The sequence below is a fragment of the Panthera uncia genome (genome assembly GCF_023721935.1).
Source record: "Panthera uncia isolate 11264 chromosome B2 unlocalized genomic scaffold, Puncia_PCG_1.0 HiC_scaffold_24, whole genome shotgun sequence".
In the NCBI taxonomy this organism is placed as follows: domain Eukaryota; kingdom Metazoa; phylum Chordata; class Mammalia; order Carnivora; family Felidae; genus Panthera; species Panthera uncia.
The window spans coordinates 69,057,370-69,118,317 of record NW_026057580.1 but is presented as its reverse complement, the minus strand read 5'-3'; the positions used below and the strand labels follow the sequence as shown (position 1 = coordinate 69,118,317).

General features: G+C 39.3%; 1 protein-coding gene across 1 annotated transcript; it reads right to left on the bottom strand.

Annotated features, from left to right (window-relative positions):
* Positions 1-2,241: 2,241 nt before the first annotated feature.
* AMD1 (adenosylmethionine decarboxylase 1) lies at positions 2,242-25,446 on the bottom strand. The gene is made up of 9 exons (XM_049654175.1): positions 25,012-25,446; positions 8,740-8,826; positions 7,559-7,685; positions 6,893-6,995; positions 5,776-5,818; positions 5,509-5,653; positions 5,081-5,173; positions 4,849-5,004; positions 2,242-4,442 (listed from the first exon to the last, which is right to left on the bottom strand). Exons 1-9 carry the CDS (start codon positions 25,119-25,121, stop codon positions 4,302-4,304), a joined length of 1,005 nt encoding a protein of 334 aa, XP_049510132.1. The 5' UTR covers positions 25,122-25,446; the 3' UTR covers positions 2,242-4,301.
* Positions 25,447-60,948: the final 35,502 nt, after the last annotated feature.

Below are 60,948 nucleotides of genomic sequence, written 5' to 3'. Positions count from 1 at the left end.
TCTGAGAAAAACTTAAATGACAACGGATCCTACCCAGGATACTACCCAATTCTAATTACTCAATCTCATCAGTCTCTTTTAAAAGCAGAAATTGAAGGTGCCTGACTGGCTCAGTCAGTAGAACATGCGACTCATCATCTTGGGGTTGTGAGTTCAAGCCCAACCTTGGGTGTAGAGCTTACTTAAAAAAATAAATTGATGAGTTTTAGTATTTACATAGAAATACAGGTAACCCATGGAACAGTCAAAGCATGGTAAAAAACTGGTCCAATAATTTAAAGGTAATTTAAATTCCACCAAAGTAGTTCAACTTAAATTATACCAAAACAAATTATTTTGTTTTAAAATGGTGAAAGAAAGCACAAATGGTGCCAGAGTTAACTGCACAATCACATGGGTTAAAAAGAAACTTCAATCCCTACCTCATACCACACATAGAAATCTGAGGTGGATCATAGATGTAAAAGCCAAAATTATGAAGGTTTCACAAGAAAACAATACCACCACCACCACAATGTGAGGCTATGTAGATTTATTGAGACAGAAAAAGACCCATTCAGAAAGTTGATAAATCAAGACTTGAGATTAAGAACTTCATCAAGTCACTATTAGGAAAACGAAGAAACACCAGACTAGAAAACACTTGCAAAACACTTTCTATTCAAAATAAAAAGCCAACCTGATTCAAATGTACAAAACCATTTTCAGAGAATATACTAATGGCAAATAAAGATGAAAACATGTTCAGTACTCCGATACAAGGCAGCCCGAAGCCACAAAAACACTTGTATGCAAATGTTCATAGCAGCTTTATTTGTTTTTCCAAAAACTGGAAACCAATGTGTAACAGAATGAATAACAAATCATAGTACATTCATACAATGGATACTACTTGGCAGAAAGGAATACATGGTTCAACCCGTCAAAAACTTTATACCAAATGAAAGCACTGTAGGGAGTATATACCTTATATTTAATATAAAGTTCCAGAGTGGGGCAGGTGGGACCCTATGTTATGGTGGAAAAAAAAAAAAAAATTTTGGAAAAGTGATTAACTTGGGGTGGGGTAGAGTTGCCTAAATAGGAATTAAGTGAACCTTCTGTCCCTACATGGATGGGAGCTAAATAAAGTGTCCATTTTCCTGAATTGTAGTTAAGATCTGCAGATTTCAACTTCTAAATCTTACCTACAAAAATGTGTAGATAGATGTATCAAAGTTGAATTGAGTACTGTTTAAGGTAGGATATGAACATTCAATATACTATTTTTGTTTACTTTATATATTTGAAAATTCTCCAATTAAAATGTTGAATTACAAATCTCATCTATTTTCTGGTGTTCTAGCTAAACCCTGCAGAGAGCTGTTACAAAGTCTCTCAAGGTAGAAGGGACAGATTCCAAAGGAACAGTTTCCATTTTAACACGAATAAAAGGGGGGATGGAAATACCAAGTTTGAAGGTGGGAAGTGAGGAATTGGTGCAAGTTACCTGGCCAGGACAATGAAAATAAGGTTCTTTACCTTTCATAGTGTAATATCATATTTGCAACTTAAGGTGTCTGAGTATCATTGCTCACTTACCTGTTCTTGTGAAAGAACCTGGTATTGGAGGTATTACACACATCACATATGTAACAACTAGGATCAACCCCCTTTCTACTCACATTTTAGAAAATATTCTCTAATATACTTTTCTCTGAAAAAGATCTGAATACACATTTTTATAAGATTCCAATTTTCAGATTATAGACAGGGACTGAAGAACTGAAATTTTGCCAAATAAGTGATCATGAGACATGTACCTACATGGCAAAAATGATCAAGCTTATAACTTTGTTCCAGTTAAGTTTATAGCTTGTTCTCCCTCACCTATTAAGAGCCTATTCTATAAAACCTGGAACATTTCACCTTCAAACTTCTGACTTAACTCCAAACTCACAAACACACTTTTTTATTCTTACCACTTACCTCTTCTACTCTGATATCCTGGTATATATATAGCCCAGCTATTTCTCTTAAGCTTTAGTTATGAAGCCACTAATAAGAAATGTTTAAATCTGAGTATAAATTACTTATTCTCCCAGGAGCTTAAAGATCTTCTGTCTTCATGATTACTCAAACATTGGACAATAACCACCAAATACCAATTCCCTCAAATTATAAAAATTGCAGATGGCTAGTATTTGGTCTATACTATTTAAAAAATACATCAACAAAAAACTTTTTGAATGTCACTAGACAATGAATTAAGCAAACTTTTATTGAAGCTTAAATTGTGGTACAGAAATACATTTCAACTGATTTAAGTCCAACACCACGAAGAGAGAAATTATGGCACCAAAATTTTCCCTCCTCCATCATACACACTAGGATTAATTTTGATTACTATTCAATCTACAGTTTTAATTTTTCTAGGCTTTATTCCATACAAATTTGTGCAGTTTTCAACATTAGATAGAAATCTTAAATCTATTAGAAAAAAAAAAAATCAGACCTCAAGCCAACAAATGTCATCAAATCTACTGGGACACTGTTCAAGAACAAAATCCACTTTGAGCATTGGTCCTCAAACAGTACAAAACATTAATTAGGTACTGTGTGCTAATTACAGAATCAAACTGATCCATTGACTGAAAGTTTCTTCAATGAAACTTTGAATCAACATGCTTAAAATAAAAGTCAAAATTTGTGTTCCAACCACTTGATTTCAAACCAAGTAGATTTTATGTTTAGAAACACTAAAAAAAGTGTTTCATTTATAAATACGGAAGGAACAAAAAAACATCACTGCAACAATCCAGAAAGAATCAAAAAAATTTGAGGACAAGAATACAAAATTTAGTCAACTTTGCTTTTTCTCAGCTGCTTATATCCCAGTATTTGCAAATATACCTAAAAGATGCCAACTCCTCAAAGCCTGTATTTTTAGTCATTTCCCATAAACGTCTGGAATTTTATGTCTTATGGATAGCATTCTGCTTCACTGTATGTCTGAATACCCTGAACAGTTCTCAGTTGGGGAAGTTTCACTTGATCCTATGAAACCATGGTGAAAGAACACCAGGAAGTCAGAACACCATCATAATGCATCACACAAAGTCAAAGAACTTTAAGTCATAACATGGCAAAGACAGACTCCATTTTGAACCAAAGTTTATGATATACTGTGAATGAAAATTATTGGAGATAGCTGCTAAAAGCAAAAGTTAAGGTAAATCATCTGAGATGACTTACTAAATCCAATACAACCTTTATCTTTATTTCCTTGCCAATAAACTTAGCGATAAAAATTCTTTTACACAACCACTTAGCAAGTTAGTAAAGGCATGGTACTCATGAGAAGCTAATCTCATTAATGGGAATACAGAATGGCATACAGTTTCTGGAACAGTTCTGCCAGTATACCCTAATAAAATTTATGTGTCTTCTTTGCTAATCACCATGTTTATTTTGGTCACTATCTCCCAAAAGAGTCCACGCCAATATAAAAGGAGGACAAACTCCTTTGACCTTTAAATAAAATTAAGCCCAGGGTCCATTCCCCTTCCCCCTCCCGGGTATAAGATTAGTATAAACCCACAGTGTAACAGTATATTGCTTTATTGAGGGGGGGAGGGGTCGGGAGGCAAGACACCATGGCAAGGAATGAAATCAATTAAAGGAAGTACAGGTACAGGAAGCAATAATGTTAAAATAGTAATACACAAAATGGGTAACTGCAATCATTTTCTGAAGAGGACTCGACTCGTGGAAGATAAACTTTAATCACTGTTGCAAAAAACATCTGTATGAAGTAGAAATTGGTTTCAGTACTATTAGTAGAGAATATGTTCTAGAAAGTGGAGGTAACTGGATGTAAAATCCTGGCAGCAATTTAATAGAACAGTCCCAGATGATTAGGCTGAGGCCAACACCTAATGAGGACGAAAGCCTTGTCTGTGGGGAATTTTGGATGATACCTGGAGAAATATTACATTGTGCGTAAACCAAATTGAATTGTTTTCACAAGTGTTGTAAAGTTTCATATAGTAAAAGGTTTTTTCTACATGCACTTCAATTTCACAGCAAGAGTGGCATAGGATACCTAAACACAGAAGAGAGCATTCATGCAAGATATCTAACTCCTTGATATAATAATGCATACAATTCAAAATGATTACACTATCATTACATCTAGGGCTTTCTGCAGCTACAAGGTGGTGGTTATGGAAAGCACGGCCCCCGGTATCAATATCTAAAAAGCAGCCACCACCTCCTTCTATGTGTGTTCTCTTTTTGCGTTTTTTCTTCATTTTTATTAATCAACTCTGCTGTTGTTGCTGCTTCTTAGCAAAACTGGTAAAAACAAAATTGTAATCATTGAACATAGCGCTCTGGCAATCAAGACGTTTAAAGCCTTCAATCTTCTGGGGCGAAGAAAGCACTGTGCGACATTTAGAACTCTGGGGAAAAGAATTTAAACCAATCATTAGTGCTTCCAATCTGCAGAAGTATTTTCAAACACAACAGTCACTTAAAAAGTATTTAAGACTACTATCTTAAAGAAACTGTGGCATTTGAATACTTTAGCTGTCCCGTGAGTGGATGGAGAGGGGCATCATCCTATGTTGTCCCCCCACCTCCCCATCTGTCTACAGGGAAAACAGGACAGAAGGAACCCATTAATTGGGCTAGATATAAAACAAGGACCAAGTCTAATCAATAACAAAGCATCGCTTCTACTAATAACCTCACCCAGTGGTACTTCTAGATATCTGCTGTTACATGCCATCTTAGGATACGTTTTATGACATGATTCACTATCCTCATTTTCTGTAAGATTTTATTGTCAGTAATAAAACAAATTACCTGATTTACAAACAGGGTGGTCACAAATTTTCCTGGCTTGAAGACTTCCACAACTTTCCTGATCAGGTCATCATAGGAGGTCTGACTTAAGTTTGTTTCAAAGCTAACATAAGAAAATTCTGGTTCTGGAGTGATGTGAATAGTCCAATAAGTTCCCTTAGAGAAACAGTTTTATGTTAATAATGAAATGGGTACACTTAAATATTTAATAATTAAGCAAAATATTACTTACATCCGATTTCATTCCATTCATCGAATACCCACAAGGATTGAACAGTGTGGCATCAATGACAGAACCTGGTATCAGGTCACGAATTCCACTCTCCTGGGAAAGGAAAGACTGAATTACATACAAATTTGAAAAATACACTTACAGGCCTGGGTGGCTCAGTCGGTTAAACATCCGACTTTGGCTCAGGTCATGCTCTCAGTTTGTGAGTTTCAGCTCACATTGGGCTCTGTGCTGACAGGTCAGAGACTGGAGCCTGCTTCAGATTCTGTGTCTCCCTCTCTCTCTGCCCCTCCCCTGCTCATATGCGGTCTCTCTCTCTCTCAAAAATAAAAAATAAACATTAAAAGAAGAAAAAAGAAAAAAGAAGAAAAGAATACACTTTGAGTTAAAATATTTAGTCCTAAAGAAGAATTCCTGAAAATGCTTACACGAGTGACATCCTTTGCAGTAACACCATCTTTCATGTAGAACTGGTCCATAACTGCTGGGTCAAGCTCACTCATCAGAATTTCCAGGGTTTGATCTGGCTGACTGATTACCCGAGTCTCTGGGAAATCCAAAGTATACAAGTACCTATATAAAAGTTAAAAAAAAAAAAAAAAGTTTCTGAAAATGACAAATAGCAATTTAAAATAAATCCTATATAGGCAAAAACAAAAAACAAAAAAACCCCCATAGAACTGTGTCCAACATACCAACAGTCAGAATTCATACGTCCCATACAATATGCTGCTCCATCTGTTGAGGGAGGAGAATAAAATAAATTTAACAGCTCCATTTCATAGGATACTTTAGCCTCCACTCTTCCAATAGCTAGGGTGATAGTGCTTCCCTCCCAAGCAGGCAGGATCTCATCATCCCATTAAAAAAAAAAAAAAATCATTAGAGATATACTTCAACTAGGGAGTTAGTCTGAGTGCTGAGAAAAGTATGGCTCACCCTCTCCCCCTAAAACTCCATTAAGGAAATGGAATTTGATCACCTGTTTCTCTACACTCCCACGTAAATACAAGTTATTTATGTATTATGTTCCTTCCATATTGTTGTTCCAAAGCCTCATTTAACACAGTAAATTAACTGGAAGATATTTACACTAAATTATACTCGGCACTGATACAGCCTTGTATAGTTTCATATTAGATTAAGAACAGGATAGAAATTGGACTTTCTTTTCAAATCATGTCTGTGAGGGAGGAGGGGGGGAATCTTCAATCATGCCTGTGAATGGTTTTGTGCCAAGTTAGTAAAATCATCCTAGGTTTTCAGCCTCTTCTAGAATATAAGTGTATTAAGGGTATTAGATTAGATAACTTTTAGTTCCCTGACCTTGAAGTTCAAAAAGGACGGCCTATAAATAAAAAGTTAGTAAATGGAAGAAAATCTTGCCAATTTGGTTGAAGTGACACTATGATCTGTGTTTATCATTTTTAAGCCAGTTCAATTCCTGAATAGAATGCCAAGCCCAAGTTTCTTATATGGAACAGCATCTTAGCATGGGTTTATGAAGTCACTATACCTTTTTCTGAAGGAAGAGAGCACAGCCTTCATAACCATTAAATTAGATACAAATTAGAGCAACTGGCTAGACAAAGATCATGTCTCCTTCTGGCAAGTTATCAATTCATTTTCTTCTTCCATCCTGTCAATACTGACCTTACCGTGCATATATACACTCTAGAATTTGTAATTAATTTTATTGACATATTTATCCTTAATATATATCCTTGCATACATATGCTTTCACAAATATAAAAAGATCTCTGAAAGGATATAACCTCTAAAGAAACAAGTTTCAATTCTATTTAAACTTACTTGGGAAAATTGCATTAAGAAACTCTATTTCTTCCTGGAAATTCCGGTGTGGGTACCCTTGGTGAGAAGGCTTCATGAAATTCTTACGAGAATAAAAGAAGCTCTGAAAAAGACAGATAACTTCATACACAGAATTCTATCACCTTTCCTAGTCAACTATTTTCTGCATATGCATAACAAAATCAAATCTATAAATATTTTCTCCAATGAAATTTAACATGTTTTCCCTTTAATAGGTTTAAAAGATAGGTGATCTTTTGCTGGCCAACAAACAAAAATGAAGGCCCTGGTGTCAGAGCAAGGTTTCAGACCAATATCCATGAATTACTGTCATACAGACCAACTTTATTTAAGCTGGAGAAGAGTATCAACAATGTACTAAGAATGCAGATCACATCTCTGAGTTTCTAGAAACTAAAAAATACCCAATCTATACATGATGGGTCTTAACAGCAGTAGAAACAAGGTACATTATTTCTAGAGCAGTAATTTTGGATCTGAGGTTTTAAATAGGCATGGAAACAATGATTTTTGAGAACGTGTATACATTTAGTTTCAAAAAAATCAGTGACTACAACTAAGAAGTATACAAAAATTTATTTACTAGGCATATCACAGAACCCTAACATTTGTCTAGAAAAAAGGATTAAATGTTTGATTACTTACTTGAATTGAGTCAAACCCACTGTAATCCCTAGCAAGTTTCAACAGGGGAACCAGTGCTTTCAGCAAGAGGGTGGTACCACATGTCTTCAAAATGAAACGTCTCTTGGAGACAAACATGCTACTCTCACTGCATTTGGAAAAAGTCACAATGTTATAATGGCGTTTATGTATTACTGAGATACAATTCATCTATTATTGGATTATCATTTACAATCTAAAATTTGGCTATTAATTTAAAATGTGAGGATCTCAAGGAAGCATAAAATGTACTACAGTATCCCACCCTTTCTAGTATACAAAAATGAGCTTAAGGTTCTAGAACCCCACAAACAGGTCTTGAATCAGGTACAAAGCATATTAGCTCATTATACAAACCCCCTTTTACTATTAAACTTTCCTCCTCACCTCACCTATCTTAGGATATTATTTACTAAATTCATGTCTCACCTTGTACTATCCACTCTCACACATATTTCTGTAACCATCTCATTATTTCTTTCACTAGATAATAAGCTCCATGAAGAAAAGGAATGTTTGTTAACACGTATAAGAAATTAGTATTTTCATTGAATAAATTAGCTTTGTACCTATAAACATGTTGAATGGCTTTATTCTATTATAGCAATTGTATTTACAGGAAGAAGCTAGGTTTTCACTTTGCTCGAAGTTCTGACATTGAGAGGCATACACTAAACAGGAAGGCCTCTCTATCTGGGGCTGAGGGCAAAAGGACAATGCCATTCTACCACCTTTTACAGATACTTTCTGCTAACTACAAGGAGGTAAAGATGGCAACCATCTTGAAGAGCTATTAGGTAAAACTTCAGAACACACTGGGACATCTAAAGCAAACATTTTAGGGGTGCCTATGTGGCTCAGTTTAAGTGTCCAGACTCTTGGTTTCAACTCAGGTCACGATCTCACAGGGTTCATGAGGTTGAGCTCTGTGTTGGGCTCTGTGCTGACGCGTGGAGCCTGCTTGGGATTCTCTCTCTCCCTCACAAAATAAGTAAATAAACTTAAAAACAAACAAACAAAAAAACTTTATTTTATACTATATTTCTCAAAGTAAAAATGATTATAGAACTAAAATCCAGAGGAACAATTTGAGATTCCATGTAATGAATGTATGGTTCAGACTGTTATTAGGTAGCTAAAAAGCTGGTTTTTGCAGGACTTACCTGAGTACATAAGCTTCCTGCTTGTCAGTTTTTGTCACACTTATGATTGAACATTGCACATCCTTCAAAAGTATGTCCCACTCGGATCTATTATTTAACACACAAAAAAATGTGATTAAGTCATAACAGCACTACTTGAATAAAAATTATAAAACTCTCACGCTTGAATGTTCTAACAATTTACACAATGGATTTTTTATGTTGTCACATTCTTGTTCCATCTTCTCTTATGAATAATATTTAGATTTATTTCTAAAGTCTATCTATAATCGACATATCCACTCAATAACAAAGAGTAAACTGGAAAACTGGAAATTATACACTATTTACAATTTATTAAGAAAAAACAAATGACAAAATGAGTAAGCCATGCACAGAGGAAATTAAAAAGGCCCATAAACCAAGGAAAATCATTACCTTTTCACCAGCAAGCCAGTAAAGAAATTAAGTTAAAATGGGATGTTTTTTGTCTATCAAATTCTTAGATTTTAAGTTTTTTTTTTTTTAAGTTTTTATTTATTTTTGAGACGGAGAGAGACACAGCATGGGCAGGGAAGGGGCAGAGAGAGAGGGAGACACATAATCTGAAGCAGGCTCCAGGCTCTGAGCTGTCAGCACAGAGCCCGATGCGGGGCTTGAACTCACAGACTGCGAGATCATGACCTGAGCCAAAGTCGGACGCTCAACTGACTGAGCCACCCAGGCGCCCCTCAAATTCTTAGATTTTTAAACCTTACTATTGGAATTACAATTTAAAGAGCACCATTTCTTCACTGATTAGCCTGGCAAAAAGATTTAAAGGCCTGACAGCAAGTAAACTGGTACTCAGTGTATAGATACTATTTTCTATCAAATTGGCAGCTGATGATCATAATACCTAGTGGTGTCTAAAGTCTAAGAACATAAAAAACTTGAAAAATGGCTTCTGCTGGCAATTTTGGGAACACTACAAGCTCTTTAATAGGATCAGGAAATGTCCATTTCAACAAAGTAGTCTGTTAAGTACAGGTAATAGACAGCAAAATGGAAGTCAAATAGGCATAACTAAATAAAGTAGTTTTAATTTATCTGAGACCTAAGAAGTGATTCCTTTTTGGGGTGCCTGGGTGGCTTGGTTGGTTAGGCGTCCAACTTCAGCTCAGGTCATGATCTCATGGCTTGTGGGTTCAAGCCCCGCATCAGGCTCTGTGCTGATAGCTCAGAGCCTGGAACTTGCTTAGATTCTGTGTTTCCCTCTCTCTCTTCCCCTCCCCCCGCCTCAAAAATAATAAACATTAAAAAAAAATTTTTAAAGTGCTTCCTCTTTAACATGCCCACTATAAACAGAAATACATAAAACAGTTCCACAGGACAAACTTAAAATTACCAGTTAAAAAAACATACTAGGAATGTGTTTTTAGTATTTTTAAATTTATTTTTGAGAGAGAGAGCGCACACGCATGGATGAGCAGGGGAGAGGCAGAGTCAGCGGGGGGGGGGGGGGGGGGGGGGGGGGAGAAAGAAGGGGAGGGGAAGGGGGGGGGGGAGGGGACGGGGAGGGGGGGGGGGGGGGGGGCAGAGGATCTAAAGCAGGCTCTGTGCTGACAGGCTGAGAGCAGCTAGCCCATGTGGGGCTTGAACTCACGAACTGTGAGATCATAACCTGAGCCAGAAAACCAAGGATCAATGGACTGACCCACCCAGGCGCCCCAAGGCTAGAAATGTTTTTAAGGCTCTTAATGTTTGGCAGATCATTCTTGAATACCCCCCAAAAGAGCATATTATGGTTAGTTTTCTTATCCAGTTAAGAATCTTTAAGAAATTCTCAACAGGGGTGCTGGGTGCCACAGTCGTTAGTGTGGAACTCCTGATCTTGGCTCAGGTCATGATCTTGAGGGGTGCGATGGGGCTCTGGACTAATGATACGGATTATTAGCCTGCTTGGGATTCTGTCTCTCCTTCTCTCTGTCCCTCCCCCACTTGTGCTCTCTCTCAAAATAAATAATACCAAAAAAAGGATACAAAAAAGAAAGAAAGAAATCCTCAACAACACAGCCAGCACAAAAACAGGTGGGACGCCTTGGGTGGCTCAGTTGGTTGAGCATCTGACCTTTGATTTTGCTCAGGTCATGATCTCCCGGTTCATGAGATAGAGCTCTGCCTCTGGCTCTGAGCTAACAGCAGCCTACTTAGGATTCTCAGTCTCTGCTTCTGTCGCTCGCTCTCTCTCTCAAAAATAAACATTAAAAAAAATTAAAAAAAAAAAAAAAAATCAAGCACAGTGCCAATCAATCCTACCAGCATTTTGTGCCTGTTTCATCATTTTTAGAAGAGATTATTACTGGCCCAGTGGGCAATTATGTGACCAATAGAGAAGGCAGTGATTACATTAATACGTTGGGCAAATTAGTTAAATTGAACAGTACTGACACCTATCTGAAAAAACTTAAATACACATTAGAGTGGGACATATTTTTGCAGTTTGTTTCAAATTTTTAAAATGGTACAATTTTTTATTTAGGAAAGAAAATAAGTTGCAATTAAGACGCAGTTCTGAACAATACAAACTGATCATCTGAATCCTCTTATTTTAGGAAGCCAAGCAACAGCTTGGGCTTTCCCATTTCTAAGACTCAAAATTCACTAATGTATGCATTTCAGAACCCACTGTATTCTAAAAAAAATTTTTTTTTAATGTTTATTTTTGACAGAGAAAGAGGATCAGCAGGAAAGGGGCACAGAGAGGGATACACAGAATCTAAAGCAGGCTCCACCCTCTGAGCTGTCTGCGCAGAGCCCAATGCAGGGCTCAAACTCACCAACTGATCTGATCATTACCTGAGCTGACCTGAGCTGAAGTCAGATGTTTAACCAACTGAGCCACCCAGGTGTCTGGAACCCAGTATTCCATAAATAGGCTTTTTTTTTTTTTTCCCCCCTCCAGTAGGCCTCATGCCTGGGCTCGAACCCACGACCCTAAAACTCAGAGATCAAGACTAGAGCTGAGTTGGAGCTGAGATCAAGAGTCAGATGCTCAACTGACTGAGCCACCCAGGTGTCCCAAGGTTTTTTTTTTTTTTTTTAAATATCTGGTGGGCAATAAGACCTACTTCACAGGACTAATAAAGATTAAATTACATAATGCATACAAAATTTACCTATAATAAGAATTCCAATACTGGGGCACCTGGGTGGCCCAGTCGGTTAAGCATCCGACTTCAGCCCAGGTCATGATCTCAGTTTGTGAGTTCGAGCCCCACGTCGGGCTCTGTGCTGACAGCTCAGAGCCTGGAGCCTGCTTCAGATTCTGTGTCTCCCTCTCTCTCTGTCCCTCCCCAGCTCATGGTAGCACTCTGTCTCTGTCAAAAATAAATAAACTTAAAAAAAAAAAAAAAAAAAGAAATACTGTGTCCAAAATACTGAACACAAAGGTAAATAATGTTAATACAATATTAATATAAATATTAATTATAATTAATACACTATAAATACAAGAAGCTTTAAGTCGAATTTTGAAGCACAGGGGTCTCTCTTCAGAGCTTATCTAATTTAGATCTTACCTAATGACTTCCCATTAGAATTCAGCTCACCCATTAGAATTCTACACTCACTGGCCATGCTACTGAGTCCTATCACCCCTTCTCAGTTTTTATTCACTATCCATGCTGAGTCCCTCACCCCCAGTTTTGTAAGTGACATACATATCGTTGTATGTAAGTTTATGGCCTACAGCATTGATTTACATATTGTGAAATGATTATTGCAGTAAGTTTAGCATCCATCTCAGATACAATAAAAAGAGCAAAAAAAGAAAAAAATTTCCACTATGAGAACTCTTAGGATTTATTCTCTTAACTTTCATGAATCACACAGCAGTGTTAACAGTATGTTAAGACTTTTAATTGTGCTCCATGAACTTTTTCTTTCTTGTATAACTTTGTTTTTCTCTGGATTTAAAAGCTGTCCTGCTTTTTCATTTGGTTTGGTTTTCTATGCATTAATTTATCCTTAGATCTTCCCCCAACTGTTTCCTTTCAGCATTTCTTTTGAGTGATTCTTGGCCAAGAATAGGGTACTAAGACTTAGCTAGTCAGAAGGTCTACACACCCGGATGGGGTGTATTTACTGCAGGCCTTTATGCAGGGCACGGTGACTGGGTGGTTTCACTGTGGAACTCCTTCCCTATCACTATTTTTTTTTTTAAGTTCTTTCCTGGGCAAGTCAGATTACCCAAATACTCCATTCTCTTGCCTAAAGAGCATTAAGATTTCTAGTAGGCAAAACAGGGTAAGGGGCTAGGAATCCCAGTCACTATAAGCTTACGTTCTTTATTTTCAGTAGTCAATCTATCCCTCAACAGTTCCAGGTCCCCTCATTACAGAGTGATCCTTTTTTACACCCAGAGAATAAACTATTATCTAATCTTCATATCTCCTGGCATTCCCCTTCTCATTTGACTCAAATTTTGCAATATAAAGACACTGTATCAGAAGAACAGTTGAAATAAATAAAACACACAGACAAAATATACAGGTAACTAGCTCTATCCCCATTCCCAGTATTTCAGTCACACTGGGCTTTTCCACCAACCATTCCTAGAAATAGGGCACCATAAACTCAATTTACCCATATCATGCCATGTGGGAGTGAGAGTACTGCTGGAATGGATTTCACCCTACCTAGAACTCCTGTCCTCAGCCCCCTTCTTCTAGCTCAAATCACCTCACTATTCCCACCAGACCAAATGTCATTAAAAGGTTTTTTTACTTTACAGAGAAAGAGAGAGCACGTGCACACATAATGGTGGGGGGCAGGGGCAGAGAGAATCCAAGCAGGTCCCACGCTCAGCACAGAGCCCGACATGGGGTTCAATCTGACAACCCCACTGGGATCATGACCTTAGTCGGACCCTCAACTGACTAAGCCACCCAGGCACCTCAAAGGGTTTTAAAACTCAGAATGCTGGGGCGCCTAGGGTGGCTCAGTCGGTTAAGTGTCCGACTTTGGCTCAGATCATGATCTCGCGGTTTGTGGGTTCGAGCCCTGCATGGGGCTCTGTGGTGACAGCTCAGAGCCTGGAACCTGCTTCGGATTCTGTGTCTCCTCCTCTCTCTGCCCCTCCCATGCTCATACTCTGTCTCTCAATAATAAATAAATGTTTAAAAAAAAAAAAACCTCAGAATGCTTACCTAGTATTTGTGTGGCTATTTTGGTATTCATGCCAATCCCACTACACTCATTCCATGTAGTTAGGGACTTTGTGTTGTATTGTTTTTATCTCCAGTGCCTAGTCCAGCTCATAGAAGGTCCTCAAATATTTGTTGACTTTGGCAATAAGTAATTATTCTGATGAGGTCTTATGGACATTTGGAGAAGTAACAGCCTTAGAATTTTCATTTATTTTAAAAAAGTAATCCCTATGCCCAACGTGGCGCTTGAATCCGTGACTGAGATCGAAAGGTCACATGCTTTACCAAATGAGCCAGGTAGGCCCCCCGCTACAGCCCTAAAATTTTTAAATTTAAAATAGTTACATGATCCTTTACTGTTTCAATTTGTCACGCTAATAATTCAGGTATTTAGAGGGCAATTCTTATTAAAAAGGTAAGTTTATCTTGTTAACTAGATCATTCCACTTGAAATGCCATCTTATTTTAATCTACATAAATGAAACTTACTCATTTCACGGCCAAATAATTTAGTTGTAGAATCTACTCATTATAATGAACATAGTTCTGTTTTCAGGTTTTTTCCTGCAACACACCCTTCTCTTTCTGGGGAATCTGCTGATGCAAACATATTAAACTTTTTGGTCTGAACAGAACCTGAGAGACCTTTGGGACATTTCTTCCAATCTTTTCTGTGTTGTTCAAGTTGGGTAACTCCTACTGATCTATCTTCAAGTTCAGTCAATCTTCTGTCATCTCCATTCTACTAAAGCCCACCCAATAAACTTTTTATTCCAGTAGTTATTTTCCTGGTTTTTTTTTTTTTTTTTTGAGAGTACAAACAGGGGAGAGGTGGGGAGGGACAGTGGACCCAAAGGAGGTTCTGCACTAACATCAGTGAGCTCAACGTGGGGCCTGAACTCAAACTGCGAGATCATGACCTGAGCTAAAGTCAGATGCTCAACCTACTGCGCCACCAAGGTGCCCCTTTCCTGTTGTATTTTTAAATTTTTTTCTTTTATTTCTCTAAGACTTCGTCTTTCCTTTTAAGAGTATTCATTCTTACTTCAAGGGGCACCTGGGTGGTTCAGCTGGTTGAATGGCTGACTTCAGCTAAGGTCATGGTCTCACGGTTCCTGGGCTCAGGCCCCACATCAGGTTCTGTGCTGACAGCGCAGAGCCTGGAGCCTGCTTTGGATTCTGTGTCTCCCTCTCTCTCTGCCCCTACCCCCCTCAGATTGTCTCTCTCACATACCAAAAAAAAAAAAAAAAAAAAAAAAAATCGCTCTTACTTCTTATGGAATGGTTATGATAGCTGTTTGTAAATCTTGATCTGCATCACCTTGAAGTTGCAGTCTTTTTCCTTTGATGGATGCTGAGAATTTCTTGGTGATTTGTTATTAATTTATGATTGCATCCTTAGCATTTTGATCATGTTATATAATTTTAAATCTTGTTTAAATCCTATGGAGCATGCTGATTTTTAAAAACTGTTTTAGGGGTAACTGAGTGGTTCAGTTAAGCATCTGACTTCAGCTCAGGTCATGATCTCACGGCTTGTGAGTTTGAGCCCCATGTCGGGTTCTGTGCTGACAGCTTGGAGCCTAAAGCCTGCTTAGGATTCTTTGTCTCCCTCTCTTTGCCTCTCCCTTGCTCACACTCTGTGTTTCCCTCTCTTACTCTCAAAAATAAACAAACATTAAAAAAGTAATTAAAAAAAATTGATTTAGCAGGCAATTGAAATGGTTAAGTTCAGTCTTCAAGTTTTTACCCAACTTCTATGGGTTATATGTTATGATTTCTGTTTAGTTATGAAAGCCCCTGCCATGGTATTCAGATCTGCCCTGCTTGTCACCCAGTGGCCAGACTGGGACTGGGAGGTGACCTATCACTTTTCAAAGCCTTTGATAAATTGTGATCAAATCCATACAGGAGCAGCTCAGTGGTACTCATATAAATCTTTATGGGATCACTTTCTTCATCTTTCTCCTCCCCATAATCTTGCTGACAATTTCTGGTTCAGGGTGAGGGCCCAATTCTTGGTTCTCTCCACTCTGCCTTGACTATCTGTCCCTCTCTGGCCAAACAGGGAAATGAAAAGAAAAAATAGCAACAGGGATATATCCATGATGCTCTTTACTTTTGGGACCACAGTTCTTCTGGCCAAAACACACACACACAAAGCAAAGCAATACAAAAACAAAAAAGATTTTCCCCCACTCTCTTGGACCAGGTTGGCCCTCTTTCGGAGCTCTTTTTGTCTGCACCTAGTGTGCGGTTACCAGCTTCTGGCAGCTTTTCAGACCACCCCAAGAGATAACCAAAGGAAATAAAAAACAGGAAATCATAGCTGTCTCAGTGCTATTTTGAGTTATGGTTTCCTTCTCCAATTCACCTGCTAACATTTACTTTCCAGAATCCTCAGAATGCAATCCATGCATTCTGTCCAAAGTTTTTAGTAAACGCTAGACAGTGTGCTTATTCCACCTTGAGGGACACCAGAATGCTCTTGCACTCACTCATTAGTTAATAATTTTTGCAACGAAGCTCTTCCTCACCTAATAGAAACCATCTAGTATTTTTTCAAAGTCACAGTATGAAAGAACACAATTGCTTTAAAAAACTTTAGGGGTGCCTGGGTGGCTCAGTTGGCTGGGCATCTAGACTCTTGGTTTTGGCTCAGGTCATGATCTGGTTCGTGTGTTCGAGCCTATATCAGACTCTGTGCTATCAGGGCAGAGCCTGCTTGGGATTCTCTCTCCTTCTCTCTCTGCCCCCTCCCCACTCATGCACAGGTGCTCTCTCAGAATAAATCAACATTACAAAAAAAACACTTTGGGGTGCCTGGGTGGTTCAGTTGGTTAAGCGTCCAACTTCAGCTCAGGTCATGATCTCATGGTTTGTGGGTTTGAGCCCCACATCGGGCTCTGTACTGACAACTCAGAGCCTGGAGCCTGCTTCGGATTCTGTGTCTCCTTTTCTCTCTGCCCCTTCCTCGCTCGTGCTCTCTCTCAAAAATAAACATTAAAAAAACCCAAAAACCCACAACACTTGTTAAAACAAATGGATGGTTTATCAATCAAAAAGACAATCTTAGAATAGCCCACAGGCTTTCAGAGAGTGAATAAATCAAGGGGCAAGATGTGAGAGAAATAAAACCAAAAATGTCAATACATGTATATGAAAAGAAAGGTGAAAAACCAACACCAACCTAAGGCTCAAACTCAACAACCATGAGATCATGACTTGAGCCAAAGTCGGGCACTCAACCAACTGAGCCACCCAGGCGCCCCAAGCCTCCTTTTGTAAATAAAGCTTTATTGGATCCCAGACAACCAGATCATGTATCACCCCAAAATAGGATACTCTTTACTAATAACAGTACATGGATTGAATAATCTTAGATCACTATGCCAGAAAAGCAAAATTTTATATTTTATATTTAATTTTTTTTTTTTAGGGACGCCTGGGGGGGCTCAGTCAGTTAAACATCCAACTTTGGCTCAAGTCATGAGCTCACAGTTCATGAGTTTGAGTCCAGAGTCCAGCTCTGTGCTGACAGCTCGGATTTGAGTCACTTGCTTCGGTTTCTGAGTCACCCTCTCTCTCTGCCTTTCCCCTGCTCGTGCTTGGTCTGTCCCTCAAAAATAAATAAAATGTTAAAAATAAAGTTTTTAAAAAAATCTTATTTTTTAAAAGTTTTTTAAATGTTTATTTATTTTTGAGAGAGACAGAGACAGAACACGAGTAGGTTAGGGGCAGAGAGAGAGGGAGACACAGACTCTGAAGCAGGCTCCAGGCTCTGAGCTGTCAGCACAGAGCCTGATGTGGGGCTTGAACTCACGAGCTGTGAGATCATGACCTGAGCCGAAGTTAGACGCTCAACTGACAGAGCCACCCAGGCACCCCAAAAGTTTATTTATTGAGAGAGAAAGAGAGAGTGCACTTATGTGCAGGGAGGGACAGAGGGACAGGGAGAGAGAGACAGAATCCCAAGCAGGCTCAGTGCTGATAGTGACCATAAGCGGGACTTCATCTCACTAACCGTGATACCATAACCTGAGCCTAAATCAAGAGTCATGCAACCAACGGAGCCACTCAGGCACCCCTATATTTAAAGTTTTCTTAAAGAGTCTGTGATTTAATAAAAACAGAACAAGCCGGAGTGTTTACAAGGGAAAAGAAACAACTAAAATGACTTGTTATCTGATTCAACAAGACCCCAAATGGACAACTGACCATACTTTTAAATATAGTAAGTAAATGCCTCAAATGACCTTCAACAAAGGTGCCAAAACTACAAAATTGGGGGGTGGGGGGTGGGGGGGGGTCATCTGATGGTGCTAGGAAAACTGGGTGTTTACACAAAATAATAAAGTTGGATCCTTCCTATGACCATCTACAAAAATTAATTTAAGATAGATTAAAGACAAAAATTAAGACCTAAAGCTACAAAAGTCCTAGAAGACATGGGGAAATGCTTCAGTAGACTGGATCTGTTAGTGCTTTCTTAGATATGACACAAAAAGCACAGACAACAAAGGCAAAAAAAGACAAATGGGACTATCAAACTTAACTTTTGCACATCACAGGAAAGCATTCAAAAGAGTGAAAACACAATACAGAATTGGAAAAAATATTTGCAAATCAAATAGGTGATAAAAGGTAAACATTAGGAATATATAAGGAACTTCCACAAGAACAAAAATAAATAACCCAATGCAGCACTTGGCTGGCTCAGTTGGTGGAGTGTGCAACCCTTGAACTCAGGGTGGAGTTCAAGTCCCATGTTGGATGTACACATCATTTTAAAATATCTTTAAATGTTCCGGACTTCAAGCTGTATTACAAAGCTGTAATCATCAAGACAGTATAGTACTAGTGCAAGAACAGACACTCACATCAATGGAACAGAATACAGAACCCAGAAATGGATCCACAAACGTATGACCAACTAACCTTTGACAAAACAGGAAAGAATATCCAATAAACAGTCTCTTCAGCAAGTAGTGCTGGGAAAACTGGACAGTGACATGCAGAAAAATGAACCTGGACCACTTTCTTACACCATACACAAAAATAAACTCAAAATGGATGAAAGACCTAAATGTAAGACAGGAAGCCATCAAAATCCTAGAGGAGAAAGGAGGCAAAAAATCTTTGATCTTGGCCGCAGCCAACTTCTTACTCAGTATGTCTCCAGAAACAAGGGAAACCAAAGCAACTATTGGGACCTCATCAAAACAAAAAGCTTCTTCTGCACAGCAAAGGAAACAATCAGCAAAACTAAAAGGCAACCGATGGAATGGGAGAAGATATTTACAAACAACATAGACGTATCAGATAAAGGGTTAGTATCTAAAATCTATAAAAACTTATCAAACTTAACACCCAAAAAACATAATCCAGTGAAGAAATGGGTAAAAGACATGAATAGACACTTCTCCAAAGACATCCCGATGGCCAACTGACACATGAAAAAATGCTCAGCATCCTTCATCATCAGGGAAAGACAAATCAAAACCACAATGAGATACCACCTCACACCTGTCAGAATGGCTAACATTAACAACTCAGGCAACAACAGATGTTGGCAAGGATGCAGAGAAAGAGGATCTCTTTGGCACAGCTGGTGGGAATGCAAGCTGGTGCAGCCACTCTGGAAAACAGGATGGAGGTTCCTCAAAAAACTAAAAATAGAACTACCCTACGATCCAGCAATGGCGCTACTAGGTATTTATCCAAGGAATACAGGTATGCTGTTTTGAAGGGGCACATGCTCCCCAATGTTTACAGCAGCACTATCAGCAAAAGCCAAAGTATGGAAAGAGCCCAAAGGTCCACCAAAGGATGGATGAAAATGTGGTATATACACACAAACACATATACACATACAATGGAATATTACTTGGCAATCAAAAAGAATGAAATCTTGCCATTTGCAACTACGTGGATGGAACTAGAGGGTATCATGCTAAGCGAAATTAGTCAGAGAAAGACCAACATCATATGATTTCACTCATATGAGGACTTAAGATACAAAACATATGAACATAAAGGGAAGGGAACAAAAACATGAGACTCTTACATATGGAGAACAAACAGGGTTGCTAATGGGGGTTGTGGAAGGAGGGATGGGATACACGGGTAAGGGGCATTAAAGGATCTACTGAAACCATTGTTGCACCATATGCTAACTTGGATGTAAATTTTAAAAAAATAAGTAAAAATTAAAAAAAAATTAAAATTATAAAAATATTTTTAAATGTTTATTTTTGAGATAGCAGGAGCAGGGAAGGCGCAGGGAGACAGGGAGAGAAGATGTGAAGCAGACTCTGGGCTGAGAGCAGAGCCCACTTGGGATCCTCTATTCCACTCTCTCTGCACCTCCCCCCACTCTCTCTCGAAAAAAGAAAATTACAAAAAATGGTTAATTTAATGTTAGATGCTTAAAAAATTTTTTTTTTAATTTATTTACTTTGAGAAAGAGAGCTCAAACGGGAAGGGCAGAGAGAGAGAGAGAGAGAGAGAGAGAGAGAGAGAATCCCAAGTAGGCTCCATGCTAGCAGTGCAGCAGAGCCTGACATGGGCTCGATCCCACAAAGCATGAAATCATAACCTGAGTTGAAATCAAGAGTCGGACACTTTAACCAACAGAGCCACCCAAGTGCTCCACGTGTTAGATGTTTTTTAATCTCAATTTTACAAAGTAAATGTCTGAAGGAACAGAATGCTGCTCGCAGGTGGAAGAAACCCTTCAGAGCAGAGTTTTATCACTCATGTCACCCAAAGAGTTGGATCCTACTAAGATGCAGTAGATCAGACACTATAAACTACAATTTAATTTTTTGTAAAGGATGAGGGCTGGTTGCAAGGATTCTAAGTCACACCTCAAAATTAACTTTCCCAGAACTCCTGCCTTACTTGACTACATCATTGCACAGTATTGCAGAATCAGTAATTTTACATTGAAGGAATTTACAACCCCTACCCAAGAAACCTTTTAGTGTAAAAAGGTTTTAAGTAGAAAAGCTTCCTATTGAAGTAAGCTTCTCTTGTTACCTTTCTCAAAGAAGTTTTGAAAAAGTTTAAACTGCTATCTCCAAGCCACCCTTTTTAAAGTGCACCTGTTGAAAGTAATCAACTGAATGTAGCAGTAATTATACGGATAGTGATTTAAATTGTAGCTTACAAAATTTGAAGGAGAGAAATGGCAGAACATCCCACTTTGTCCTAAATGTTGTTTCCAACATGACCACCATAGATTGTAGTTTTTATAGTTTCACATTAACTGTGCAAATAATACACCTCTAACCTTCCCATAATTTTTATTCTCTTCGCCTCCACTACAATTTCCCATCTGAACCCACTTCATTACTAAGAATAATAGCTCAGGGCTATGAATTCAAAAGCAAAAAACCTTTCCTCTCCTCAAAATTTCTAATTTTCTAACAGACTTCCTCCCCATAGCTGCCATTTCCTATAATGTGTGAAATAAGCCAGTTTTAGAACACATCATCTATTCCTTTATTGATATGGAATGCTGCTTTTTAAAAAAATATTTATTTTTGAGAGAGAGAGGCAGAGCATGAGCAGGGGGAGGGACAGAGAGAGAGGGAGACACAATCTGAAGCCGGCTCCAGGCTCTGAGCTGCCAGCACAGAGCCTGACGCAGGGCTCAAACCCACGAACCGCGAGATCATGACCTAAGCTGAAGACGCCCAACTGACTGAGCCAACCGGGTGCCCCAGAATGCTGCTTTTCTTAAACATACTGTTAAGCGGGGCACCCGGGTGGCTCAGTGGGTTAAATGTCCAACTTCGGCTCAGGTCATGAACTCGCGGTTTGTCAGCTCAAGCCTCATGTTGGGCTCTGTGCTGACAGCTCAGAGCTTGGAGCCTGCTTCAGATTCTGTGTCTCCCTCTCCCTCTCACCCTCTCCTGCTCATGCTGTCTCTCCCTCAAAAATAAACAATAAACATTAAAAAGAAAATGATCTTCTTCTTCAAAAAAAATCCCATATTGTCCATATTGTTAGCCAGCATTCTTTAACCCAGTCCAGACAGGATTTTTCTTCTTAAAATAACAAAACCAAAAACTGTATAATGTGCTCCATGTCTCCTTTGAGAAGTTAGTAAAAAGATTCTCCATATCACATACTTTGTTCAGATTATACTTAAGGTGAATTCTACTAAATGGCCTACAGGAGAGTAGGAAATGTTTAACAGAACAGTTCTAGATGAACTTGGGAGTTAAAGCTTGGAAAGATGAGCCAATTTTGCTTCAAGTGCATTGTATTCCCTCATACTATATTAAAAATAAAAATCAATTCCAGATGGAAATGCAGATCTAAATACAAAAAGCAAAACAAAGTTTAGGAGGAAAAAAGAACATCTTCTTTAACCTCTAGTGAGTAAAGATATCTTAAATAGGATGCAAACCTGCTAAGATCATTAACAGAATGAAAAAATTGTGGTATGTTGACACAAAACACTACACAAAATGTCTGTTTGCATTTTAATGGATGACTGAGAGTGGAGATAAGGCCTTTCTGCCTTCAACATTTTTATCATTAAATAAAATTTTATCATTAAATAAAAATAAGGCTACAAAGATAAAATACTTCGTAGAATGTATTATAATGGTGCAATCTAAAACTCCCCAATGACACTATCTCCTCTACTGGAGTCAAAATACATCAAATTGCTAGGACACCCTTTAATACGTAGTCTTTTAGACTACAATCTGACATATTTTCTTCTACAACCTTGTTTGCTTAAAAAGGGGGAAAAGGAAAAAAAATGGCCTTTAAAAAGCAAAAAAACCCAAAACCCCAAACCCCTCACAACAAAAAACCCCCAAAGATAATAACTTAGAGTGGTTACTATGTGTCAGTTTTTAAAGTAGTGTACCTAAAGTAACCCACTTAATCCTCACAACTACTCAATGAAGGTAGGTACCAGTACTGTCTTCATTTTAGAGATGAAGAGACATCAAACAGCTAGTTATTAAATGCTGAATTCAAATTTAGATATTCCAGAGGCAATTTATTTATGCTTGATTGACAGCTCACAGAGAAAGTTCCTACCAAGGTTGCCAAAAGACCTCTCAGTTAAACAGATTTTCCAGTTCTTACTTGCTCTATCTACAACAGCTTAAGTGTGGTATAATTTCTCAAGATAGTGATTTAACGAATGTTAAAGGTCTATAAAATTACCTCACCAAATCACGAACAAAACAATATTCTGTCCTTGAAGGTTTAACTTTTGTCATCATTTTAAGAGCCACACTGAGGGAGCAAAACAATTTCTGCTGACCAAAGTACAAAGGAACAGTGGGTTCTTACTTACAGAAAGCAAACTGCCCTTTTGTAACCCTTTCTCCCTCCTCCTTGACTCAGGGAACTTAAGCAAAAAAGCCCAATCTTAAATTCTGGCATTTCTGCCTAAGAACTTGGAAGGAAGAAAAGCCCTCTTCCCTTTATTAAGAATGTGTGCTTACAAATAAAGCTTCAGAACATTTAAAGAGTCAGAGCAAAACCATTTGTTAACCACCTTATGAGAGACGTATTTATTAGTTCTTCAATGACACGATTTTCTAGATTATCTGATCACAATTGTTTCACCAGACGCCTATCACCACCAGGGAGTTTCCCCCTTTGTGAAATGGAGGAAATACTAAGCTTCCCAGTATTTGTAAGTAACTGCCTCCTATAATACAGTGATTAAAGCTGAACCTGGCACATAGTGAAGGGCTACGTTAGACATTTTAAGTGTCGAACAAAGCTTGAAAAATGAGACCTGTCACATTCTAGCTAACACGACGCTTTTAGCAAGAGGATCCTTCAAGACAGACCTACTGCCTTAAAAGTCCCGGCAGCACGTGTCCGCCTGGATTCCCTTCTCCAGTTGCTTTTTGTCAGGGACTGCAGCGAGCGCAGCCTACATTCCTGAAACGCCCATTGGCCCACACCCTGGGGCCAGGCTCTCGGTCGGGCCCAGGAGCTCATTGGTCGTCGCCTCAACGAGGCAGCCGCGCCGGTTCCTCCGCCGCACCGTCACACTCGCCGCACTTGTGCGCGGAAAGGCAAGGAGTGCCTAGCGGTGTGAGCGCCACGGGAAAGGCCCAGGCACCTTCGCAACCGCCTGTACTTCCATTTGCTCTCTGCTTTCCCAAGACCACGAGAAGACCTCTTCTTTTCTGCGCGATCAGCCCAGCGCTCTCGCGTGACTGCCGGGGGTGGGAGGCTGGGGCCCCAGATTCCTTTGCAGGCTTAGGCATTAAAGGTATTATGTCCTGGCTCGGACGGGCCTCTAGCCCGTACATTTAGACAAACCTTTCTCCACCCCGCACCTCGCCCGGAACCCGCCGACGCGGTAACAGGTTACACAGCCAAGGTCAAGAGTCTCCGGGGCCAGCCTCGGTGGGCTCCGGGGCCGCCCCGAAAAGGATTTTGGTGCAGAGCACGTTAGGGCGGCGGTGGGGCCCAGCCACTGCGACACCACTGCTCCCGCCCAATCCCCGCCGCCCGGGCGCCACATGCTGCCAGCGCCGACCGCGGGCGGGAGGCCTGCGCGCCAGACCCTCAGTCCGAGACCGGGAGAGCCCCCGCCTCCCGAAGCACGCGGAGAGAACGAGCCCGGCTTCAAACCCACTCCCTCCCTCCCCGCTCCCCGAGAGGGGAACGCCCGAAGTAGCGCCTGACTAAGCTCTCTGAGCCACACCTGCCGGGAGGCAGCCCGCGCGGCCCCAAGGCGCCCCCACCCGGGGTCCCGACCGCCAACTCCGGAGGGGAAAGTCGGACGGCGCGGGCCCACAAACCACACCGAGTGGCGCCGCCCGCCGCCCCGCACGCTGCGCGGGGGACGTTACCTGAGCACGCGGCGCGCCGGCCTCCTCCCCCTCCCCCCGGGCAGCGCCCGGTACGGCAACGGCGGCGGGAGAAGTCGGCTCGGGCCACGCGTGGACGCGGCCGCTCCCCCCAGCACCGAGCCCCCCCCCTCCACGGCAGCCGAAACGAGCCCCGCCCGCGGACCCGCCCCCACCTGAAGGCTGCGGGAACCCGGGGCCCCCGACCCCAGCCCGTGGCTGGTGCCTTCCAGGCAGCGACAGCCCCCAGCACCCACCTTGGGATGGTGCGAAGATCCCCAGATCCTTGGTTTGCGTCGGGTTGCTGCCTGGAGAACCAAACCTCCAGCAGCTTCTCGGTCCCTTCGAAAAAATGTGCAGCTTCCATCACCGTGAGACTAGCGAACAACCAACAACCACAGAAAATCAACTAAATTAAATCTCTTCTCCCGCCGCTGCCGCCGCCGCTGCGGATTGTTCCAGCTGTGTTACTAAAGTTCAGGTTCCTTTTTTTTTTTTTTTGCTATAATTTTATATTAACTTTTTTTAAAAAAAGGATTAATAAAATTTTCCCGGCTTTTTTTTTTTTTTTGTGAGCGAAAGTTGAACGTGAGTCTGTTGGAAATAGAGGCAGATACAGTTCAGTCTCTTGTAGTCCGCTGTTTCCCCGTTAGAGAGAGTAGAGCGAGCGCTAGCTAATGTCGCCGGCCATACTGTGGAAGCGAGGGCGCTGCGTGAGCACCGCATTTATATATGCCGTCTCCCCCGAAAGGCCAGGAAGTGACGCAGCGTCCCGCCTCTGAGGCTCATAGGTGTTCCTGCCTGTCAATCAGCAGCCGCCGAGTTGCGGCTGGCTGGCGGCCCGCCTGCCGGGAGCGCGGAGAGCTACCCGCCGCGCTGCGGTTTGGGTTCGCGCTGTCCCTTGGGCGGGAGACGGCGCTGTGTTGTCCGGCTGGCGACTGAGAGCCTGGGGTCGAATGCAGAATGGGTGGGGAGAACGGGAACGGAGTGGGGAAAGGGTGCGCCGCGCTGCGTTAAACTGGTTAGCAGAGAACATGGGTGGATCCTTAGGGTTGGCGGGGTTCGGCGGGGGCGGTGGCCACTGCTGGGATGGCGTGGTGGTTTTGATCCTGTGCAGTTCACCGCGATTGCCGTGGTACTTGGCCATTCTCTAAAGTATGTGTTTCCTCAGGACGAAAGAAGCCACACATTAAAACTCAGTATTTGTCCGTGACGCACATGTTGCCGAGGGTCGGATTAGAAGGCGCTTTAATTCTGCCCCTGCCTTAGCTGATATTCGAGGAAAAGGAGTTCTCGATCCTTTTACACAATAGCCCGAAGCGTTGTCTGCCTATTTAAAAAGGGAAAAGCAACGTGGCGCCCAGCCTCGGAGGGCTCTACCTACCTCCAACCATGTGGCTCGCCCAGCCTTGGAGTTGGCCGAGCTCAGCGGCTGCCGTGAAGCACTGGCAACTCCGTGCTCGATTAGGTCAACGGGTGGGAATTTATTTTCTAAAACTATTTCTAGAAACTGGTTTAATAAATATAATCTGAAATTGTCTGATAATATTTTTTTGAATGTTCTCAAACTGATGAGCTAGTTGAAAGGGGGCCCCCACCTCCAAAATTTACAGTGCTATCATCTCACATGCTTCAAAAGAATTTACATGGAAATTTATATAATAGAGATTTCTGACCTATCATTAGCGGTGATTTAAAGAACCATGAATTGAAAAAAAATTTAAAATAAAGAACCATATATTTAATACTTCAGGAATAATGTAAACTGTAAAATAGTTGTTAAGGTGTAGTCAAACAGTTTAACCTGAGGTGGCAAAATTGTGGTAACAGTTACGACTTTCACTCAAGAATATGGGAGGAAAAAACCCAGCTGGTCATAAAATTACCATTTACAACACAAAAGACTTTTCCCTATCATCCTTAGAGAAAGACTTCCCTCAACCAAAAGTGAAATGAGATCATGTTGTAAGTGTGGAAAACCTAGTGAAAAAGATGTGGTTTGAATTTGCACTCTAGATTCCCTCCAGGGTAGTACTTGTCTTACAAGAACGTGAATCTGTTCACATTTCTCCATGAAAACTGTTGAAAGAAGCTATGTTGTGCGGTAGGTACATAGAGTACTCTTGCCATGTTTTTAAAAGCATCCAACTCAAACTGGGAATTGGGACAAAAGAGAAATGTTGCTTGTTTTATGATAATAACAATTCAAAGTGAATGTGGTGGTTATACTTGGAATAAAGATAAAAGAAGTATTTATGTGTTTTACAAGCTATTCAGTTATTTGATGGTTGCTTATTGAAATGAAGAATGTCTACTAAACCACCTCAAACACTAATTGTGGTGTAAACATAATTTGACTTATAATTGCTTATAATTAGTTGCTTTTCAATTACTATTATGCTTTTTCCCAATGCAATTTAAGTTAATATAAAAGTGCCAAGAATCTTGGCAATGTAAGTTCTTGTTAATTTGACATAGGATAATTTAAATAGTGTCTACCAATTGGATTGGTCATTTGTAAAATATATTCTGTTTCTTAAGCATCATTACTAGCGTGAGGCTCAAAGTCCTTTGTACTAATAACTAAGTTGGTCGGTTAATCTTATTCAACTATTTTGCTAAACTTAACATGTCCAAAACATATTTTTGGCCCCCTCAGATGATTTACCAGAGAGCAGTCTGAGTGATTTTTTAAATCATAAATCCAGGGGAAAAAAAGAAAAACAAAAAACCCTAAATCCAGTTATGACACTTCTCTTAATATTTAAAAATACTCCAGTGCTCTCCCCTCATACTTAAAATCAAAATTCCTTACTTTAGTTTTCGAACTCCTACATGATCTGTTCCTAATTCTTCTCCAAGTTCATCTCCCTATGCCCTAGCCATACTGACCTTTCTCTTTTTAGGTCTTTTTCATTTGTCTTAAATGCTCTCTCTCCACTTTATATAGCTCTTTCATTCTTTTCACTTAGCTCTTAGCTTAAATGTCATGTCCCCACCTCTGAGAGGTCACCTGTAGTAGTAGGGCATAGGCTAAGACTACTATAACAGAGATTCTGAAATACAGTAGCTTGAAAAACAATTAAAGTTTATTTCTCTCTCACATAACATCCAGAGGCAGCGAGGTGGTAAAGGATGAGTGGGCAGCTCTGTTCTGGGAGATCATTCAGGGACCCTGGTTCCTTCTACCCTGTTCTTACCATAGGGTGCAATCTTCACTCACATGATTAAGGCTGGTCCACATATGTCTACATTCCAGCCTGGAAAAAGAAGAAAAAGAGTGAGTGCAGAAAAAAACAATTTCCCTAAGAAAATGAGACCTGGAAATTGCATTATCAGTTCTGCTCACTTAGTCATGTGTTCATACCTAGCTGCAAGAGAGGCTGGGAAGTATGATTCTTACTTGAGTAGCTAGTTGCCTGGTCAAAACTTGGGGGATTCTATGACTTAAGAGGAAGGAGGGAGAGAATGGATGTGAAGGACATTCTACAGGCCTGACATACTTTTCCTTACCTTCTAACCTACAGTAGCCAAGTAGTCACTCCCTAACATACCATTCTGCTTTAATTCTCTGCAAAATTCTTTTTTTTGTTGTTTATTTATTTTTGGAGAGAGAGAGAAGCAGAGGAGGGGCAGAGAGAGAGGGAGAGAGAATCCCAAGCAGGCTCCACACTGTCAGCACAGAGCCTGACATGGGGCTCAAACCCATGAACCATGGGATCACGACCTGAGCCGAAATCAAGAGCCGGACGCTTAATCGACTGAGCCACCTAATTCTCTGCATAATTCTTATTATTCTCTTGTATTTACTTACTTGTTGATTGTCATGTGTCTCTCACCCTCAGATTTTAAGCCATGTAACAGCTTGTTTTTCTTTGCTTAAGGTGGATAGCATTGCCCCCAAAAAGTATTTGGTATAATATATTCAATCAGTATTAGTTGAATACATGAATTAAAAAAATTTTTTTAAATGTTTATTTATTTTTGAGAGAGAGAGAGAGCGAGAGCGGGGGAGGGGAAGAGAGAGAGGGAGACACAGAATCCAAAGCAGGCTCCAGGCTCTGAGTTGTCAGTACAGAGCCCCATGCGGGGCTTGAACCCACGAACTGGGAGATTGTAACCTGAACCAAAGTTGGACGGTTAACCAACTGAGCCACCCAGGCACCCCAGTTGACTACATGAATTTTTAAGTGCCCTACATGAATTTTTAAGTGCCCTTCTAATAGATCCCGCTCTTTCAAACTAGTCTTATCTCCCAACATTCCCTCAAAGCCCTGCACTCAATTCTTTGCACTCCAAAAATCTTATTCAATTTCTAATACCAGCTATAATTCCACATAACATTCTCTAGGACAGTACTCTGGCACACACTGACTGCATTAGTTATCTCTTGGTGTGTAACAAATTACACAAACTTGGTTGCTTAAAACAGCAAACATTTATTATGTCACTATTTGTGTGGGTCAGGAGTTTGCACATGGCTCAGCTAAGTCCTCTGCGTCAGGGTCCCTCACAAGGCCACAATCAAGCAAGTCTGTGCTGCAGTCTCCTCTAAAGGTTTGACTAGGAAAGGAGCTGTTTCCATGTTCTCATGGTTGTTGGGAGAATTCAGTTCCTTCAAGCTATTGGACTGAGGGCCTCAGTTCTTCACTATGCGGGCCTCTCCATAGGTCAGCTCAGAACATAGTAGCTTGCTTCATCACATCCAGAAACAGAGTTCTGCTAGTAAGACATAAGTTACAGTGTGATATAGCAATTGCAGAATGGCATTCCATCAGCTTTACACCACTGTCATATTCCACTGGTTAAGAAAATTAGAATAAAGTCGCATGTTCTACCCACTGTAAAGGAGTGGATGCCATAAGGGTGTGAATGCTGGGAGTCAGGGATCGCTGAGTTTAGAACCCACCATCATCACACTCACTACCCGCTGGGAACGTCAAAAACATTTATCATTAAGACTACATACTTTAACATTTAATAGCTTCATTGTTGGTCTAATATGCCAACTAAATTGGCACATCCATATCTTTTATTTTGATATCTCAATCTCAAAACAAGGCACACATGTAAGTTTTCATATACTTTGGGAATGAATTGAAAGTGCCTGGGTGGTGTGTTGGAGCTGACTTCTTCCTGTTTGCAAGAGCCATTTGTTAAGTTTTCAGGACTTTTAGGAGCCAGTTGACGTAGGTTGAATGGACCAGAATGGGAGTATTTATTTCAAGGAAATTGGCAGACTCTACAATTAGGGTCCTAAGAGTCCATTGTTAAACATTTACCAGTATACCACTGGTTGTCACAAATTTGTCACTTTCATGGTGTTGAAAACATGGATTTCTTTAATGTAAATGTGAATTCCATGACCCAGGGCTGTTGTGGACTTCCTTTGGAATTATAAGTGATAAATGTGGTTTGGAAACTGTAGAACAGCATATATGGCATTATCACTGCAAAATATAGAAGCAAAGGTACTGAGAAAAAGAACAACCTTGAAATACCTGATGTGTTTTACATTAAATTGTGAAACAAAAGTGCCCAGATATAATCTGGCCTAAAAGCTGTTTGACTTCTTTGGTGTGACTAATGTGAATAAGAGAAGATATGCCCAAGGTGAAAAATGCAGTTTTATTTGGAATGATTCCCCTTAATGTTCTGTGTTGATTTTCAATTAGGGAGACATGGGGGAAAGACAAGTAACATAAAATAAAACTAATAAGAGAGAACAAGAATCTCAGGATATAACAAATTTAGTGATGGTGTTTCCTAGGGTGAATTAAATATTTAACAACAGATATAAAGTTAAAAATAAGAAAAGATAGACAATGACCTTAATGGAATTGGACAGAGCCTTTAATAAACAATGTATTGGCCATCGTGCTGACAAAATATGCTAACATAATTTTCTTATTTATTTTCATTAGTAATTAAATATTCAGTAAGCAAAGAATTTGTAATGTGTTGTTTGTAAATTTCATGTGGTTCATAAACACCTTGTTTCAGTTTTCAAATATGTAGGCAGATAGCCTCTTCAAAAGGTTTTTTTCTATTTCCTTTTTTTTTTTTTTTTTTTACTGGTTTGAGCTCCACTTTTGTATTTTCTTTTTCTGTGATGATCTCCACTTGTACTCATTTGTCATCTAAAAGATTGAAAAAGTGTTTTGAACATGTATGAAGTATAAATTAAATGTTAAAAAATCACAAATTAAAATTCTGTTCAGATACTTCAGAAAGCTATTTTTTCCAAAATGTATAGTTATCTGTTAAAATTAAAGACAATAAATATATGAATTATCACGAATATATGAATTATAATAACAATTCCTAACTTTATACAGATATGTTTTTAAAATTAATTTTTACAAATTTATGAAACATTCAACATTTTCATGAAAATTAAACTATTTGCAATCTCATATAACATGTCCATTTTGCTACTATTGTAAAGAGTCTGTATCACACTTCATGTATGTTATGTCTATACCTACCTATACATAAATTTAAGAATAATATAAAAGTGTTTGGTTTTGTAAAATGGTCTTCAGCCACCATATTGAACTGTTTGAATTTTCACTCTAATTTGTGAGTATCTCCGGTGTCCTGAGACAAGCAAGAAAATGGGTACTTGGCACCAGGAAAAGATACTTCATGAGGTCCAAAGCTATTGCATTCACAATAAGAGGAAGAATTTGACAATTATTTTGTCTTTTCTCTTATCCATTTCTGCTATTCAAATCCTCCCCACATTCCAAAGCAAAGTCTTTCTTCTATGTCAACAGCACTATGAACCATAAACCTTTATGACATTTGTCTTCAGTTGGCTTTTGCATTGTGAACATAAGGCAAGACATGTGTAAAAGTATTTCCCTGGGGTCTGATTGGTGTTATTTCCAGGAGTGGAGAATACATTTATGAGCCACACTATGCCAACAATGTGCCTTGGATTTCACACGACAGAGGTACCCATATGTTATTTTATTAAATGCTTTTTGGGGTATGTTCGTAACATGCAGGGTCCAAGGCAGGGCCCTTCTTGCTGGGTGTAAGGTACTGGTCCCAGAGTTCACAGAATTATTATTTCTGGACTTTAGCTTCTAACAGCTTTTTATAGGGGCTTAAAGCCCCAACCCTCCAACTCTTCCCTAGTGCTTTTATGCCACTAGACATAAGGTTTTCTTAGAGATTTTTAATGTTTTGGGTCCCACCAGCCACTCTATCTCAAAAAAAACCTGTCAGATTGAGATAAAAAAGCGCGGGGACGCCGGGGTGGGTTAATCAGTTAAGGTACTGACTCTTGATTTTGGCTCAGGTTATGATCTCACGGTTCATGAGTTCAAGCCCTGCACTGGGCTCTGCACTGTCAGTGCAGAGCCTGCTTGGGATTCTCTCTCTGACCCTCCCCTACTCATGCTGTCTCTCTCTTTCTCTTTCTCTCCCTCTCTCAAAATAAATAAATAAACTTTAAAAAAAATAAAGAAGCTTACATTCACTGAGGGGAAATATTTACAGACATTCAGTTATTGTGTCTATTGTTTACAGTAAATTCTTAAGTCAAGTATAATGGGAAGTGAGTTCTTTTGAATATTTAATTTTAAGTTCTATGGGAAAATTAGCCCTATTTTCTGCTTCTCTCGGGTCAAACATCTAATTTCAAAAAGCAAATCAAGATTTCTCAAATTTGGAGGCTTCTACTCTGTAGAATCTGAATAGATCTAAATCAAAGATCTCTTCAACATACTCACTTTTGAGGCTCATTTCAAGAGGAAAAAACCTCAACTTGGTCTTTCTGTGGTGAAGCCTTTAAGTTCAGGAGCCAAAAGCTTACAATCTTTTTGGAGTGCTTAAATACTTACAGCCAAGTATCAGACATTTGATGAGAGCCTTCAACATTTAAAGAGAGGTCAAAGTAAATAGGAAAGAAAGGAAACCAGAAGAAACAGAAATAGTGTAGAGAGTAGAAGTAAACTTCCAAGAAAAAAAGGCCATAATTATACACCATGAAGATAAGAGAAATTGCTCTATCCACAAAAACAAAACAAACAAAACAGACAAAAACAAAATACTAAACAAGAAATGTTTAAAGAACAAAAGAGAGTGCTTGAAAATTAAAAATAAGACAGGTGACATTAAAAAAAAAAAAAAAAGGTGGGTGGGGCGCCTGGGTGGCTCAGTCGGTTGAGCGTCCGATTTCGGCTCAGGTCATGATCTCACAGCTCGTGAGTTCGAGCCCCACATCGGGCTCTGAGCTGGCTCTGTGCTGACAGCTCAGAGCCTAGAGCCTGCTTCTGTGTCTCCTTCTCTCTCTGCCCTAAACCACTCACAGTCTGTCTCTGTCAAAAATAAATAAACATTAAAAAAAATTAAAAAAAAAAAAGGTGGGAGATAAATTTGAAGAAATCTCTGAGAAGGTAGGATAAGCTAAAGATGAAAGATAGGAGAGGAAAGATAGGAAAATTAGTTGATCAGTCCAAGAGTCCCCCTACCCAAGTAATAAGAAAGAAAGAAGAGAGGAAGTAAAAATCAAAGAAACAGTATAATGCAATATAATTTAAAACATTTCAGAACAGTGAATTTTCTTTTTACTGAAAGTGCTCTCCTGGTGCTCCACACAATGAATGAAAAAAAAAAAAAAGACCCAAACCAAGGCACATATTTGTGAAATTTCAGGATACTTTGAATAAAGATTTTTAGGGACTCCTGGTTGGGTCAGTCCGTTAAACTTCTGACTCTTCATTTCAGCTCAGGTCATGATCCCAGGGTTGTGGGACTGAGCCCCAGAGTCGGGCTCTGCCCGGAGCCTAGAGGCTGCTTAGGATTCTCTCTCTCTCCTTCTGCCCCTCTTCCCCCCTTGTACTCTCTCTCTCTCTCTCAAAAGAAAAAGATAAAAAAATAAGAAGATTTTTAAAGCTCACATAGAGAAACAAGAAAGGTTCGATCAAAGGATAAATAACTGGAAATCATTGGACTTTTCAACAGCAACATTGGAAACTTAAAGACAATGGAGAAATACCTTCAACATGTTGAGGAAAAAGTATTTTTTTAAGTATTTGTTTCAAGAGAGAGAAGGAGAGAGAATCCCAAGTAGGCTCCATGCTCAGCATGACACAGGGCTCACTCCACACGGGGCTCAGTCTCAGGATGCTGGGATCATGACCTGAGCTGAAATCAAGAGTTGGATGCTTAACTGATTGAGCCACCCAGGCACCCCTGGAAAAAGTATTTTTTTTAATGTTTATTTATTTTTTGAGACAGAGCATGAGCAGAAAGGGAATGCAAGAGAGGGAGACACAGAACTTAAAGTGGGCTCCAGGCTCCACAGGAGCAGCACAGAACCTGAAGTGTGGCTCGAACTCGTGAACCACGTGACCATGTCCCTGAGACCCTGTTCTGAGCCCAAGTCGGATGCTTAACCGACTGAGCCACCCAGGAGCCCTGGAAAAAGTATTTTTAACTAAGAACTCTATACTACATGCAGTTTCAGGCAACACCTAGATTCCTATCTTTAGTTTTTTTGTCAATTAGTTATTTATTTTTATTTTTAAATATAATTTATTGTCAAACTGGTTTCCATACAACACCCAATGTTCATGCCAACAAGTGCCCTCCTCAATGCCCATCACCCACTTTCCCCTCTCCCCCACCCCCCAGCAGCCCCCTATTTATTTTTAAATGGAGGTATAATTGACATATATATTAGCTTCAAGTGTACAACATAATGATTTACAATATTTGTATGCATTGCAAAATGATCACCACAAGTCTAGTTATAACTTGTCACCATACATAGTTACAAAAAATATATTTTTTTAAGTTTTTCTTATGATAAGGACTTTTAAGATTTACTCTTTTAGCAACTTTCAAATATACAATATGGTTTTAACTACAGCCACTGTATATTAGTACCTAGGTTACTTGATAGGCATGATGCTAAACTGAATATATCATGCTTTAATGCAAGGCGTTAGTAAAAGCATATTATAAAAAGCAACTTATTATAACCTATTAACAAGAAAAGCAAGTGATCTCTACAAACTATTAAACATCAGAAGTAAAATGTGATTGTTCTGTTTTTATACACAGAATGGCATCACAATTAGAGCAATGGAACAAAGTATTAATGAAGTGTTTAAGTTCTTGTCATGGTTTATTGTACTCTCCTTGTTTGAGAAAGATGGTAACTGGAACAATTGGACAATTGGAGCAATAAACTATCACTATAAATGTTATCTCTTTTAGGATATGTTCATTTGGAGCTGGAGAACAAAAGCTATTCTGGCACCCGGAAACAGGTTTTAGTGGGTCATTCAAAGCTTCCACTCACTCTGGAAGCTAGAGTTGGGAACCAGAACTTTTAGGTGGTTGGGAACCAAGAGCTTTTATTATACCATGCCCCCCTTTTAAAAAAGATTTTAGGGGCGCCTGGGTGGCTCAGTCGGTTGAGCGTCCGACTTCGGCTCAGGTCATGATCTCACGGTCCTGAGTTCAAGCCCCGCGTCGGGCTCTGTGCTGACAGCTCAGAGCCTGGAGCCCGTTTCAGATTCCGTGTCTCCCTCTCTCTCTGCCCCTCCCCTGTTCATGCTCTGTCTCTCTCTGTCTCAAAAATAAATAAATGTTAAAAAAAATAATAAAAAATAAAAAAGATTTTAGTTTTAAGTAATGTCCATACCCAACATGGGGCTCGAACTCACAACTTGGAGATCAAGAGTTGCATGCTCTACAGACTGAGCCAGCCAGGCGCCCCCCCTTCCCATTTTTATTTATTTATGTTTTTGCTTTTGTTTTATGAGGGGGTGGAGGGGCAGAGAGAGGGAGAGAGACTCCTAAGCAGGCTCCATGCTTAGCGCAGAGCCCGACATAGGGCTCAATTCCATGACTCTGAGATCATGACCTGAGCCAAAATCAAGAGTCAGATGCCCAACTCACTGAGCCAACCAGGCAACCCTAATGGACCCAACTATATCTGCCACATACCCAAAGCCTACCTTGTTTTGTAATAAGAAGAATATGCCGATACTATTTGACATTTCTGCCATCCATAGCCTGAACTCCCAACTTGAAAGAGACTAAAAAAATAATAATAATAACCAACGGACAAAGTCCAATTTCAACCTATCTGGTATCTGGTAACTTGAGGTACTATTTGTTTCATCCCCACGCACACCCTTTCTTAGAGAATCTGCCATACCCACAGTCCTTGGAAGGGGCAGCTCTACTTCCATAAGACCTTGTCTCCTGAGCTGTGGCTGACTGGACAAGGGGAGAACACCTATCCAGTAAGGTTCTTTTGCCTGTTTATGTGAACCCAGAGACCTAGACATTGAGTCAGTATGGAGGATATGGAGGACACTAGAGCTGTAAGATCAGGTACGCTCAGGAGTGGCAGCCTTTTTTTTTTTTTTTTTTTTTTGCTGTATGCATGCAAATAAACTGAGAAATCTGCCTTCAGAGAGATAAGCCATAACCTGGATGTGCCAAAGGAAGCAGAAACCTTACAGCTCTAGAGAAAGATGGAGAAATAATGGTCTGACAACTTGGACCGTTTCTATATTTGCGTTAGGAACGATGAAATTCCCCTCTGGGACTTCTAAACACCCTCTTTTTACTTGAGTTAATTTGGATAGCTTCCTTTTTTGGCTCGTAACCAAAGAATCTCTGACTCAATAGTTTTTAAAAGTTCTTTTTTGGCACCCCACGACTCTACTGTTTCATACCTCTCTGTAACCATCTGGATCCTACAGGTCCTCTGTACTCTGTTTTAAGTTAGTTGGGATCAGGGGAAATATCAGAGAAAAGACGTTTCCTTGCAATGTCCTACAGAAGGGATGCCTGGATCTTTCTAGTTACAGGAATTCATTGGTGCTTAAAGGATCAACCTCTTCAAGACTCAGTCTGTTATTCAGCAGTCTTTTTTTTTTTTTTTTTTTTTTTTTAATAAGAGAGATTGAGTGAGCTGGGGAGGGGAAGAGAGAGAGGGAGAGAGAGAATCCCAAGCAGGCTCTGTACTGTCAGCTCACAAACCATTAGGATCATATTAGTTGAGTATAAACTCAACTAATGAATTTCATTCCACAAAATATAAGACTTACAAAAATTTGAAATAGGGGAGATCACATTGTTATGAAGAGTAGATAACTTTTTGTATAGGCAAACATCAGATAATTATGGGTACTCTCGTATCTGGTCATATCACAAAGTATGGTTTTTTTTTTTTTTTTTTTTTTTTTTTTTTTTTTTTTGAGGTAGGCTTCATGGCCAGTACAGGGCTTGAACTCACAACATTGAGATCAAGACCTGAGCTGAGATGACGAGTCGGAAGGTTAACAGACCGAGCCACCCAGGAGTCCCTGAAACCATGCAGTTTTAAAGTAGATTCCTCTTTAAATGACTTTCAAATTCTGAGATACTAAAAACCATACATTTATTTATATGCCAGTCACACTGTTTACAATCATTAAATCCTTATGAAAGTATGGTGGACCAAAAATGACAATAGTCATCATCATAGATGAAAGAAATTAAATTGTTTCTGCTTTTGGGTAATTAAAACTTCGAATATTTTATGGGTTTAACTACATATGACAAGCTAATTCTTATCTACTTTGAATAGTTCAGTCACAGTATGGCTTATTTAGTTATATACCTAAATGAAATGTGAAAGTTTTCCATTCATTTTGATATTTCTACAATCTATTTCATATCTAGTATTATGTTCATTTAGCCTTAAAAAGAATATAGGCTTTTTGGGGTGCCTTGGTGGCTCAGTCAGTTAAGCATCCAACTTCTGTTCAGGTCATGATCTTGCAGTTCAGGTGTTTGAGCCCCGCGTCGGGCTCTGCTCTGACAGCTTAGAGCTCGGAGCCTGCTTCTCCTGATTCTGCATCTCCCTCTCTCTCCCTACCCCTCCCCCACTTGTTCTCTCTCTCTCTCTCTTTCTCTCTCAAAAATAAATTTAAAAACTTAAAAAAATTTAAAAATGTAAGCTTTTTGATACTTATAAGCTTAGGTTTTCCTAAGAATATGCCTAAGAAAAACAATACTTAAGGAGGTAATTAATCACTTCAATTTATCTAATCATTGTTTTTATTAATTTTCCAATAAGTATTTTAAAGCTTCATTTTTTTTAAGGAAGCAATTATGTGAACAAAGTATTACAGTAATTTTAGCTTAGGTTTGTCCAAATAGGCTGGTATTAATGTATGCACTTCAGCCACTCAGAATTATAATTACACTGAAGGCGTATTGCCTTTATCTGCTCACGTTATACTCCCACCCAAGGAATTATATAGAAAAGAGTGATTCCTTTCTCCTGTGTACTCATTTATTTTCCTTTTCATATACCTTGCTGACCTACATAAAACTTAGTTGTAGCTCATTTAAATTCAGTCTCCAGTGTGAAGCAGTGTATTGCTTAACTGTAACCCAAAGTGTGAGAAGGGGAGTGTCAGTGTTTCTCAACAGCAGTGTCTGTAGCAATTAAGGTGTGGCATCGCCAGTGCTACAGAACCCTATTCCAGTCAAACATGTTTCTGTTCTGCATCTTCCATTTTGAAGTAAACTTTCTAATATATAGCTTCTAATTATTAAATAAAGTAGAAAAAAATAGCTAGAAAGAAAAACAAAAATCACCATCCAAACCCAAGAGTCATCCATAGCCTCCGAAAATTCTTGGACACAAAGCATCAGTTACTGGATGCCCCTTCACCCCTGACAAGCTCCTCAGCCTCTGAGCAGATTTCCCAACAGGAGGCGAGAGAGGGCAGCAGGGGAATGTTGCTAAGTAACACAGTGGGTACAGTTGCGTGGTGGGCCTATGAGATGACACAACCTTGAACCTTATGCTGGTTCACAGTCATTCCACGATATAATAAAAGACTATATATATATATATATATATATATATATATATTACAATATAATATTATGGAGATACAGAGAGGCAAAATAGAGAATTACTATCTTCAATTGTTAGCTCAAAAAGTCAGGTAGTTAAAGAATGTCATGGTTACTTATACCTATGAATTTTTCTTGCTAGTTTTATTTTTTTTCCCAGAATACTTTTAGGTTTAGGTATCATTTTTATGTATCCATGAATTAACTAATTAACTCAATCATTCATTCATCCAACAACTATTCACTGCGTACCTACTGTGATATTTTATTAGGTCGTAACTATTGAGACTCTTACAATGATATTGTGAAGTTTCCATAAGAAGTTTGTTATAAAAACGAACAGGTATAGAGATCAAAATCAGGAATTCCTTGCATCATTTATTATTGTTGCATTTTATTTTTAATATAAGTTAGTATAAGAGACTTTATTTGATATACCTATGGGTTACAAAACAGATATTTCCCAATTATTAAGGGAGGTGGGGAGGAAATCTAAACATGAATAGCAACATAATACATATTAGAAAATACAGTATGTCACAGAAGAATTTACCAGAGTTTCCTTTTATTTTATTTATTTATTTATTTATTTATTTATTTATTTTTTAACGTTTATTTATTTTTGAGACAGGGGAGAGACAGAGCATGAACGGGGGAGGGTCAGAGAGAGGGAGACACAGAATCTGAAACAGGCTCCGGGCTCTGAGCTGTCAGCACAGAGCTCGACGCGGGGCTTGAACTCATGGACCGCGAGATCATGACCTGAGCCGAAGTCGGCCGCTTAACCGACTGAGCCACCCAGGCGCCCCAAGTTTCCTTTTATTTAAAAACAGTTTTTTGGCACAAAACAGACACTCAGGTCAATGGAACAGAATACAGAACCCAGAAATGGACCCACAAACATATGGCCAACTAATCTTTGACAAAGCAAGAAAGAATATCCAATGGAACAAAGACAGTCTCTTCAGCAAATGGTGCTGGGAAAACCGGACAGTGACATGCAGAAGAATGAACCTGGACCACTTCCTTACACCATACACAAAAATAAACTCAAAATGGATGAAAGACCTAAACGTAAGATAGGAAGCCATCAAAATCCTTGAGGAGAAAGCAGGAAAAAACCTCTTCGACCTTGGCCACAGCAACTTCTTACTCAACGCATCTCTGGAGGCAAGGGAAACAAAGCAAAAATGAACTATTGGGACCTCATCAAAATAAAAAGCTCTGCACAGCGAAGGAAACAATCAGCAAAACTAAAAGGCAACCGACAGAATGGGAGAAGATATTTGCAAATGACATATCAGATAAAAAGATTAGTATCCAAAATCTATAGAGAACTTATCAAACTCAACACCCAAAAAACAATCAATCCAGTGAAGAAATGGGCAAAAGACATGAATAGACACTTTTCCAAAGAAGACATCCAGATAGCCAACCGACACAGGAGAAAATGCTCCGCATCACTCATTATCAGCAAAGTACAAATCAAAACCACAATGAGATATCACCTCATACCTGTCAGAATGGCTAACATTAACAACTCAGGCAACAATAGATGTTGGCGAGGATACGGAGAAAGAGGATGTCTTTTGCACCGCTGGTGGGAAGGCAAGCTGGTGTAGCCACTCTGGAAAACAGTATGGAGGTTCCTCAAAAAATTAAAAATAGAACTACCCTACAAGCCAGCAATTGCACTACTAGGTATTTATCCAAGGGATACAGGTGTGCTGTTTCGAAGGGGTACGTGCACCCCAATGTTTATAGCAGCACTATCGACAATAGTCAAAATATGGAAAGAGCCCAAATGTTCATCAATGGATGAATGGACAAAGAAGATGTGGTATACACAATGGAGTATTACTTGGCAATCAAAAAGAATGAAATCTTGCCATTTGCAACTACGTGGTTGGAACTGGAGGGTATTATGCTAAGCAAAATTAGTCTGAGAAAGATAAATATACGACTTCACTCATATGAGGACTTAAAGATACAAAACTGATGAATATAAGGGAAGGGAGGCAAAAATAATATAAAAACAGAGAGGGAGACAAAACATGAAAGACTTTAAATATAGAGAACAGAGGTTTGCTAGAGGGGTTGTGGGAGGGGGGATGGGCTAAATAAGTAAGGGGCATTAAGGAATCTCCTCCTGAAATCATTGTTGCATCATGTGTTAAATAACTTGGATATAAATTATAAAAAATAAATAACTTATTAGATTAAATTTTTTTTTAATGTTTACTTATTTTTGAGAGAGAGAGAGAGAGAGAGAGAGAGAGAGAATGTGGGGGATGGGCAGAGAGAGAGAGAGACACAGAATCTGAAGCAGGCTCCAGGCTCTGAGCTGTGAGTACAGAGCCGGAAGCAGGGCTCAAACCCATGAACCATGAGATCATGACCTGAGCCAAAGTCAGATAGTTAACCTACTGAGCCACCCAGGAATCCCCAGAGTTCCCTTTTAAACAGCAGCTCTCGGTTTGACTTTAACCAATTTATACATATTTTAAAAAGCACATTGTGGCGTCTGGCTGGCTCTGTTAGTAGAGCACATGATTATTGATCTCGGGGTTGGGAGTTTGTGTCCCTATTGGGCATAGAGATTATTTTAAAAAGGGAGGGTGCCTTGCTGGCTCACTCCTTATAGCATGAAACTCTTGATCTCAGGGTCATGAGTTTAAACCCCACACTGGGTGTAGTAGAGCTTACAAAAAAAAAAAGAAACAAGAAAGAAAGAAAGAAAGAAAGAAAGAAAGAGAAAAAGGAAAAAGAAAAAAGCACATTATTGTTTAAAGTGAGCTATACCTCTTATTTATTTTTGCATACCCATTCCATATTCTTTATCTAGTATAAGTTTCCTTTTTTTTTTTCCTGGAAAACTTGATACGCCTAAAATATATGAATAATGCTAATATTTATTGACCACTTAATTTATACAACTTGGAGTCATGTGAAATACTACATGTTTTATCTCCTTTAATTTTTAAGAAGTAGATACTGTCATCATCTCCATGTTACAAATAGTAAAACTAAGGTTATATAAACACCACTATGTTTATTGCAGCATTATTTTCAATAGCTAAGATACGGAAGCAACCTAAGTGTCCATTGATAGATAAATGGATAAAGAAGATGTGGTATATATATACACAACGGAATATTACTCAGCTACAGAAAGAATGAAATCTTGCAATTTGCAACAACATGGATGATCTAAAGGGTACAATGCCAAGTGAAATACATCAGTCAGAGAAAGACAAATACCATACAATATCACTTACAGGTAGAATTTAAGAAACAAAACAAATACATAAGGAAAAAAAAGAGACAGACCCCCCCCAAATAAAAAAACCAGACTCTTAACTATAGAGAACTGGAGGTTGCCAGAGGGGAAGTGGGTAGGGGAATGGGTGAAATAAGTGGAGAGAATTGAGTACACTTACAGTGATGAGCTCTGAGTAATGTATAGGATTGATGAATCACTGTATTGTAAACTTGAGCCAAATATAACCCTGTATGTGTATTAATTATGCTGGAGTTAAAATTTTAAAAATTCCTACCACAGACAAGAATAAAAATAATGAAATCTTGCCATTTGTGACAGCATGGATGGAAGTAGAGGGTATTATTATGCTAAGTGAAATAAGTCAGGCAGAGAAAGACAAATACCGTATCATTTCACTTATACACAGAATCTAAAAAAACAAAACTAAACAGAAACAGACTCATAGATACAGAGAACAAACTCATGGTTGCCAGAGGGGAGAAGGGTAGGGGAATGGGTGAAATAGGTGAAAGGGATTAAGAAGTACAAACTTCCAGTTATGAAATAAACTTCACAGGGATGTAACATACAGCATAGGGAATATGACAGAGACACACAAGAACAACACCATGTTAAGATGAAAGCAGAGATTGGGGTGGTGCTTTTACGAGCCAAGGGATGCAAAAGATTGCCAGCAAATTATCAAAAGTTAGGAAGGAGGCATGGAACAGATTCTTCCTCACAACCCTAAGAAGGAACCAATCCTATTGACATTTTGATTCCAGACTCCAGCCTGCAGAACTGAGACAATAAATTCCTGTTGTTTATAAATAAACAAAGTAAGCAAAATAAAATTAAAATTAATTTAAAAAAAGGTTGGCGGGGGGCACCTGGCTGGCTCAGTTGGTGGAGCATGCGACTCTTGATGTTGGGGTTGTGAGTTCAAGTCCTACATTGGGCATAGAGTTAACTTAAAAAAAAAAAAAAAAAAAAGAAAGTTAAGTAAGTTGGCCAAAGTCATACAGTTATTGAACTGTTACAGAACCAAAGCGGGACAGTCTGTCTCCAGAACTCTTCCCATTAATCACTCTGCTCTACAATTTCCCATGAACTTCAGGTATATTTATCTGATAAAAATTTTGTATGGTACAGCAAAATGCCTGTAACATTTAAAAATGTTGAACTAAAGAACTACAGCTTACTAAATGTAGTTTGGTTTCTCATTTATTGGGAATAAAATCCACCCATATCCACAATGCATTAATCACAGAAGAGTGCGTAAAAATCTCAAATTCAGGGGCGCCTGGGTGGCTTGGTCGGTTAAGCGTCCGACTTCGGTTCGGGTCATGATCTCACGGTCCGTGAGTTTGAGCCCCGCGTCGGGCTCTGTGCTGACAGCTCAGAGCCTGGAGCCTGTTTCGGATTCTGTGTCTCCCTCTCTCTCTGCTCCTCCCCTGTTCATGCTCTGTCTCTCTCTGTCTCAAAAATAAATAAACGTTAAAAAAAAAAAAAAAGTAACTGTTTAAAAAAAAAATCTCAAATTCAAACCTTTTCTCTTATAGCATTTAGAAACAGAATACCTAAAATTATAAAAATAAACTGCATTACTTTTTAAGGGCAAAATTCATGAATTCATATATCAGGACATAAAAGCAAGTTTGGTTTTAGCCACTTGTAACATGATAACATGAAGTTTAATTTCAGTCTATATTGTATACATATTTTGTCCTAAATACAAAAACATGTGAAAGATTTTCTTAAATCAAAAAACTATGTTTTTTTTAACATAATTAATTTAAAGTAAATGGAATAGCGTATGTCTCTTGTGAAATGGGAAATGTTTCCTTTTCTGTAAAGACAGTTTCACTAGGCTAACAATCTCTTTGATTCTCCCCTATGTTTCCCAGCAAAGGCAAGTGATTTGACTGATAGATTTGAGGAAAGAAACTGGGTTTGTATATCTCATTCACTACTTCCATTCTCCTGATAACTGGTAGCCTTCACGAACATCCAAGTATTGTCATATGGGGGAAGGGGCTCGTCTCTTCAAGGGAAGCCTGGAGTTTTTCAGCATTACCTGTTGATAAGATAGGCAAATTTGCCTACTTTTGGAGGTCAGCATTAGGAAGTCCACCTGCCCACAAATATAAGTCATATTCTCTAATATCTGCTTTTAGCATTAATAAAAGATATCCTGGTTTTTCACATTTAGAACTCAGGTGGGGAAGAGGAATAATGTTTGTTTCCCTCAAACATGTACATGTATGTGATTGATATTATTAAATAGTATATTAAAATTAACCAAGTTTTTTTTTTTTTTTTTTTTTTAGGTAGGCTTCACACCCTATGTGGAGCCCAGTGTGGGGCTTGACCTTGTAACCTCAAGATTAATACCTGAACTGAGATCAAGGGTCAGGTGCTCAACTGACTGAGCCACCTAGGCACCCCTGAACCAACATTTTTTTGAATATTATTTTTAATAAAAATAGCCAATAATGTTTAAAATATATATGCATATACATATTTAAGTAATCTCTAAACCCAACATGAGACTCGAATTCACAACCCTGAGATCAAGTGTCACGTGCTCTACTGACTGAGCCAGCCAGGCACCTTTAAAAATATTTTATATTTAAAATCAGCTCTTCATCACAGACCATATTATTATTATTATTAATATATTTGTTTATTTAAGTAATCTCTACACCCAATGTGGGGCTTGAATTCACAAAGCCAAGATCAAGAGTTGCAGGCTCCTCCAATGAGCCAGCCAGGAGCCCCCATCACAGACCATATTAAACCATGAAATAAATGTTCACATCTCTAAAGAATGCTAAGATTATATAATTGAATGTAAATCTTTTTTTTAAAGTTGGGTTTTTTTTTTTGTTTTTTGGTTTTTTTTTGGAGAGAGATAGAGAGCAAGGGAGGGGCAGAAAGAGAGGGAGAGAGAATCCCAAGGAGGCTCCACACTGGCAGCCTATAGTCTGATGTGAGTCTGGATCTCATGAACTGTGAGATCATGACCAGAACTGAAACCAAGAATCTGACACCTAACCGACTGAGCCATCCAGGCACCTCTGAATGTAAATCTTAAGCAAACCTAAGGGCCAGTAGGATCCAGAAGCCCATTTCCTCCATACTAGGGTTTCCCAAACATCCCTAGCACCTGAGCCACTTGTCAAATCTGCAGATTATCAGGTCTCTCTTGAGGACATCTTGATTTGTTAAGACTTGATTGGGGCCCAGGAATCTCTGTTGCTAATTTTCTCCTAGATAAGCTTTCCCATTAGGAAAACTTGGAAAAACATTATCTCTTGCCAGAAATAATGAAGCTAACATATTTTTATTATAGCTATGTACAAAAATGTAGAATGAAATTTAGGTTTGTTTTATGACATCATCCAACAAATAAATTTGGGCTTCTTTTTCTTTTTTCTTTTTTCTTATTTAAAGCTTATTTATTTTTTAAGTAATTTTTAACCCAATGTGGGGCTTGAACTCATAATCCTGAGATCAAGAGTTGTGTGCTCTTTTGAGCGAGCCAGGTGCTCCTGGGCTTATTTTTCTAATACTTCCAAATAAACTACTTGTTCACAAGAAATATTACAGAAGTAAGCATACTATAAAATATAGAAAAAAAATTTTCAGGATCCCTGGCTCACATAATTTGCACATAAAATAGTAGATACCATAGCAGGTGTATTCAAATCCTAGCTCTGCCACTTCCCAGGTAAGTGATCTTGTACAAGTTATTTGACCTTTCTATTCCTCAGCTTCTTGATCTTCAAGGAGATTTTATTAGTAGCAACTTCCTATAGGGTTGCTTTGAAGATTTACTGAGATAGAGTCTTCACAGTAAGTAACTGTTGAACTTTGTATTAGGCCTTGTGCTAATTTCAAGAGTTAATACACATAAAGCCCTTAGAAGGGTGTATAGCACATAGTAAGCACTCAATGTAAGTTATTATTACATAAAGTAATATTGAGATAATAAAGACCTTTATTTCTGTGACTATATTTTAACATCCAACTTTTCAAAAAAATTGAAAAAAGTTTTTCTTTATGTTTATTTATTTTTGTCAGAGAGATAGAGAGACAGAGCATGAGTGGGGGAGAGGCAGAGAGAGAGGGAGACACGAAATCCGAAGCAGGCTCCAGGCTCTGAGCCGTCAGCACAGAGCCTGACGCGGGGCTTGATCTCACAAACCTTGGGATCATGACCTGAGCCAAAGTCAGACACTTAACTGACTGAGCCACCCAGGCGCCCCAAAAATATTTTTTAGAGAGAGACAGAGAGCATGAGAAGGGGAGAGGGACCGAGAGAGAGAGAGACAGAGAGAGAGAGAGAGAGAGAGAGAGAGAATCTCAAGGAGGCTCCACACTCAGCACAGAGCCTGAAACAGGGCTTGATCCCCTGACCCTGGGATCATGACCTGAGCCAAAATCAAGAGTGGGATGCTCAACCAACTGAGCCACCCAAGCGCCCCTGCACATCCATTTTCACATAAATATCCTTTCATTTGTTCTTTCCATTAACACTGTGATGTAGGTGTTATTAGACTTTTTTATTAAGGAGGAAATTGAAACTTAGAGAGATTAAAAATTAACCAAAAGTTCACAGCTTATTATTTGAGCCCCACTTAGAAGGTTCAATGTGCAGGTGTTTGTGAGGTGGGACTGTTTCTTTTGTCATAGTAAGGCTTGGACCCAGGGAATACTTCATAACTATTTGATGAATTTAACTGACTAACATCCTTTCTCAGATCCTCAGTAGTTCCAATGCATCTAATAAATCAAGCACAAACTTCTCTGAGTTTACCATTTCATTGTCTTGCCTTGTTTTACTTAATGTCACTTATCAGATACCACCTTGTTCACTCTCTCTGCTTATGTGAGATAAGTATGTTTCTTGTTTCTGAGGCCTAATTATGATAACTGTATTCTCCAAATCTAAGCTTGGGACATATGATTTGATTGATAGTCCAACAATGGGGCAGAACATTGAAATCAAGTTGAGCCCAGATTACTTGGGATATATAGTCCCTACAGGGATGACCCTCCTTTTACTCTTGATTTTTCACTCCTGGTGGTATGTTATTTATTCCTAACCTCAGTCCCTACAATTCTGTCTTAGAAATGTGCTCAAAGAATATGTACTTATGTTTGTATATACATTTAAAAATTTTGGGGCGCCTGGGTGGCGCAGTCGGTTAAGCGTCCGACTTCAGCCAGGTCATGATCTCACGGTCCGTGAGTTCGAGCCCCGCGTCAGGCTCTGGGCTGATGGCTCAGAGCCTGGAGCCTGTTTCCGATTCTGTGTCTCCCTCTCTCTCTGCCCCTCCCCCGTTCATGCTCTGTCTCTCTCTGTCCCAAAAATAAATAAACGTTGAAAAAAAAAATTTAAAAATTTTGGGAAAATACACACCAAATGGTTAACAGTAGCTACTTCTGGGGAGTGGGATTGGGAGTATCTAATCCTGATTTTGATTTTTGAAAATATTATATAAGTTCTTATTAGTTGAATGGTATTACAAAGGTCATGTTTCTTCTGTATTTTTTTTAAGATATTTTATTTTTAAGTAATCTCTATATCCAATGTGGGGCATGAACTCACAATCCAAGATCAAGAGTTGCATGTTGAGGCACCTGAGTCTCTCAATTGGTTGAACGTCAGACTTCAGCTCAGGTCATGATCTTGTGGTTCATGAGTTCAAGCCCCAAATGGGGCTTGCTGTTGTCAGTCTGTCAGCACAGAGCCTACTTCAGATCCTCTGTTCCCCTCTTTCTAACCCTTCCCCATTTATGCTGTCTCAAAAATAAACACTTGGAAAAAAAAAAAAAAGAGCTGCATGTCTATTGACTGAGCCAGGTGCCCTGTTACTTCTGTATTTTAAAAACTGCTTAGGAATATTTTTAAAATTAATCACAAATAGAACTAAAATCAGGAAGTCTTCTTTTCAAATAATAACCACTACTCAGTCTAGGTTTCAGTCAACTAATAAAGCCAATTGTTAGACTATCTCAGCCACTCCAGTTTGAACACTAAATTCAGGATATCAAGTCAGTTCTTACATTGATAACTTTTGCCTAATTTTGCTTATATTCTATCTTCCTTGTACTAACACTCTTAGAATCCATTCCCACAAGTTTCCCAGTTTTCTATTAATACAAACTTGCATGGTTTTGCAATTATTGTGGCATGTAAAGTCTTATCTTCTTGGAACACAAATGCAGTTTTCCTCTTAGGGTGCCCTGGAAATTTAACTGATTTCTGGAGGCAGGAAGGGATGGTGCAGATGGGTCTTCAGGAAAATAGGTATCCTCTACAAGGTCGGTAAGGTTTTACAGAGTCTTTTAACATGGGGAATCATGCAGCACCAACTAATCTTCAACAAAGCAGGAAAGAATATACGATGGAAAAAAGAAAGTCTCTTCAGCAAATGGTGCTGGGAAAACCAGACAGCCACAAGCAGAAGAAAGAAACTGAACCACTTTCTTACACCATACACAAAAATAAATTCAAAATGGATGAAAGACCTAAATATGAGACAGAAAACCATCAAAATCCTACAGGAGAAAACAGGCAGCTTTGACCTCAGTCACAGCAACTTCTTAGTAGTTATGTCTCTGGAGGCAAGAGAAACAAAAGCAAAAATGAACTATTGGGACCTCATCAAGATAAAAATCTTTTGCACAGCAAAGGAGACAATCAACAAAACCAAAAGGCAGCCAATGGAATGGGAGAAGATATCTGCAAATGACATATCAGATAAAAGGTTAGTATCCAAAATCTATAAAGAATTTATAAAATTCAATACCCAAATAATCTAGTGAAGAAATGGGCAAAAGACATGAATAGACACTTTTCAAAGAAGACATCCAGATGGCTAACAGACACATGAAAAGATGTTCAACATCACTCATCATCAGGGAAATACAAATCAAAACCACATTGAGAAACCACCTCACACCTGTCAGAATGACTAAAATTAACAACACAGGAAACAACAGATGTTGGTGAGGATGCAGAGAAAAGGGGAACCCTTCTGCCCTGTTGGTGGGAATGCAAAGGGGTGCAGCCACTCTGGAAAACAGTATGGAGGTTCCTCAAAAAATTAAAAATAGAACTTCCCTATTACCCAGCAATTGCACTACTAGGTATTTATCCAAAGTATACAAAAATGCTGATTCGAAGGGGCACATGCACTCCAATATTTACAGCAGTGATGGGGTTTTGGGGTGATGGTGGGGTTTGGAGCTGACAGCCAAGAAAGAATTCTTGAAGACGTCTTTGGTGCAAAAAGTGATTTTATTAAAGCATGGGGACAGGACCTGTGGGCAGGAAGAACTGCACTGGGGTTGTGAAGAATGATTGGTTATATACTATGGAGTTGGGGGGTGGGGGGGTTAAGTGAAGAGGAAGTTTCTTAAAGGCATTTTCATATGCTAAAGACTCACAGATTACTGAAGGCCTAGCTATTGTCAAGCTAAGGTTGTTTTCTCCTCTAGCAAAGCATTAACATTAAGACAGTAGGGAGTTTATGGAGAAATATCATACTCTGTATTTGCCTCAAGTATTTGTCAGAGGGCTGGCTGCAGGTTATAAGGAAATTTAACCTGCCATTTCCTTCTTGTCTTTGTTCCCCACATCACTATGGAGGGGTGATGTTGGGGCTCTAGGAAACTGAGTCTACAGGTTCCTGGAGTCTAGGTTATTGATAAGATTGCTTTTTTCTTGTAATTTACTAAGTTATTTGTAAACTGATGGAGACCCATGTCCTGTATGACTGTGATCTCTATCATTTAGCCATTTGCTTTCTTTCCTTTCCTTTGTTCTTGGGCAGCCAGGAGTGCCTGAGGAATATCACACATATCCCATGTGGGGTGGGGGCGTGTGGTAGTTTATACTTTGCCCTCAGCCTGCCTTATGCTCCCTCATCAGCAGCGCAATCAAAAAGAATGAAATCTTGGGGCACCTGGGTGGCTCAGTCCGTTGAGTGTCTGACTTCAGCTCAGGTCATGATCTCACACTTTGTGAGTTCGAGTCCTGCATTGGGCTCTGTGCTGACAGCTCAGAGCCTGGATCCTGCTTTGGATTCTGTGTCTCCCTCTCTCTGTACCTCCCCCAGCTTATGCTCTGCCTCTCTCTCTCAAAAAGAAAAAGAAAAAGAAAAGAAAAAAAGAACGAAATCTTGCCATTTGCAACAATGAGGATGGAACTAGAGTGTATTTTGCTGAGTGAAATAAGTCAGTCAGAGAAAGACAAATATATGATTTCACTCATATGTGGAATTTAAGAAACAAAACAGATGAACATAGGGGAAGGGAAGGAAAAATAAAATAAGATAAAAACAGAGAGGGAGGCAAACCATAAGAGGCTTAACTATAGAGAACAAACTGAGGGTTGCTGGAGGGGAGTTGGGTGGGGGGGGGATGGGCTAAATGGTTGATGGGTATTAAGGAGGGCACTTGGGATGAGAACTGCGCGTTACATGTCAGTAATGAATCACTAAATTGTACTCCTGAAACCAATCCTAGACTATAGGTTAATTAACTTGAATTTAAATAAACAAAACAAAACAAGGGAAATCAGTTTCCTCAGGCAGAGAAGGAGGTTCTGTTTTCATTTGCAAGGAAGGTTGAGGGGAATTTGAGGATACAAGACTCCCAGCTTTGCCTGAATCCATCTGATGGGGTTTTGGGGTGATGGTGGGAAGTTTTGAGCTGATGGCCAGGAAAGAATTCTTGAAGATGTCTTTGGTACAAAAAGGTGATTTTAATAAAGCACGGGGACAGGACCCGTGGGCAGGAAGAGCTGCACTGGAGTTGTGATAAGTAACTGATTATATATCTGCAGGTTGGCAGGGGGTTAGGGATAGAGTAAGTCTCTAAGGTATTTTGGAAGCAAGGTTTCCAGGACCTCGAGGGGCTGGCTGCTGTTAGGAAAATGCCATTTATTACCGTTTAGTAAAACCTCAGTCATGAGACCCTTCATATGTATATCAGGGGGCCATAAGCTTGGAGTATGATTGCTAGCTTATATCTTGGGGGAGTTGAGATAAAGGAAGTTTTCAAAGGAATTTTTATATGTTAAAGTAGACTTACAAGATCCTGGGGGGGGGGGTCCAGGATAATATTAAGCCAAAATTCCCTTTTGCCCTTAGCAAAGTGTCATCACTGAGGCAGCTGAGCTCCTAGAGGGAGATTACTCTGCCTGTTTCAAGGACTGTCAATGGGCTGTAGGTAGTAAGGGAACTTAATTTTTCATTTGTCTTTATTTCCCACATCACCATGGCAAGCACTTAAACCCCTTTACATCTTGATGAGGATCATATTAGGGCTCAAGGAAATGGAGTCTACAGATTTCTGGAGATTAGGCTATGGATGAGATCCTTTTTCTTGCCTTTTACTAAGTTACCTGTAAACTGAAGGAGACTCCTATCCTGCATGACTGTGATCTCTATCAGTGAACCATCTGCTTTCTTTCCTTTTCCCTGTTCTTGGGCAGCCAGGAGTGTTTGAGGAATATCACACATATCTCACCTGGATCGGGATGGGGCCGGGGTGGGGCGTGGGTGGGGGGCGCTGTTAGCCTGTACCTTGCCCTCAGCTTGCCCTATGCTCCCTCATCACATCCAAATATCTCCAACTCAAGTCTCAAGAGTTTCCCTCCTTCCCAACTAATATACTAATCTTAACATAAAAGACTTGGTGAGGTTGTATGTGCTGCTATAATGCTGTCATCTGCAAAATTAAATTGGGGCCTTGTCTGCCAGACACTTGCAAGAGGTTAACTCTTTCAAGGTTATCATAGAATTTCTGTGGTTTTCTACCCGTTTCTTGAGCTCAGACCTCAGTGTTCTGACATTTTCTTATTTTTACTTAATATTCTTTTATTGACTAGTGTAACTAGAAGAAATCTCACCTCTCGGTTTTTGTGTCCATCTTTATCATCACACTAGGCTAGTCAGTACTTGAATTCTCAAAGCCTTGCCCTTTTCAGACCCTTCATCCCAAACAGATCACATTTTGAGAAATCATGATGTCATCCCATGTTGTAATGGTTAGTTTCATGCATTAACTTGGCTAGGCAACAGTACCCAGTTATTCAAACACTAATCCACGAAGTCTGTAGGTGGGAATGAGATTAAGTTCTATAATTGTTGACTTTAAGTAAAGGAGATTATTCTCTATTATTATTATTTAATTGGATAATTATTCTCATCCAATCAGTTGACTGCCTTTAAGAGCAAAGTGCCTGAGGAAGAAATTTCACTGAATGGACTTCAGTTTTAGTTTCTGCCTGAATTTCTACCCTGAGAGCCTGCCTGTCTTATAGATTCAGACTTGCCCAGCCAGCTGCCTAAACTGCTTAAAGTAATAGTTCTTTGAAATATATATATTTATATAAGTACTAGAGAAATAGATATAATAGATTCTGTTTCTGTGGTACCTTAGAACCCTGGTACACATGCTGCTGATTCAAAGCTAGTTATATAATTTGTTTGGCCCACTACAAAATGAAAATATAGGGGCCCTCATTAAAAAAGCAGGAAACAAGTGCCATTAAAGATATTAAAATAGAAAACTTTTTCCTTTAAAAATATTTTATTATTGGGGCACTTGGGTGGCTCAATTGGTTAAGCATCCGACTTTGGCTCAGGTCATTAATCTCACGGTTCGTGAGTTCTAGCCCCATGTCGGGCTCTATGCTGACAGCTCGGAGCCTGGATCCTGCTTTGGATTCTATGTCTCCCTCTCTCTCTGCCCCTTCCCTTCTCATGCTCTGTCTCTCTCTCCCTCTCTCAAAAATAAATAAGCAGTAAAAACATTAAAAAAATATTTTATTATTTAGGGGTGCCTGGTTGGTTCAGTCAGTTAAGCATCTGACTCTTGATCTCGGCTCAGGTCATAATCTCATGGTTTGTGAGTTTGAGCCCAGCAGCAGGCTCTGCACTGATAGTGTGGAGTTTGCTTGGAATTCTCTCTCCTTCTTTCTCTGCCCCTACTCCACTTGTGCTCTCTCTCTCTCAAAATAAATAAATAAACTTAAAATTTTCTTTATTATTTATAAAACATATGGAGTCAATAGTACATGAGTAAGAACATAAACTTACTGATTATAAAAATGTATTTTTGGTGTCATAATTTTAAATAAATAATACTTTATTAATACGATATCTTAATTGATCATAAGATTTTTCTGCAAATTCATTTGCTAGGTCATCAAAATTTATACCTTTGCAACTTTATTTTTAATCAATATAATGGAAAGTAACATCAGCTGATCTTGGCAAATGCCAGATTGCAAATAATTTTTGATAATTTTCAATTAGGATCCTGGGGCACCTGGGTGCCTCAGTTGGTTGTGTGCCTGACTTCAGCTCAGGTCATGATCTCACCGCTCATGAGTTCAAGCCCCCTGTCAGGCTCTGTGCTGACAGCTTAAAGCCTGGAGCCTTCTTCAGATTCTGTGACTCTGTCTCTCTCTGCTCCTCCCCTGCCCATGCTCTGCCTCTCTCTCTCTCTCTCTCTCTCTCTCTCAAAAATAAACATTAAAAGATTAAAAAAAAAAAAAAAAAGAACGATCCTGCTGATGCAACTGTTACTGGAGCTATTAGGAGTATTTTATAGACTTTGGCAATCCCTATCAAAATAACACCAGCATTCTTCACAGAGCTAGAACAAAGAATCCTAAAATTTCTATGGAACCAGAAAAGAACCCGAATAGCCAAAGCAATATTGAAAAAGAAAACCAAAGCTGGAGGCATCACAAACCCGGACTTCAAACTGTATTAAAAGTTGTAATCATCAAGACATATGGTACTGGCACAAAAAAAGACACCCAGATCAATGGAATAGAACAGAGAACCAAGAAATGGACCCACAAACGTATCGCCAACTAATCTTTGACAAAGCAGGAAAGAATATCCAATGGAACAAAGACAGTCTCTTCTGCAAATGGTGCTGGGAAAATTGGACAGCGACATGCAGAAGAATGAACCTGGACCACTTTCTTACACCATACACAAAAATAAACTCAAAATGGATGAAAGACCTAAACGTAAGACAGGAAGCCATCAATATCCTCAAAGAGAAAGCAGGCAAAAACTTCTTTGACCTTGGCCACAGCAACTTCTTACTCAACGCGTCTCTGGAGGCAAGGGAAACAAAAGCAAAAATGAACTATTGGGACCTCATCAAAATAAAAAGCTTCTGCACAGCGAAGGAAAAAATCAGCAAAACTAAAAGGCAACCGACGGAACGGGAGAAGATATTTGCAAACAACATATCAGATAAAGGGTTAGTATCCAAACTCTATAAAAAACTTATCAAACTCAACACCCAAAAAACATAATCCAGTGAAGAAATGGGCAAAAGACATGAATAGACACTTTTCCAAAGAAGACATCCAGATGGCCAACCGACACATGAAAAAATGCTCAACATCACTCATTATCAGCAAAGTACAAATCAAAACCACAATGAGATACCACCTCATCATACACCTGTCAGAATGGCTAACATTAACAACTCAGACAACAACAGATGTTGGCGAGGATACGGAGAAAGAAGATCTCTTGCACTGCTGGTGGAAATGCAAACTGGGGCAGCCACTCTGGAAAACAGTATGGAGGTTCCTCAAAAAATTAAAAATAGAACTACCCTATGATGCAGCAATTGCATTACTAGGTATTTATCCAAGGGATACAGGTGTGCTGTTTCAAAGGAGCACATGTACCACAATGTTTATAGCAGTGCTATTGACAATAGCTGAAGTATGGAAAAAGCCCAAATGTCCATCCACGGATGAATGGATAAAGATGTGGTACACACACACACACGCACACACACACACACACACACACTGGAGTATTACTTGGCAATCAAAAAGAATGAAATCTTGCCATTTGCAACTACGTGGATGGAACTAGAGGGTATTATGTTAAGTGAAATTAGTCAGATAAAGACAAACATCTTATGACTTCACTCATGAGGATTTAAGATACAAAACAGATAAACACAAAGGAAGGGAAGTAAAAATAATATAAAATTGGAGGGGGACAAAACATAAGAGACTCTTAAATATAGAGAACAAACAGAGGGTTGCTGGAAGGGTTGTTGGGGGAGGGGGTGAATGGGCTAAATGGGTAAGGGGCCTTAAAGAAACTACTCCTGAAATCATTGTTGCACTATATGCTAACTCCCTTGGGTGTAAATTAAAAAATAAAAAAATAAAAAAAGAGTATTTTATAGACTTTGACAACACTGGGGTAAATTTCTGATAATTTATGTTGAAAATATTTATATGTATTTATTTACATATATAAATATAAATATAAATAAATGTATATATTTTTAATTTTGTTTTGAATGTTTATTTTTGAGAGAGAGAGACAGAGAATGAGTGGGGAAGGGGCAGAGAGAGAGGGAGACATAGAACTGGAAGCCGGCTCCAGGCCCTGAGCCATCAGCACAGAGCCCAACGCAGGGCTCATACTCACAACCTGTGAGATCATGACTTGGGCCGAAGTTGGACGCTCAACCAACTGAGCCACCCAGGTGCCCCAAAAGATATATATATATATGTGTGTGTATACACACACACACACACACACACACACACACACATATATATATATATATGGGGAAGTATTCCCTCAGAAAGGCTCTAGTTTTATTTACTTAGTTTTAAATGCATTTTTGAATTTTGAAAGTTTACAAAAATATGGTGTTTTTTGCTGCTGTTAACACCCATACATTCCCATTTTCCCTACTATCCCCAAACAGTGGAAACTGAGAAAGAAGTTCTGGAGTTAGAACCTTTTCAGTTAACAGGATGTTTTACTTGGGTGTTAGCATGGTAGCAGTGGAAACACTAACATGATGTCGAAAGATATATATTTTTTAAGTTGATTCTATGCCCAATGAGGGGCTTGAACTCATGACCCGTGAAATGTCTATTTTAATTCACTTAGAGCTAATGATTCACATGAAATAAGTTTTTTTTTAATTTAAAATTTGTATTTATTTTTGAAAGAGAGAGAGAGTGCACACGAGCAGGGGAGGGACAGAGAGAGAGGGGGACAGATGATCTGAAGTGCTTTGCCCTGACAGCAGAGAGGCCTATGTGGGGCCGAAATTCAAGAACTGCAAGATCATGACCTGAGCTGAAGTTGGAAGCTCAACCAACTGAGCCACCCAGGCACCCCTCATATGAAATAATTTTCCTAAAAAGACTTATGGGGCACCTGCCTAGCTCAGTCAGAAAAACATGTGATTCTTGATCTTGGGGTTGTAAGTTCGAGCCCCACATTGGGTACAGAGATTACTGATAATAAATAAATAAACTAAAAAAAAAAAGATGTAATTCTACATATATATCAGTTTCGTGTAAGTCTGAACTTAATTGCAAATGTAAATTTATGCAATGGTATTTTAATGTTTCTTCTGACATAACTAGAATTTGTAATGGTCATATAAGAAATTGAAAGAGGCTTTGTGATTTGTACATAACCCAAGATGATGGGTTATATACAAGAATGGGTTATAAACCCAAGAATGTTTATGCATTCTATTATTGTGTATTCAATGAAAAGGGAAACATTAACTTTCAATTTTTTCTTCCTCCTTAATAATTTGTTCACTTAAAGCTTCATATGAAAGTAGTATTCTTGGGGCACCTGGGTGGCTCAGTCAGTTAAGTGTCCCACTTCAGCTCAGGTAATGATCTCAGGGTTTGTGGGTTTGAGCCCACATCAGGCTCTGTGCTGACAGTTCAGAGCCTGGAGCCTACTGCGGATCCTGTGTCTCCCTCTTTCTCTAACCCTCCCCTGCTCACACTCTTGTCTCTCTCTCTCTCTCTCTCTCTCTCTCTCTCTCCAAAATAAATACATATTAAAAAAAAGAAAGTAGTGTTCTTTTCCATCAAATATGACAATCTTTAAATTTTAAATTAAGTTTTTATTTGTAAACCCACGAATACTTGCTTTGCAATACTGTTGTTTTCAAACCTCTGAAACTTAGACTCTCTTAAAGACTTGAATAAGTCTCTGAAATGTTTTATTACAGTATCCACAGGCACGCTTTCATTTTGTAGTAATTTGGTGACAACATGTGCTACCTGCCAGAGTGCTGGCAGTTGCTGTCTGGGGACTCAGGTCAGAGAATTTGTATTGGTACTGATGCTGCCACCTCATCTCTCGTGCTGCTGTGGACTATTACCAACACCAGTCTGGGCCCAGGCATAGCATGTGCACTGGGCTGCTGGACCAACTGCTCAATACCCCAATGGCCTGCTTTGCCCACGGGTCTGACCCCTTCTATGCACATGCTGCCTCCTTCCCTCCTAGTATATTTTGGTTGCTCACAACGATGTTTCATTGCCCTACCGAACTTCACTCACAGAACCCAAGTTCAAATATAAAATTAAGTATGAGGCCTTTCTGAATGTGAGGCCCATAAACCCACGAGGCAGCCCTGCATGGATCATTAGTATCCCAATTTCACTTCATTTGTGCTGTACTAGGTGAGCAACCCAATCCTCAAATTCCCTTCTTGAGAGTCAGTTTACTATATAAGGAAAATATGGTCAGTGCCTGTGAAGACTGGGTCTTCCAGGAAGTAGCTGTCAAGAAGGAGTTAGGAATGCAACAGATTTATTGAAGGGCAATGTTTGTGAAAGATAAATGGAGGAGGAACAGGGGTAGAGGGAAAACCTTCATATTCAGTGATTCTGTGAGAAATCAGGTAGCTTCAATCTAGGTAATATAAAAATATTAACCTAAAAACTAAATATATAAAAACTAAAAACCCTTGCTTAGAGAAAATCAAAATTAGATTTTCATTATGTTTTTAATTTCAAAAAAGCCTTCAGGCATAAACAGTCATGTTTCAAAGTAAATTTATAAAGTCCAATTTCAGAACTTCCCATAAAACTTTAAAAAAACATCTTAAGTACAAATATAGAAGTAGAGGAGTAACTTAGGAATGAAAAAAATGACTCTGTCTTTTGTACAGCTATTTTCTTTTTTTTTTTTAACGTTTATTTATTTTTGAGACAGAGAGAGACAGAGCATGAACAGGGGAGGGGCAGAGAGAGAGGGAGACACAGAATCTGAAACAGGCTGCAGGCTCTGAGCAGTCAGCACAGAGCCCGAGGTGGGGCTCAAACTCACAGACCGTGAGATCATGACCTGAGCCGAAGTTGGACGCTTAACTGACCAAGCCACCCAGGCACCCCTGTACAGCTATTTTCAAAAGGCCATAATAACATAAGAAATTATTTTGTTATTCACAGGTTAAATGGATTGAAAGGTTTAATAGCTAAGGATAGATCATCTTAGATATATTCACGTAAAAAAAATTGATCAGGCGCACGGTTAGTGGGTTCAAGTCCCGCGTAGGGCTCTGTGCTGACAGCTCAGAGCCTGGAGCCTGCTTTGGGTTCTGTGCCTTTCTCTCTCTCTGCTCTTTCCCCACTCATGCTCTGTCTCTGTCTCTCTCTCTCTCTCTCTCAAAAATAAAAAAATAAACATAAAAAAAATTAAAAAAAAATTGATCAGGGGCACTGGGGTGGCTCAGTCAGTTAAGCATCTGACTTCAGCTCACGTCATGATCTCATGGTTTGTGAGTTTGAGCCCCGAGTAGGGCTCTGCGCAGACAACTCAGAGAATGGAGCCTGCTTCAGATTCTGTGTCTTTATCTCTGCCCCTCCCCTGCTCACACAGTCTCTCTCTCTCTCTCTCTCCCTCAAAAATAAACACTAAACAAATTTTTTTAAAGAAACAATCAGATTTCAGTGTCTCCCTTTATACATCTTTCTTCCCTCCATCCTTCCTTTAATGTGGTTAAAAATATTGAACGTTTACAAAGTACCTAATACTTGCTGGGGTCTTTGGCAATTACGAATGCAATTCATAACTGTAATTCATAATGGCAATTATAGTTGATTTACGAATTTCTTTGGCAAAAACTTCTTGAACTGCCACGTGGTATTAGGTAAAGTACTAGCTACCAGGAATTCAACAATGAATAAAGTATGCTCCTCCCATTTCCCAAAGTACTTATGATCTTGTGGTACACACACACACACACACACACACACACACACACACAGGTAAATAATAGTTACTTCCCTGTCAGCTCTTGCTCCCAAAATGAGAGAAGAGCAAATCTGAGCCCAACCTGCAGCCTGGGGTGTGGTGTAGATCTAAGTCAACCTAGATCAGCTAAACCACAGTGGGCCTGCACACCAGAAAACATTAGAATAAATGCTTATTGTAGGTAAGCCATTGAGTTTTTGGTGTAGTTTTTTACGCAGCATATTGTAGTAAAAGTGTGGCTAATGCATATTTTACAGTTCTTTGTTCATCATTCTTTCTTACATTTCAGATTGATGTGTGCTTTCTTTCAGCCTAATGTTTGCCCTCTAGAACATCCTGAGAATCTTTGAGTGGAAAACTCTGAGTTTATACAGTAAGTTTCTTTATTTATCACTTATTCTTAAAGTATAATTTTTGGGACATTAAGTGTAGGTTGACCAATGGTTTTTCTCAACAGAATGAAGATATTATGCTTCTTTCTTCTGACTTTAGTTGTAGCTATTTGGTCAACTATAGTTATTGTCCATTTGCAGGAAATCTCTCTTCTCTCTGGCTGTTTTCAGAATTTCTCTTTGTTGTTGGCATTCTGAAATTTTATCATGACATAAGTAGGTGGGAATTTTGACTAGATATGGCTTCTTTTTATTCTCCTTAAAATTGATTGGGATTCTTGGACATGTAGATTCGATGGTACTGGAACAATGGACCCTGAAAGATGTCCATGTTCTAATCCTCAGAACCTGTGAATATGTTAGGCTCAGTTTCCACAGGGCAACACAAAGCAGGCCAGGTGACATCTATATATGCAGTTGGTTGTATGACAGGAAAGGAACACTAAACTTACAGAGCTTGCATATTTTAAAATGGGCCATAAGCATGCCTACCTTCTTCTCCAGAGGAAGACTTTATGGCTATCTTACGAGGCTGTACACAAATCTGTCTTCAGGTCCAGAGGGAGACGCCATCATTATCTTCTAAGACTGTTCACTACATAAACTGTTGAAAAGAGTCTGGAACAAAGACAGTACCTCTGCTCATAAGATGCGCAGAAACTTGAGCAACTCATGAAGAATTGTCTTCTAACAATAGATAATTTGAATTGGGCCATGAACCCATGCCTGTGTTTGGCAAATTACTAAGGTAGCTTTATCCTCCCTTCTATCTTCTATCAAGATCAAGACAGATACATTTTCTTGCTATCCTCTGGTATATGGCAGGTGTTTTTTGTTTGTTTGATGAAAGCGTAGACCTTTGTGTTCCAGTTTGTGCATGTGTCTGTGTTTGTGTAAGCATCTCCTATTAGACTCCCTACCTTAGTGGGAGTCTTGGGTTTGTCTCTTCATAGCTTTCATAGCCATTAGAACTCTAGTCCACGCTCACTAGAGTTTAGAAGACACCTCCCTCAAGTCCCATAAAATCTTCCTTTTGTGCTTGTTTACCTCTCCAGATTTCTGCTTTCACTTGATTTTTGGTCTCTGAGTATTCCTTAACTTTTTGGTATCTCAGAAATGTATTTCAACAGACATTTTTTATGTCCTGTTGAGAATTTTTTTTTTTTTTTTTTTTTTTGTATGAGAGGGTTATTCTGTGTCTCTAATCTCCTTTACTGCCAGGGTGGCTGAAATGCACGGAGGTAATCATAATTGGAGCTTAGGTAGCATGAGTCACCTGTATGAACACTGAATTCATCCAGAAAGCTGGTAGGTTTGAAATGATATACTTAACCAACATGATAGGAAATGAGGTTTTTTAGTTAACTGGACTTTTCTCCCAGTTATTTAAAGAATCACCTGCTTTGGGAGTAATACTCCAAAGGTTACTAAGGGTGTTCAGTAAGGCTGCTAAACACAGGCCAGTAAGGCCTCAGGATTCTCTAAGTTGTATATAGTCACTGCACAGTTGCATTAGTTGATTATTTTGTTAGCAACTTTAGA

Excerpts from the sequence above, each read along its gene's own strand:
- AMD1 (XM_049654175.1), bottom strand. The coding sequence starts at position 25,121 with ATGGAAGCTGCACATTTTTTCGAAGGGACCGAGAAGCTGCTGGAGGTT. Across the intron at positions 6,996-7,558 it reads GTGGGTTTGACTCAATTCAA|AGCTTCTTTTATTCTCGTAA; the intron begins GTAAGTAATCAA and ends TGTCTTTTTCAG. Across the intron at positions 5,819-6,892 it reads TCTTAATGCAATTTTCCCAA|ATGGAGCAGCATATTGTATG; the intron begins GTAAGTTTAAAT and ends CTCCCTCAACAG.